Source organism: Trichosurus vulpecula, chromosome 4, assembly GCF_011100635.1.
Source record: "Trichosurus vulpecula isolate mTriVul1 chromosome 4, mTriVul1.pri, whole genome shotgun sequence".
Lineage (NCBI taxonomy): Eukaryota > Metazoa > Chordata > Mammalia > Diprotodontia > Phalangeridae > Trichosurus > Trichosurus vulpecula.
In genome coordinates this window covers 219722390-219794478 of record NC_050576.1, presented here as the reverse complement: position 1 = coordinate 219794478, position 72089 = coordinate 219722390, and positions in this window count along the sequence as shown.

Genomic DNA, 72089 nt, shown 5'->3' with positions numbered 1-72089 from the left:
TGTAGGAAGATATATGAATTGATATACAGTAAAACAGGAAGACCCAGAAAAATGAAATTATGCAATCAGTACAGTTAATATGAAGAAAAGTAAAATAAAAGTTACTGCTGTATATTTAAATTACCTAATTTGACCCTAAGAAGAGATAGGAAAATAAGTCTCCTCTTTCATTGGAGAGTTCAGGGACAATGGTATGGAATGTTATCTAAGCTGTTGAGTATATTCTATGTGTTAATCAATTTTTCTGCACTACTATTTTAAAGAAGGCTTGCTAGGTAAAGAGGGAGGGGGCATATTTAGACAAGTGCATAATGTAAAAATGAAAGGCATCAATAAAACTTTTTTTTTTCCTATTTGTGTCTAATGGTAGCCATCTTGGGTGGAGAAAGGGAAGAGAAAAAGAAATTTACACAATAATTTTGTGGTATACTTGAAAGGAATAGCAGGTTGTGTATATTACAGTTTCATATGTAATCATCTTTTTATTGTACTATTATGGTAATCCTTGTTTTATTCCATGAATTAAAAATAAAATTCAAAAAAAGAAGTAAGCCATGGAATTCTCTTTCTTTTCCTCCTCTGCTTTCTATTAGCTCACTTCCCTATTCTCTCTCAGAATTATCTTATCTGACTCAAATTATCCCAGTGATTACCTTCAGGTTTGGGTCACTTTCCTCACAGAGTCACAGCAAAAATTCCACATTTGAATTCAATCAGTTAGTCCCACCCAATATCTCATGGACTTTCCAGAGATAATATGGATGTTTTTGCACAGGTACTTCAGTAAAGCTGCTTCCTGCCAGGTATAAGCTCAAGTAAAATCTTTTGCTTATGAAAATAACTAGGGATATAAAATATCTGGAAAATTTAAAACCATGGTAGGTAGGAGAGTTTTTTCCTTTAATTTTCAGGAGGGAATAGAAACTTGAGAGGAAAGCTGAAGTAGATATATGCAATGTTTATTTTTAAAGCACTTCTTATAAATCTAAAGTAATTGCTAGCTTAACTTAGTTTACTCACAAAATGATTGCATTTGGTATATTAAATTCAGAAGTATAGTTTAATCAGTAATTAAAACTTCACTAATTGAATTGAATTGCAGGCATTTTTAAATTTGTATTACAAATGGCATTGAAAACTGTAGAACTTGGGGGCAGCTAGGTGGTGCAGTGAGTAGAGCACTGTCCCTGGAGTAAGTAGTACCTGAGTTCAAATCCGGCCTCAGACACTTGACACACTTACTAGCTGTGTGAGCTTGGGCAAGTCACTTAACCCCAATTGCCCTGCCTTCCGCCCTCCAAAAAAAACCACACACACACAAAAGAGAAAACTGTAGAACTTGAAGGAATCTCAAGTCCCTTTACTATTCTATAATATTAAGGGCTTTGTTTATTCTCAAATTTCAGCCTGCTTATCAGTAACTGGCAAAAATTAGAAAGTTATTAGGTTTTCTGGATTCTGTGCTGGTCACAATGCTAGGAAGATACTGAAAGTGCTCATTTCAAGATATGAAACTGTGAGAAAAGATGAGAGAAAAAAACTACAAACGCCCTGAATACAACTTGAAAGTTTATCTGATGAGATATTACCAGTTTCTGCTTTTTCTAATGTCAAATTTTTATTATTTTCATAGACTTGTTAAAGCTGAAGTTTTGTCTTAATTTGAGACAAAACCTGAATTTTTCATATGTTAGCTTATTTCTTGATTTGGTGCTGATATATATATATATATATATATATATATATATATATATATATATGTATATATATATATATGTATATATATATATATATACACATCCATACCTATTTCTTTTGTTTGGATTCTATGATGGGTCTATAATCTCACCAGTGCAAATCACAACACATCCATGCCTTAGCCAGAGTAACTCTTGTCTATGTTCTCCACAGGAGGCCCAACTATGATGATTGGAGCCTTGCTTTAGTGCTTTTGCCATTGCATGGGTAGAAAAAAGAGGGCAGAAGTCTAAGAAGCAATACAGCCTAAGCCTAGGCCCACATAAAACTTCTTCCACAAAGATCTAGAAAATGCACCAGACCAAAGTCTTGGGAAAGCAAAGAAAAAGGCATAGGGAGGCATTTTTTAAGTCCAGGATGGCATATGGAAACAAGCAGAGATTTGCACATACTGGGGACAGATTCTACTCAGGAACATACCAAAGGAATGAAGGAGGGCACCAGGACAGGAAGAACCAGAGCAGAAAGAGATCCAGGGTATCTCTGAATTAGCATAAGGTACAGGAATGGGGGTCATCTTGCAGGTCTTTGGCTGACTACTGAATCCCAGGTCACAAGTTCATTACAAAGAGGAGCAATGGTGAACCTGGGCTCTACCTATGTCAAGTTCTGGAAGCAAACCTTAGCTATGTGATCCTAGCAACAGAGTGGTGACTCAGTTCTAGTCCCCAGTGGGGAAGCCTGCATTGGAATAACTATGGCAGGAGTTCTAGACCAAAAGGGGTGCCTGTAGTTGAGTTACTCTAAGTCACTTAAGTGCCTCCTGGTGGGCTAAGAGTGCCTGTGTCCAGCAGCACTCTACTGAAACTCCTGAACAAGGTCAAACCATCAGACCCAAACCTGAGTCAAGAACTTATGGAGATTAGACCTGGAGAGGAGTGAGTAAGCTCTGTACTGGATGATATCATTTTGTGAGCACTGAACACTTGTAAGCTCCAAACGTGAGGTGTGAAAGCAGCAGAAAATTTTAAGAAGACATACGTAGGCCAGCCATCCTCCTTGCCCCCAGAAGTGCAGAGTCCAGTACTAATGTAAAGTGTAAGGTCAAGAAGTAGACTAAAAGAATGAGCAAACAAAAGCAGAATCCCACCATAAAGAGTGATGATAGTGACAGGGAAGTTCAAGACACAAAACCAGAAGGGAATGAATCATTTGAAAACATCTACAAGCAAAGCTTCAAAGAAAGTAACATAGAAAGAAGTCCAACAAGAATATTCAGAAGAGTTAAAGAGTTTTAAAAAGAGCTAAAAAATTACTTTAAAAATCAGATAAAAACAATAGAGGAAAAAATGGAAAAAAGAAATGAGAGTCAGGGAAGAAAGGTCTGAAAATAGAATTAACAGCTTTGAATAAGTGGTACAAAACTTTACCAAAGAAAGTAACATTTTGAAAATTTAGAGTTGACCAAGTAGAAGTTAACAACTCGATGAGAGATTAAGAAATTATAAAACAGGCCTTCTTGGGGGCGGAGCCAAGATGGCAGCGGGAAAGCAGGGACTAGTGTGAGCTCCCCACCGAATCTCTCCAAAAACCTATAAAAAATATCTCTGAACCAATTCTAGAAGTGCAGAACCCACAAAACAGCAGAGGGAAGCAGGACTCCAGTCCAGGACAGCCTGGATGGTCTCTGGGTGAGGTCTATCCCACACAAAGCTGGGAGCTGGGAGCGGAGCAGGCCCTAGTGCCCTGAATCAGTGAGCTGCAGCAGTTACCAGACTTCTCAACTCACAAACACCAAAGACAACAGAGAAGGTTAGTGGGAAAAGCTGAGGGAGTGGAAGGAGTTCAAGGTTCGGCACCGCCCCCAGGGCAGCAGACGTGGGGCAGCTACAGCTGCAGTTGCTTCTGGGCCTAGGCCCACCTGGTGGGAGGAATTAAGTGGCGGATCAGAGCAGGAGTGCACAGCCTGCTGAAGATCTAAGCCCAGTCCGGGTTGGGGGTTCTTGGGGAAGGAGGAGTGCTGGTGTGGCAGAGCTGGCGCATCCCCCCCAAACGTGGAACTTAGAACTCTTTAGTCTACAAGCAGTCGTACCCCACTGAAAAACTCAAGGGTCAAGTTAGTTGGTTGGGAATATGGCCAGGCAGTGAAAACACACCCAGATTCAGTCTCAGACTTTGGATTCTTTCTTTGGTGACAAAGAAGACCAAAACATACAGCCTAAAGAAGTCAACAAAGTCAAAGAGCCTACAACAAAAGCCTCCAAAAAAAACATGAACTGGTCCCAGGCCATGGAAGAGCTCAAAAAGGAGTTGGAAAAGCAAGTTAGAGAAGCAGAGGAAAAAATGGGAAGAGAAATGAGAAGGATGCGAGAAAACCATGAAAAACAAGTCAATGACTTGCTAAAGGAGACCCAAAAAATACTGAAAAATATACTGAAGAAAACAACACCTTAAAAAATAGACTAACTCAAATGGCAAGAGAGCTCCAAAAAGCCAATGAGGAGAAGAATGCCTTGAAAGGCAGAATTAGCCAAATGGAAAAGGAGGTCCAAAAGACCACTGAAGAAAATACTACTTAAAAATTAGATTGGAGCAAGTGGAAGCTAGTGACTTGATGAGAAATCAAGATATTATAAAACAGAACCAAAGGAATGAAAAAATGGAAGACAATGTGAAATATCTCATTGGAAAAACCACTGACCTGGAAAATAGATCCAGGAGAGATAGTTTAAAAATTATTGGACTACCTGAAAGCCATGATGAAAAAAAAGAGCCTAGATATCCTCTTTCAAGAAATTATCAAGGAGAACTGCCCTGATATTCTAGAGCCACAGGGCAAAATAGAAATTGAAAGAATCCATCGATCGCCTCCTCAAATAGATCCCAAAAAGAAATCTCCCAGGAATATTGTCACCAAATTCCAGAGCTCCCAGATCAAGGAGAAAATATTGCAAGCAGCCAGAAAGAAACAATTTGAATATTGTGGAAACATAATCAGAATAACACAAGATCTGGCAGCTTCTACATTAAGAGATCGAAGGGCTTGGAATACAATATTCCAGAGGTCAATGGAGCTAGGATTAAAACCAAGAATCACCTACCCAGCAAAACTGAGTATCATGCTTCAAGGCAAAATATGGATTTTCAATAAAATTGAGGACTTTCAAGCTTTCTCAGTGAAAAGACCAGAGCTGAATAGAAAATCTGACTTTCAAACACAAGAATCAAGAGAAGCATGCAAAGGTTATCAAGAAAAAGAACAAGAAAAAGAAATTGCAAGGGACTTACTAACGTTGAACTGTTTTGTTTACATTCCTACATGGAAAGATGACGTGTATGATTCATGAGACCTCAGTAGTAGGGTAGCTGAGGGGAATATGCATGTATACGTATATATATATATATATATATGTGTGTGTGTGTGTGTGTGTGTGTGTGTTTATGTATATATATGTTTATATATGTTTATGTATATATGTGAATGTGTATGTATGTGAATATGTATATGTATATATACATACACATATATATATACATATACATACATATATATACATATATATATATAGATATATATATATATATATATATATAAAGAGAGAGAGAGAGGGAGAGAGAGGGGACACAGGGCAAGTTGAAGATGAAAGGAAGATATCTAAAAGAAATAAAATCAAATTAAGGGATGAGAGAGGAATGTATTGAGAGAGGGAGATAGGGAGAGATAGAATGGGGTGGATTATCTCGCATGGAGGTGGCAGGAGGAAGCAGTTCTGTGGGAGGAGGGGAAAGGTCAGGTGGAGGAGGAACAAGTGAATCTTGCTCTCATCAAATTTGGCCTGAGGAGGGAATAGCATACATACTCAATTGGGTGTCTTACCCCACAGGAAAGAAGAGGGAAGAAGATAAAAAAAGGGGGGGTGGATGATGGAGGGGAGGGCAGATGGGGGGAGGAGGTAATCAAAAACAAATACTTTGGAAAGGGGACAGGGTCAAGGGAGAAAATTCAATAAAGGGGGATGGGTTGGGAAGGAGCAAAATATAGTTAGTCTTTCACAACTTGAGTATTGTGGAAGGGTTATACATAATGGTACACATGTGGCCTATGTTGAATTGCTTGACTTCTTAGGGACGGTGGGTGGGAAGGGAGGAGGGGAGAGAATTTGGAACTCAGAGTTTTAAAAACAGATGTTCAAAAACAAAAAAAAAGTTTTTGAATGCAACTACAAAATAAGTTACACAGGCAATGGGGCATAGAAATTTATCTTGCCCTACAAGAAAGGAAGGGAGGGGGGGATGGGAGGGGAGTAGGATGATGGGGGGGAGGGCTGACTGGGGAACCAGAGGGCAACCAGAGTATACGCTGTCTTGGAGTGGGGGGGAGGGTAGAAATGGGGAGAAAATTTGTAATTCAAACTCTTGTGAAAATCAATGCTGAAAACTAAATATGTTAAATAAATAAATTTATTAAAATAAAAAAAGGAAATTATAAAACAAAGTAAAAAAAATAGAAGAAAATTGCAAAGCATCTGAAAGGAAAAACAATTGACCTGGAGAACAGATTGAGGAGAAATAATTTAAGAATCACTGGACTACCTGAAAGCTATTAATAAAAAAAGAGCCTAGACATCATATTTCAGGGAAAAATCATAAAAGATAACTGCCCAGACATCTTAGAATCAGAGGACAAAGAAATTGAAAAATTTTACCAGTCTTCTCCTGGAAGAAAATTCCAAATGAAAACTCCCAGGAACATTAATAGTTGAAATCCAGCAATCCCAAGTAAAGAACATTTCATGGATAAGAACAGAGCCCATGGATAGGCCATCTTTATTCCCCACTCTTACGACGGGACCTACTCACTTTTTTTTCTTGTCCCGTATGTTTCCAAGGCATCTTTAACCCCACTTCTCTGTGCGATTCAATTGTTTAAGAAAAAGGCACAGGAAACAGGTAAAAAGGCAAATCAGAGATTGTACTACAATGCCCTTGCCACTATGATTGAGGAATTTTTGTTAAGGAATGAAACCTGGAACTCTGCCAAGCATAAGATTTCTGCATCCAGTAACATTTAAAATTTCAGTCATATCAAATCCTAAGTGTCTTTTTTTCTGATATGAATCCCAGATATGTACAGAAACATAAATAGGATGGCAATAAAATTCTTCCAACTCCTAATAAAGTCCTCTTTTTAATACTTGTAAGCAGAGATAGATTTCTTAAAAAGAGTTGATTTTATCTGACAAAAATGACATTATCTGATTTAGATGCAGTGATTGTGTAGAGAGTCTTAATAGAAACCTAGCCATTGCATATGTTGCAAGGTTGAACTGGCCTTCCATGGAACAAGGTCAGAGATACTATTCCCAGTTCAGATTGACCATGTGTGACCTTTGGAGCCTTTTACCAGTGACATATGACTCAGGGCTAAAAGGCTTTCATTTTGAGATGGCAGAGTTCCCTTATTGGCTGTGCACCAAGAAGAGTTGATGAGCAATGGAGGCATTTCTCTCTCCCTTTCTTGCTACAAATAAACTTGGGAGTATTTTGAGTCACTTCATGAGAGAGAGGTGAAAAGAAGGGTGGTTTGCCCTTATTTGCCAACCCCAGCCTTTGTGGAGCCATAAACATATGTCACTAAAAGTACATATCCTGTGGAGACAAGACTGAGTTTGAGGTTGGGTTGCTTCTTTTTTGCTTTTACTTTACTAATTCCAGGTGACCTTGTGAGTTCAAGAGATCTGGAGCCTGCAAGTTGCATTAGGCCAGAGCTAGCTGGTGTCAGTGGAAACTTCTTCCTTGGAGGGGATGGATGCTAACAAAAGGACTGTCGCATCTCTGGACGTTTTGCCATGAGACATGTAACAAGAATTATTTTATTTTCCCTTTTTTATTATTGAATATTTTTTAGTTTTCGGCATTGATTTCCACAAGATTTTGAGTTACAAATTTTCTCCCATTTCTACTCTCCCCCCACTCCAAGATGCCATATATTCTGATTGCCCCATTCCCCAGTCAGGGATGTCTGTCACCCCACTCCCCCTCCCTGCCATACTTTTCCCACTTACTTTCCTCTAGGGCAAGATAGAGTTGTATGACCCATTGTCTGTATATGTTATTTCCCAGTAGAATGCAAAAACAAGTTGTTGGGTTTTTTTGAGAATCTGCTTTTAAAACTTTGAGTTCCAAATTCTCTCACCTCTTCCCTCCCCACCCACTCTCTCTAAGAAGGCAAGCAATTCAACATAGGTCACACATGTATCATTATGCAAAACACTCCCATAAATAGTCATGTTGTGAAAGACTAACTATATTTCCCTCCCTCCTATCCTGTCCCCCTTTATTCAATTTTCTCCCTTGACCCTGTCCCTTTTCAAATGTGTTTGCTTTTGATTACTTCTTCCCCCATCTGCCCTCCCTTTTACCATCCCCCCTTTTTACTCTCTTCCCCCTTCTTTCATGTGGGGTAAGATACCCAGTTGAGTGTGTATGTTATTCCCTCCTCAAGTCAAATCCTATGAGAGCAAGATTCACTCATTCCCCCTCACCTGTCCCCTCTTCCCTTCCAATGAACTGCTTTTTCTTGCCACTTTGGTGTGAGATAATTTACCCCATTCTATCTCTCCCTTTCTCCTTCTCTCAATATATTCCTTTCTCACCACTTAATTTCTTTTTAGTTTTTTAGATATCATTTCTTCATATTCAACTCATCCTGTGCCCTCTGTCTACATATATGTATATTCCCTTCAACCACAATAATACTGAGAACGGTCTCATGAATTACACACATAATCTTTCCAGGTAGGAATGTAAGCAAAACAGTTCCACTCTAGTAAGTCCCTTATGATTTCTCTTTCTTGTTTACCTTTTCATGCTTCTCTTGATTCTTGTGTTTGAAAGGCAAATTTTCTATTCAGCTTAGGTCTTCTCACTGAAAAACTTAAAAGTCCTCTATTTTCTTGAAAATCCACATTTTCCCTTGGAGCATTATACACAGTTTTGCTGGGTAGATGATTCTTGGTTTTAATCCTAGCTCCACTGACCTCCGGAATATCATATTCCAAGCCTTTCGACCACTTAGGTTGAAGCTGCGAGATCTTGTGTAATCCCGATTGTGTTTCCACTGTACTCTAATTGTTTCGTTCTTGCTGCTTGCAGTATTTTCTCCTTGACCTGGGAATTCTGAAATTTGGCAACAATATTCCTAGGAGTTTTCTTTTGGGATCTTTTTCAGGAGGTGATCAGTGGATTCTTTCAATTTCTATTTCCCCCTCTGGCTCTAGAATATTAGGGCAGTTTTCCTTGATAATTTCTTGAAAGATGATGTCTAGGCTCTTTTTTTTTGAGGGGGGAAGGCAGGGCAATTGGGGTTAAGTGACTTGCTCAAGGTCACACAGTTAGTAAGTGTGTCAAGTGTCGGAGGCTGGATTTGAACTCAGGTCCTCCTGACTTCAGGGCCTGTGCTCTACTCACTGTGTCACCTAGCTGCCCCTAGGATCTTTTTCGATCATGGCTTTCAGGTAGTCCAATAATTTTTAAATTATCTCTCCTGGATCTGTTTTCCAGGTGAGTGATTTTTCCAATGAGATATATCACATTGTCTTCCATTTTTTCATTCCTTTGATTTTGTTTTATAATATCTTGATTTCTCATAAAGTCACTAGCTTCCACTTGCTCCAGTCTAATTTTTAAGGTAGTATTTTCTTCAGTGGTCTTTTGGACCTCCTTTTCCATTTGGCTAATTCTACCTTTCAAGGCATTCTTCTCCTCATTGGCTTTTTGGAGCTCTTTTGCCGTTTGATTAGTCTATTTTTAAGGTGTTATTTTCTTCAGTGTTTTTTGGGTCTCCTTTAGCAAGTCATTGACTCATTTTTCATGATTTTCTTGCATCACTCTAATTTCTCTTCCCAATTTTTCCTCTACTTCACTTACTTGCTTTGCCAAATCCTTTTTGAGCACTTCCATGACCTGAAACCAATTCATATTTTTCATATTTTTGTAGAGTAGAGAGTACTTTGTCCCAAGCTTAAGTGGCTATGCTGCTGTTTTCAGAGCTACTTCTACACAGCAAGCTCTGCCCCACCAGTGCTCTTCCTCCCCCAAGAATTGCCAACCCTGACAGTGACCCAGATCCAAGCAGGCCCTTTACTCCTGCTCTGATCTGCCGATTAATTCCTCCCACCAGGTGGGCCTGAGGCTGGAAGCAACCACAGCTGGAGTTCTGGGAGCAGCCCCAGAGCTGCACCACTTTTGCGCTCCCGGGGCTGGGGGCCGACCAGGCACTGCTTTCACTCTGATCCAGCAGTTTTTCCCAGTAATCTGTTCTGTTGTCTCTGGCGTTTGTGGGTTGAGAAGTCGGATAACTGCCACAGCTCAATGATTCAGGGCCCTACAGCCTGTTCCGCCTGGCTCCCATTGTGGTTGGTCTTGGCGTGGCCCAAGCTGGGCTGTGCTCTGCTCTGCTCCATGCGATAGACCCTTCCCAGTGACCATCCAGGTTTTCCTGGGCTGGAGCCCTGCTTCCCTCTGCTATTTTGTGGGTTCTGCAGCTCTAGAATTTGTTCAGAGCTGTTTGGAGAGACCTGGGGGAGAGCATAAACAAGTCCCTGCTTTCCAGCTGCCATCTTGGCCCTGCCCACATAACAAGAATTATTAAGACAGTAAAGAGTCGAGGTGAAAAATGAAATGTGTAATTAGAAGCTTTGCAATATGCTTTATATTTTGACGAGGTTTACACATCAATCTCCCAAAGGATAGTAATAGTAGTTATGAGTTAAATTACAGAACTTATATTTTGTAAATGTGCTTTTGTGAGTCTTTAATATTGAACAAATTTTGTGTGTGGCAATAAATTACTTATCTCATGCCTGATTCATATCATATATTGTATGTTCTCCTTTTGTGGGGAAAATATACTCACATATACACACACACATATACATACATATACACATATATGTATACACACCACACACACACAGACACACACATGAGTGTATGTGTGCGTGTGTGTGTGAGTGTGTGTGAGAGAGATAACATAAAATACTATTAAAATTGTGCCCAGGGTGACAGGATGGGGACTTAATGATGTGACAGGTGTAATAAAGGGCAGCCTTCCCCCTCTCACTGGAGAGCAGGATTCTAGTTCATATACCTGGGAACAGAAAAAGGCAATGTACCTCAGACTCCGCGAGCCCCACAGCAGCTCCACAAAACCTGACACAGTTTGTATGAGTGAAAATGAGGGTAGGTAGGTGGGATAAAGTCTAGGCAATAATTTATATTTATGTAATTTTTTTATTAATAACTCTTGTTTTAGCTCCTTTATCCTAGAATATCTCCCTCCTCCTCTACCCTATGAGTCACTCCTTATAAAAAAATTAAAAAACAAGAAAAACTGCAGTTCAGCAGAATTAAATGACAGTATGTAAAATACCATATTTTGATGGTATATAAAACATTCCATACCCGTAGTCCCTTACAGGGAAGTGCATTGTCTCTTCTCTGGGGCCAGATGTGGTCATTATAATAATTATTATAATAGCACTGCACTCAGCTTATATTAATATTTTGTTAAAAATACCTCTCCATCTTTCTAAGTGCTCTACATTCTAAATAAATTAATAATTCAATTATTTTCCTTCAAAGTTCGTAAAAAATTTTTTTAAATATCTATTCCTTTTAACTGTTTCCCATTTCTACATGTACTTCTGAAGGATATAAATGTGTTCAAAGGATTCCCAAGGATAATGACAATGGAGGTGGATCTCAAATATCTCATATAACAGGAACCTCAACCGGGCATTTCCTACCCTTCATGTGCTCCTTAAATATACTGAACATTGAAAGTAGAACTAGTAGATGGCCTGTTGGGAAGACAGGAGGCAGCCAAGTGAAACACCTCCTTTCATGATATCACCTAGCTGTGCCACTCGGAAGGACTACAAAGTTTCTGGGCTAGGAATGCTTAAAAATATCCTAGGACTCAATAGGACACAAACATGATAAGGTAAAGTGTCACTGAAGCTCAAGGTAATCATAGAAAGGCAACTAGGAAACTGGTACTGAAGTCCATTGACTTTCCTGCTCCAGACAACAGGACTAATGGACAACAGAGGGACTGGAGTGGCTTTGGGGGAGTTCTATGACCATGAGCAACACAGTGCAAAGTAGCAGACAGAGCAATAGATTTGGATTGGGATGATTTACTCCTTGGACCACAGGACATTAAGAACACTTGAATCACAATCCTGCTGCTTACTTACTAGCTGTGTGGTCCTGGGCAAGTCAATTAACTTCTCAAAGACTGTTTCCTCATCAATAAAATAGGGACAATAATTCCTGTAATTCTTACTTCGAAGGGCTGTCAGACTCAAATGAGAGAATCTACTCTGAAGTGTTTTGCAGACTTTAAATAAGATAGGGATATAATTAATTATAATTAATAAGATAGGTATAATTCCTCTTGATTATATGACCTTGAAACAGCCACAAACTGTCTGTGCTCTAAGATTCTCATCTCTTTAAAAAGAGGGGTTGGATCATAGTTCTCTATGGCTTCTTCCAGCTCTAAATCCTATGAATACATGCACTGTTTGCTGCTCAACTCTCATCCCATCTCCTTTTATGTCAAAGTGTAGGAATGCCCTCCTGTGAGAACTGCTCCCAAACCAGGCCCAGAGGTACAGAGGCATCAGTATGAAGAGCTTTACTCATTCTTTTTCCAAGGTAAATGGACTAATAGAAAACATTCAGAAATGTCTAAGGCCACAAGTATTTATAACTGGCTTTCATTGCTGCCAGGTCACACAGTTTGGAGAAGATATACCTTGCTTTATGAAGTAGATGTGCTCTCAGAAAAATTGTGCTTGAACTGAATTTTTACAAGCCAAATAATACGTTCTCATTGATTTGGATAAAAAATTTCAGATGAGTGGCTAATCATTTTTCAATAAGCAACAATTCATAATACTTAAAAACTTTACATTTCTCTGCCCTAAAGCCTGTCCATCATGTGGGCAATGATCTGCAAACAAACATTTAAATGCACTAGAGAAGCTTACTTTAAAAGGAACCCTGAGATGCTATCTAAAAAAATAAAATCAAATTAAGGGATGAGAGAGGAATATATTGAGAGAGGGAGAAAGGGAGAGATAGAATGGGGTAAATTATCTCACATAAAAGTGACAAGAAAAAGCAGTTCTGTAGGAAGGGAAGAGGGGGCAGGGGAGGGGGGGATGAGTGAATGTTGCTCTCATCAGATTTGACCTGAGGAGGGAATAACATACACACTCAATTGGGTATCTTACCCCACAGGAAAGAAGGAGGAAGGAGATAAAAAAGGGGGCATGATAGAAGGGAGGGCAGATGGAGGAGGAGGTAATAAAAAGCAAACACTTTGAAAAGGGACAGGGTTAAGGGAGAAAATTGGATAAAAGGGAATAGGATAGGAAGGAGCAAAATATAGTTCATTTCACAACATGAGTATTGTGGAAGGGTTTTGCATAATGATACACATGTGGCCTATGTTGAATTGCTTGCCTTCTTAGGGAGGGTAGGTGGGGAGGGAAAAGGGGAGAGAATTTGGAACTCAAAGTTTTAAAAGAAGATGTTCAAAACAAAGTTTTTACATGCAACTAGGAAATAAGATATACAGGCAATGGGGCATAAACATCTTGCCCTACAAGAAAGTAAGGGAAAAGGGGATGGGGAGGAGTGGGCTAACAGAAGGGAGGACTTCTGGGGAACGGGACAATCAGAATATATATCATCTTGGAGTGGTGGGGAGGGTAGAAATGGGGAGAAAATTTGTAATTCAAACTCTTGGGAAAATTAATGCTGAAAACTAAAAATGTTAAATAAATAAATAAATAAATAAATGAATAATGATTTGAAGAAAAAAAAAGGAACCCTGAGATGAGTCACAGACTCATAGAATATTAGTGCTGGAAATGCCTAAAGGTCATCTACTATCCTAAAGAATTGGTAGGTACTGCTAATAGATCTCTTCTATTAAACATATCCTGGTGAGTTTGGATTTTTGAATACTGATTTGCATACTGATTTTCTTAAAGTGGGAATACTTGGTCACATGAGAATGTCCTTATATGCAAGGCTATAATGAACAGCATTTTGAAGACTCTGGGAAAAGCAGCATGGGGTAATGAATAAAGCCATGGATTCCAAAAACAGGAAAGCCTGGGTTCAAGTCTCAGCTCTGACACATACTAGATGTGTGAGCTCTCAGGACTCTACGCCATGGTCTAAGGTGATATGTTGCAGAGAACTTGTTAACTTGAATTGACTGAAGGAGTGAATTTCCTCCATCATTGAAATCACAGGTCCAGTCTTTATCCTAATCTCAAGGCTGTGAAATCAGGCTAAAGCTGTAGAACCAGAAACAAAAGGGATACTGATACAAAAATGTGAAATGACCTTGCCCAATTATTGGTGCTGGTAGTGGTGATGGGGCAGGCAAGGATGAAGTAGGTTTTTAATTTTTAAATTTTATATTGTTCAGCTGTTTCAGTAATTTTTGACTCTTTGTGATCCTATTTGGCATTTTCTTCTTAAAGGTATTGAAGTGTTTGCCATTTCCTTCTCTAGCTAATTTTTTTTTTGGAGGGGGAAAGGCAGGGCAATTGGGGTTACATGACTTGCCCAAGGTCACGCGGCTAATAAGTGTGTCTAGTGTCTGAGGTCAAATTTGAACTCAGGTCCTCCTGACTCCAGGGCTGGTGCTTTACTCACTGCGCCACCTAGCTGCCCTCTAGCCCATTTTTACAGATGAAACTGAGGCAAACAGGACTAAGTGACTTATCTAGCTAGGGTAACACAGCTAGGCATGTCTGAGGTCACAGTAGAACTCAGGACTATGAGTTTCTTTCCATTGAGCCACATGGATGTCCCTAATAAGATCTATACTTTAATAAAATTACTTGGCCAGCTGCCTGTAGCCTGAGATTGGAGAAGTACTTGGGATAAGGAGATTAACCAGGAGGTGATCACCATAGTACTTCTAAGAGCTGATGTGAGCTTGAGATAGGGTGGTGGCCATGAAAGTACAGAGACAGGGATGAATGCAGGAATATATCATGGAGGAAGAAATGTCAAGAGGTGGCAAGTAATTATATATGTGGAGTAAGGAAAGTGAAGCATCAGTGATCACTTTGAGGTGGCAACCCTGAAGGAGCAGGAAGGATGGTGATGACTTCAAGAGAAATAAGGAAAATTTGAAATTGATGAAGGAAAATAATGAGCAAAATTTTAGATATAACAAGTTCAAGATGGCTATGGAGCATTCATTTTCTGGTATACAATAAGCAGTCGGAGATGTATGAAAAGAGCTCAGGAGAAATTCTAAGACTAACACAAACAAATGCAACATGTACACATATATACAAACCTATTACATAATATAGGACAAAACATGCAATATAGAATATAAGAATATAATTTATAATATAAGTAATATCTATATATAACTATGCATGCAGAGAGTAAGAAAAGGAAGAAGGGATGGAAGAATGCAACAGGAGAGGGGAAAAGAGAGAGGGAGGGAGAGATAGAGAAAGAGAGAGAGAGAGGAAGGGTGGGAGGGAGGGAGAGAGAGAGACCGAGACAGAGAAAGAGAGACACAGACAGAGAGAGACAGAGACAGAGAGACAGAAAGAGAGAAGAGATTATAATTAAATCCCAGAACCTGAAATCACCAAGAGCAAGTATATGAGCACAAGGGTACACCCATAGTTCGGGGCATGCTGTGGATGATGAACCAACAAAAGAGACTGAGTTTCAGTTAGTTAAGTAGAAGGAAAACAAAGAGAGGGCAGTGTCATGCAAATCGAGAAAGGAGAGAGTAACCAGACTCTGGTCAAAAAACTTGACCAAGGTCACATAGCTTGTAAATATCGGACACAAGATACGAACTCAGGTCTTCCTGACTGCGAGGTCCAACACTCTATCTACTAGGTTGGGAAAAGAGGAGGGGGGAGGGAGACTTTGTTAGTCAGAGAAGCTAATTCTGATCAGCAGGCACACTCATTACAGAGACAACAAAACTGAGGTTCAGAGAAGTGAGATGATTGTTCAGGGTCACACATCAAGGACACAGCAGAGCCAGGATGAGAATTTAGATATTTTGGCTTCTACTCAAGGCCACTCTAAATTGTACAACAGTGTACACAAATGCAGATTTTCAAAATAATGGATCTATTTAAAGAAGAGTACTCTGCACGCTCTCCCAAGTTGAAGCAGCCCACTATCTTTTCCTTGTTACTTAGGGAGACGGTATGTTAGTCACTGTTCTAGGGAAGACATCAGGAAAAAAGAGAATTGAAAAGTGACACTTCTCCCTGGAAAGCCCAAAACATCTTCCTGAAAAACATTTATTTCTAACTTATAGAAGACACTGCGGCACAGAGTGTCTGTGCAAAGACGGAAAGAAATTGGTTTTTAATTGATCCGTTTTTCCCCAAGCAAGGTTTGTATTGAGTAACAAGAAGGGAAAGAATGAGAAATGTAGCAACAGTGCTAGGAGAGTAAACTGCTGTTTGCAGTCGTCTCCAAGCTTTTTTTTTCCCCTTCCTGCCTAAGGAAGGTGTTGGAGGACATTCTTATAATAATCGCCAGTGTGATCTCAATGGAGAAAGCTCAGATGTCAATACAGTTGTAATCTTTAATCAACTGGATGGAATAAACAACACCGAGGTCGTACTCTGTACAGTGCACTCTGAGGGGTTGAGTAATGACAACAAAATGTTTACAAAAACTATGTCCAAATATCACATTTTATCCTTACAATGACCCTGGGAAGTGGGTACTATTATCTTCTCTGTATAGATGAAGAAAGGGGCAGACAGAGGTTAAGTGACCTGCCCAGGGTGAAATAGCTAGTAAGAGTCTAAGGGAGGATTTGGACCCTGGTCTTCCTGACTCTAGGTCTGACACGTTACTCACTGTGTCACCTAGCTGCCTCTGATCTAGTCTACTCACTCATACCTGAACAAAAATCATCTTTAAACAGAAGTAACAAGGGGCTACGCAGCCTTTTATCACAAAACTCTAGTGAGGGAGGACTCACTACCTTCTGATTAAGCCTAAGGTACTTAATGTTTTAATACTTCTTATTGGTTTTGTTTCTGGTAAAAATGCATCACCTAGAACCTGCAACTCCTATTATATCTGAAGACAGTCCCCATCAAAGGGGGCAGTGGGACAGATTACAAGAAATTTGCAGTAGGACTAAAAAGCCCACGGTGCTATCATTAAAACATGCACTGTGTTTCTTCTTCTTGCTGCCTTTGTGTCTAAAACTCAGACCAATTATTTCAGAGCTTTTGACTGAAGGAATATTTCTCATGACTAAAATCATATAGGTAGGTCTCTGAAATGGAAAAGTAAAGGGACTGGAAACAGAAGACCCAATTTCTGGCCTGAAAAGGAAGGAGGGAAAGAAAGGAGAGAGGGAGAGAGAGCCAGGGACACAGAGAGAGATAGAGATAGAGATAGAGAGAGAGAGAGAGAGAGAGAGAGAGAGACAGAGAGAGAGAGAGACAGAGAGAGAGAGAGACAGAGAGAGACACAGAGAGACACAGAGAGAGAGAGAGAGAGAGAGAGAGAGAGACAGAGACAGAGACAGAGAGAGAGACAGAGAGAGAGACAGAGACAGAGAGAGACAGAGAGACAGAGACAGAGAAAGAGATTATAATTAAACCCACAGAACCTGAGGTCACCAAGTACAAGCATATAGAAAGAATAGAAGTCCAGAAATGACAGAGCATAAAGATTCACCCATACTTAGGTTGCATGATATAGATGATGAACAAACAAAAGAGACTGGGTTCCAGTTAGACAGGTAGAAGGAAAACAAAGAGAGAGCTGTATACTGCAAAATGGATTTTCCATTGCCATCTCAAAGTCATATCTAAAATCTGGGCTATGACATTATGGGCAAGGTATTTTTCTAGACCTCAGTATTCTCATCTGTAAAGTGGGAGGGCTGGCCTAACTAATCTCTGAGGTCCCTTCCAGGGCTAATATCTTATGATTTTGTGCTAAATTCTCACAAACTCAAGAAGGAGCAAGGAAGAAAGGGTTACCATGAAGAGGAGTATTATCTCTAACATTATCCAGAGATGGCACAGGAATCACTCTCTGCCAATCGGTGGAACATAGATCCTATGCCTTCAATAATCTCATAGAAGACAAATGTTTAAACCTTTGGTCACAAAACTTTTTATCTATGTTCACTTCAAGTATCCAGAAAGGAAGTCACAGAGAACTTTGCTACCAGTTTGCTCAAGCTTTGTTGTCTCTGAAAATTTACCTTCAATACTGATGATGGGCAACAAATACTATTTTGTCCCCGTTGTACCCCAGCTACAAGGCCTTATGGTTGGGGGAGGGTGCCAACAGGGGAAGAGAACAATAGATTAAGCACCTACTATGTGCCAGACATTGTGCTAAATAGCAAAGGATGGAACCTAAGGATTTTTGACCTTTGAAGAGCATTGGCAGAAGTTGGGAACAAGTCTACCCCCATGCTCCCAGATTCTTTCTTGTCCAGTGCTTCTCTCAGAAAGTGGTGTATTTTATCTTTATGTGTCAGGATTTATATAAAGAGGGGATAGTTCAACTCTAAATGTAATGAGTTGGAAGAACAACTCTCTGGTGGCTTTCTCTAGTGAGCATAGCATCAATAACATTGATTGCTAAAAATAACTAATAACACAGGGCTAGGGGTGGCTGGGGACTGTTTCAGCCCATTCTTCAAATAGTATGAAAAAAAGCCTTTTGCCCCTAAACAGACCTATCACCAATAGGTGAACTCCTATAGGAATTCAGAGAGGAAGAAAAATTAAAGAGCCCAAAGGATCCTAAATGGGAGAACAAGAAAATAGAAGAAGCATGGCTCAGTCTAAGGGCTGGTGGGAAATGGGTGCTATAAAGTGCACACGGCAGATTTTTATATTTATTCAGAAGGAAAAATGGGCTTGCACTAAGAAACTCTTGAATCACAGAAGTCGCTAGAGGGTGGAAGCCTAGAAGAGAGGGAAGGGTTAATTCAGGTGACAATGATAGAAGGGGAAATGATGTACTAAATAAAGGAGAAAAGGAGGAATCTGGTATTTCATGTGTGTGGTGAGGTCAGAATCTGAATCTGCAGTCAACACGAATGATCTCTCAAAGGTTCTTTGGGGTTTGTAAAAATAAGCAGTATAATTATACATTGAGTTCATTAGTCCAAACTACACGGAATACAAAAAAGTGACCAACTCTTATCTCCCATGCCCAAATTCCCACCTTCCATCCCCTATTGCTATTCCAAAATTGACAGATGAACAAATAGATTATTTACTTCCTTGGTGGTTACATCATCTATGGAGGATTTATGTGGAAACATGGATGGAAATAGCACAGGGTAAGAAGACACTGAAGAGCTGGGATCTTCTAAGAGCTGGTGGAGAGAGTACATTCACAGATGAAACCAAAGTTTTTTCACAGTATCAAAAAGTTTAACTATTAATATTTTTCTTCTTGTAGTTTTAAAATACTATGTTATTTAAAAAAATACATAACTCTCCAATCATAGAAACCCTGGTTATTTGGTCTTTGGCTTTATTTTGCCTTCTCAGAGCCTATGATTGATAATGAAGAAACCAACCTATTCTTACAGTAATTCATTCAACCCAACATTCATTTGGTGCCTACCTTGTGTAGAGCAAAAGGCTAGTTACTGGGAAGATACAAAATTTATATAAAATAATCCTTGTCCTCATTGAGCTAACAGTCTGGTCTGGGTGGGGGAGGGGGAGACATAATTCTAAAAAGCTCTTGTTCATCATCTTAATCCTTATCTTTTGACTTCAGGTAGCTCAATAGAGAGAAAAATAACATTGGAAAAGTAAGGAGGGGTATAGAAAGAACCAGAGTGAAACCAGAGGAAATATTATTTAGCTGGCTAAAAAAATCAGTCTAACTTAATAGAGAAGTAAAATGTTTTAAAATTAATGCTAGACATCAGCTCTGACTGCTGAGTTATTAAAGTATACAGTCACTTAAATACATTTAGTAAAACTATTTTTGCTATTTTGTGCATGCACATGTTTAGTATTGTGAATCTTACTTTGCATTCGGAGGGCAGTTTTGTCCATGGGAATTGAATGCTGAATGTAAAAGTTTTCTGGTTGGTTTGTCTCCCTGCTCACCCCATGCAGCTTGTTGACTTTCCTTTGCAAGAATTTTCAGGAAGAAATATTCCTCTTTTAACATACACACTTAGAAAAAGCTACACAAGATCCCAACTTTTCTTTTAAATTTTAAGTTTTTTCATAATATGCCTTGACAAATATTAACAAACATAAACATTTCACTACAGAATGAAGAACAGAATAAAATGACTGCCTATGAAATTGTGAACCCCTATTATGTATAACCAGGGGTTGCTTGTTAAAATATTTCAAATATAACATGGTGGTTCCAACACTACCTTCGTCTCTGTTTGAACTTCTTTCAGTTTTCTTCTCTATTTTTTAATGATTAATTGACATTCTGTCGTCTTTTTTTTTCTTAAACACTATCACTATTACCCCTTTTAGCCCATGAATTCTCCCTCCCATGAGTTACCCCTTATAACAAATATGTATGGTTACACAAAACAAATCTATACTTTAGCTGTTCTGAAAGTGTACATTTTTCATTTTGCAACTATATTCCATCAACTGTCTCTCTTAAGAAGTGGGAAGCAGAAATCATCATCAGTCTTTTGATGTCATGATCAGTTACTATGGGGATCACAAAACATAAATCTTTTGAAGATGTATTCTTTCAAAATCTCATAGTCATTGTATGCATTGTTTTAGTTCTACTCACTTCATTCTAAATCATGGCATACAAGTTGTTCTCTCTGAATCTATGCCTTTAGTTATTTCTAATGTTACAATAATGGATGGCTAGGAAGACTCATACTCCTGAGTTCAAATCTGGCCTCTGACACTTGCTAGCTGTGTGACCTTGAGTAAGTCATTTAACCCCGCTTGCCCTAGTTTTTCATCTGTAAAATGAGCTGGAGAAGGAACTGGCAAACCACTCCAGCATCTTTGCCAAGAAAAGCCCAAATGAGGCCACAAGGAGCTGGACACAACTGAAAACCACTGAACAAACAACAACAACGTACTTGGGTTACCTACATCTGGGTTGAACTCTGGGTTAACTATCAATTCATACATGGAAAGGCCAGGTCCCCAGAGTGCATATACTAAGTTTCTTCTCAATGTTTAAAGGATATCTTTGGGTAGTTGGAGGGAGAAAGTTCTACTGTTATGGGTAATAGCCTGTACCAGCCCCCACACCCGACATGATTATCAATCGATATCAGTTAATCAGAATAATTAGCTTTTAGAAATGGATAATTTGTAAGATTGTTTAGTAAAAGGAGTGGGTACAATCATGCCCCCAGATTGGAAGCATAAAGTCCAAATGAAAGTAGATTTAAACTTACAAGTACATGTGACCAAAAGGATAATTCACAGCCCTTGAAAATCCTTGTTTTCCATTCACAGGGCTCTTAAGAAGTTTTCCTTAGGTTTGGTTTCTACTAGGTTCATTGTAGAGTAAGGAAGATGTGTGAATACCTGTTGTTGACTCCAAGGTAGACACTGCCAAAGGATATGCTGATTCAAAGCCCAAAATCTTCCAGACCCTTCCAAGTTAACAAAGTCTTCTTCTAGACAAGGCAGTGTATTTGTGGTGGGGGGTGGGGTGGGGAGATAAGATAGTGGTTCTTCTCTCTTCCTCAACAACTAACTCTCAGAAATTCCTAGGCTACACTGCCCTATCCTTTAGAATGTCAGAGACTATAAACACTCAATTTTTTAACTAGCTTGTTGTATTGACACAAGCCCCACGGGACATGAGTTGAGTCTCGTCGGTCAATCCCAATATATTTTCTGTGCAGCAACATCACACTTAGGTGGATTACAGCACTAGTTCTGGAGTCTAAAAGATCTGAGTTCAAATCTGGCCTCAGACACTTACTTGATATGTGACCCCAGGCAATTCACTTAACCCGTCTGCCTCAGTTTCCCCCTCAATAAAATAAGAATGATAACAGCACCTACCTCCTAGTGCTTTGTTAGGATCAAATTATATGCTTGTAAATACTTAATAAATGCTTCTTCTTGTTGCACTCTCCTTCATCCAATGGCTTTTACTACGTTCTTACTTGATTCATTAGATTGCTCCTACTTAACTTAATGCTTTTAATTGCCTGACTCGATATAGATGACTGGGTGTCGTTCACATCTACTCCAGTAACTCTTACTGATTCAATAAAGAAGTCTAGGAAACCTCTGTAATTATTGAGGTACTGGTATGGAAAACCCCTCCTATCTGCATACATTGACAGAAGACAAAAATGTTTATCTCATTTTATACCTACAATCCATTAGCTCTCTGCTAAGAGGTGGGAAGTATGAATCATCATCAATCTTTTGGAGGCATGATTGCTCATTTTATAAATTAAAGTTCATAAATAATTCAAAGTAGTTTTCCTTTAAAATACTATAATCATTTGCATACATTGTTTCACCAGTTCTGTTAGTTTCACTGTACATCAGTACATACAAGTCGGCTTGGGTTTCACTGAATCCATCCTTATAGCTTATGTTATAATATCATAATTTGTTTAGACATTCCCCAATAGGTAGACAGCCCCTTCATTTCCAGTCCTTTGCTACAAAAGAAATGCTGGCACAAATATGTTTATTCATGTGCATCCTTTCTTTCTTTGATATCTTTGGGGGTATAACTAGAGAAATAGTGTCACTGGGTCAGAGGGGATATATCATTTAGTGTCTTTTTAGGTATATTTTGAAATTACTTTCCAGAAATCCAGACCACCACCAATGGTGCAATAGTGTATCTATCTTCCCATAACTCCTGCAACAATTTTGATTTTCCTTTTTTGTTATCTTGTGCAGTCTACTGATACAAAGGGAGAACCTCAGATGTGCTTAAATTTGCATTTCTCATCATCCAAAATTGGAAGAATTTTTTCATATGGTTACTTTTAAATTGCTTTTTTTGAGATCTGTCTTAATATTCTTTTTGTCATTCATTTATTGGGGAATATCTCTTCTGCATATTTTATGAATTCCCTATGTATCTTCTATATCAGACTTGAAACTTTTGAACAAACAAAATCACTTTACTTAGGATTAGAAGGGAAACATTTAACAAAGGCAATTTTGTAGCAATTTTCAAGTCTGATATAAAATATATGCCTGGGAAGACTGGTATGAACTGATGAAAAATCAAGTGAGAAGAACTAGAACAATTTATATAATACCAAAAATATTATAACAACTTTGAAGGACTTAAGAACTTCTCTGGAGATTCTTGATTTTATTTTCTTTATTTTCTGTAAAGTAACTCTTTGGTAATGTCTTTGACAAGTCATTTAATCTATAAATTAACTTAGGCATCATAGTAATTTTTTATTGGTGCAGTCTAAATATGAGCAATTAATCTCTCTTCAATTATTTAGTCTTGTCTAGTTCTGTAAAGAATTGTTGACAGTTATATTTACACAGTTCCTGAGGTACCTCAGTAGATGGACTCCTACACATCTTATATATTTTATAGCTATTTAAGTGGAATTTCTTTTTCTAACTTTTCCTGAGGAATTTTGTTAAGAATGTACAAAAAAAAAAACCCAATGGGGGCAGAGCCAAGATGGCAGCTGGAAAGCGGAGACTTGCTTAAGGCCTCGCCCAAATCCCTCCAAACACCTGTAACAAATGACTCTGAACAAATTCTAGAGCTGCAGAACCCATGAAATAACAGAGGGAAGCAGGTCTCTAGCCAAGGATGGCCTGGATGGTTGCTCGGAAGGGTGCTGGGAGCAGAGTACAGCCTAGCGAGGGCAATGCAGGACAGACCAGAGTCGGAGTCAACCAGAGCAGCCCTTAGGGCCATGAATCATTGAGCTGTGGCAGTTACCAGACTTCTCAACCCACAAACACCAAAGACCAAGGAGTAGGTTAGTGGGTAAACTGCTAGATCAGGTTAGAGAGCGGTCGTGCCCCAGCCCTGGGGGTGGCAGAGGTGGCACAATGGTGGAGGTCAAGCATCAGCTGCTTCCGGAGTCCTTGATTCACACAGTGGAAGAATGAAGTGGCAGACTGGAGTGGGAGTGAAGGGCATGCTTTGTACTGCTTGGATCTGGGTCGCAATCCTGGTTGTCGCTTCTTGGGGGGGGAGCGCTGCTGTGGCAGAGCTTGTGGTGACAGTCAAGGAGAAGTAGCTCTGAAAACAGCAGCACAGCCCCTAAAGCTTGGGACAAAGTACTCTCTACTCTACAAGCAGTCATACCCTGACAAAAAGCTCAAGGGTCAAGTACTTGACTGGGAACATGAACAGGCAGCAAAAATGGATGTAGACTCATGCTCAGACTACAGAATCCTTTTTTGGTGACAAAGAAGATCAAAACATGCAGCCAGAAGAAGTCCACAAAGTCAAAGAGACTACATCAAAAGCCTCCAAGAAAAATATGAATTGGTCTCAGGCCACAGAAGAGCTCAAAAAGAATTTGGAAAAACAAGTAAGAGATGTAGAGGAAAAGTTGGGAAGAGAAATGAAAGAGATGCAAGAAAAGCATGAAAAATAAGTCAACAACTTGCTAAAGGAGACTCAAAAAATACTGAAGCAAATAACACCTTAAAAAATACATTAACCCAAATGGCAAAAGAGCTCCAAAAAGCCAATGCCTTGAAAGGCAGAATTAGCCAAATGGAAAAGGAGGTCCAAAAGATCAGTGAAGAAAATACCACCTTAAATATTAGACTGAAGCAAGTAGAAGCTAGTGACTTGATGAGAAATCAAGATATTATAAAACAGAACCAAAGGAATAAAAAAGTGGAAGACAATGTGAAATATCTCATTGGGAAAACCACTGACCTGGAAAATAGATCCAGGAGAGATAATTTAAAAATTACTTGACAACCTGAAACCCATGATCAAAAAAAGAGCCTAGACATTATCTTTCAAAAAATATCAAGGAAAACTTCCCTGATATTCTAGAACCAGAGGGTAAAATAGAAATTGAAAGAATCCACCAATCACCTCTTGAAAAAGATCCCCAAAAGAAAACTCCTAGGAATATTGTTGCCAAATTCCAGAGTTCCGAGGTCAAGGAGAAAATACTGCAAGCAGCAAGAAAGAAACAACTTGAGTATTGTGGAAACACAATCAGGATAACCCAAGATCTGGCAGCTTCTACATTAAGGTATTGAAGGGGTTGGAGTATGATATTCCAGAGGTCAATGGAGCTGGGATTAAAACCAAGAATCACCTACCCAGCAAAACTGATGCTCCAAGGCAAAATATGGACTTTCAAGCTTTCTCAGTGAAAAGACTAGAGCTGAATAGAAAATTTGACTTTCAAATACAAGAATCAAGAGAAGCATGAAAAGGTAAACTAGAAAGAAAAATCATAAGGGACTTACTAAAGTGGAACTATTTTGTTTACATTCCTACATGGAAAAATGATGTGTGTAATTCATGCGACCTTTCTCAGTAGTAGAGTAGTTGAAGGGAATATACATATACATATATATATATATATATATATATATATGTATGTATGTATGTATGTATGTATGTATATAGGGGGCACAGGGTGAGTTGAATGTGAAGGGGCTATATATAAAAAAATAAAATAAAATAAGGGATGAGAGAGGAATATATTTAGAGAGGGAGAAAGAGAGAGATAGAATGGGGTAAATTATCTCACATAAAAGTGGCAAGAAAAAGCAGTTCACTGGAAGGGAAGAAGGGGCAGGTGAGGGGGAATGAGTGAATCTTACTCTCATTGGATTCAACTTGAGGAGGGAATAACATACACACTCAATTGGGTATCTTATGCCGCAGGAAAGAAGGAGGAAGGAGATAAAAAAGGGGGGACGATAGAAGGGAGGGCAGATAGGGGGAGGAGGTAATCAAAAGCAAACACTTTTGAAAAGGGACAGGGTCAAGGGAGAAAACTGAATAAAGGGGGACAGGATAGGAAGGAGCAAAATATAGTTAGTCTTTCACAACATGAGTATGGTGGAAGTGTTTTACATAATGATACATGGGTGGCCTATGTTGAACTGCTTGCCTTCTTAGGGAGGGTGGGTGGGAAGGGAAGAGGGGAGAGAATTTGGAACTCAAAGTTTTAAAAGCAGATGCTCCAAAAAAAAGTTCTTTTGCATACAACTGAGAAATAATATATATAGGGAATGGGGCATAGAAATCTATCCTGCCTTACAAGAAAGTAAGGGGAAAGGGGATTGGGGGGAAGTGGGGTGACAGAAGGGAGGGCTGATTGGGGAAAGGGGTAATCAGAATATATGCCATCTTGGAGTTGGGGGGGGAAGGTTAGAAATGGGGAGAAAATTTGTAACTCAAAATCTTGTGGAAATCAATGTTGAAAAATAAAATATTAAATAATAAAATAGTTTAACAAAACTAATGGTTCATTAAAATCCTAATTTCATTTTTTATCTCTTGTATCATTTTTCCTGCCATTCTCATAGTCCTTGAGGTCAAGTCTTTTTTGAAACATTGTTTGTGGTGACTGTAGGGTTACTTTCTTCTTCTGTGTTTACTACTTGGACTTCTCTTAAACCATCATACTTCTTCATTTTGTTCAAAAATTTCATATATTTACATTTTTTTAAACCTCAGTTCTGGGCTTTAGAGTTTTGATTTTGCTCAAGTCTTCTCCTCCATGCTTGGATGAACTGAGTAGAACTTATTTTTTGTACTGTCCCCTCTCTAGTCTCAATGTCTTTTGAACTACTAATAGCTAGTAATACTAGCTAGTCTTAATTCCAACTCTCTGCTGCAATCTCTGGCTTTCTACCTTAAATCTTTGTCGTCCACTGCAGGTTCTAGCCTTGGCCAGTATCTATCTTTTACTTTGACAGTCCCCAATCGGGAGGTAATTCTGCCTCCGGCTTTGATTCTGATAAGCCCCAGTACAGTTTGGAAATGATCCTGGTCTAAAGCTTCCTGCATAGACCTACTGGCAGTGGTGCCCAGGCTCTAAGTTGGCCCAGTCTCCTGATACTGGACTCAACACTCTGAGGAGTATACAGCTAGGTCGTGTTTCCTAGCTAAGTGACCTATACGAGCTGGCTCTGTCTTCAGTTGTGACAGGGTAGAAGCAGGATCTGGCATCTGGTCCCATATTAGTGGAGCTTACACTACTTACACCAGGGCACTGACCGGCTTCTGGTACAATTTTAGTGAATAATGATTTTACTGACAGGCTCTTTTACCAGTCTAAGTTGATTTTTGTTTCTCATGAGTTTAAGCTGGCTTCGCTGTTTGAATCCTACTCCCAGCCTCCATGAGACTTTTTGTGCAATTCTGGACTGGAGATAAAAGTTGTATTATTGTTGTCTGTTTTCAGTTTTCTTAATCATTGGTATTTCTGGGGTACTTTTTAGACACTTGCTGGAGAGTATGTGTATTACATTTCATATAGTTGTCTTAAACAATATTCTGATACATTACCAAGAGCACCATGTTCACCTATAATCCTTCTCATTCTAACAACAAGGCAAATGTGTTTGAAATGGTTCCTTCATCAGTAAGTCATTCAAAGGCACTGAGTTACCTCCAAAGTTCCTCTTATTCTCTGTCTCTATCTCTTTTTGGTCTGTCTCTCTCCCTCTTTGTCTATGTCTCTTAGTTTCTATCTCTATTTCTCTCTCTTTCTCTTGGCAGATAATGGCATTAGAAATCACTTGCATTAAGTTGTGGTATATGAATGTAATGGAATACTATTGTGCTATAAGAAATGTGGAAGATATGGAGTTCGTAACAACCTGGAAACTACATGATATGATGCGGAGTGAGAGGAGCAGAACCAGGAGAACACGGTATACAACCACAGACATATCAATGTTGTGATGACTAACTGTGATTGACTCTCAGCAATATTGGTATGAATGCAGATTGAAGGAAACTACTGCTCTCTTTTTTTATATCTTTTTGTTTTGGTTTTGTTTCTTCTTTCTCATGACTCACCCCATTGATCATGGTTCTTCTTTATGACTTGACTATTGTGTAAATATGTTTAATACAAAGGTATATGTAGGACATATATCAGTTCCTTGAGGGGAGGGAAAGAAAATTTGGAACTCAAAAACCTGTGGAACTGAGTGTTGTAAACTAAAAATAAAAAAATAAATAAATAAAGCAAACAAAAGAAGTCACTTGTTTTTCATGTATTAAGTTCTACATTCATTTCTAGAGAATTTCCCAATATCCATATTAACCTTGTGCCTGAGAGGGAAGGTGACTTTGTCACACAGCCTAGAGGAATCATGGAATAATCATCATATGGCTAACTCCTATACTAGTGAGGCAGGGAATTGAATTTCCTAGTGTCTATATCACAGTCCCTATCCATAGAGAATAAACTTGAACCAATCTGCATCCATTATTACTGTCCATGCCCCAATCAGTCCATTGCATCTCAGCTAGCCAAGAGCTAAGCCATCACAAGGAGATTACCAGCTGACAGAATGATAGAGTTAGCAATGTAAGGGAACTTTAAGATCACCTACTGCAACCTCTGCATTTTATAGATCAAGCAATTAAGGCCCAGAGAAGTAAAGTACTAAGGCCATCCGGGTAGCTCTTGGTCTAGAATGATGTTCCTGAATTGATCAATATTGAACACTGTTCTAAACCTCATTTTACAATTGTTATAAAATTTCACAGATGTTCCGTGGCCAGAGGCCTATGAGAATAGGGGTGAGGTAAAAGAAGTTCCTCTAGGTCTACAAAAGGAAAAATGAGCAGACGATGGGTACCGACTCTCACTAGCCAGAAGACAGCCCACAGGAAACCTTAAGTTCAATAGAGAAAAATCCATGGAGAATGAGCTATGTCCAACAATAAATGCTAGGAAGAGTGTGGGCTAATACACAGACAAAAAGGGAGCTGGGGGTGGGGATGGGGGGTAGAATTAAGGATGAGACTCCACATTTATCTACTCAGTGATGGCTTAAATTATAATGGAGCAATTTTCAACACAGTACTGTTGGAGATAGCTCCTTGTACATCAGTTAAAGTCTAATCTTCTACAAGAAGTCTTTCCTTTTTGATCTTAATGTTTTTCCTTGGAGACTATCTCCAATTTATCATGTATATATCTTGTTTCTCCATAATCATTAGCATGTTTACAAGAGCTCCTTGGGAGTAGGAAATTTAGTTTTGCCTTTCTTTGTATCCTTAGCACACAGTGTGTACTTAATAAATGCTTGTTAACTGCAATTCAGAGAAGCCATACAGAAATTCCAGTTTAACAAGATCTCTTGGAACAGTGTTTGGTCAATAAAGTAATCGATGAATTAAGAAACATTTACTGAGCTCCAGTTATGTCAATATACTATGCTAGGTGCTAGGGATACAAAGGAAAATAAGATATATCAACGAGTCAGTCAAGAGGCATTTATTAACACTGGGCTAAGCTTTGTCAATGCAAAACAAAAGCAAAAATGGTCATTGTCCTTAAGGAACTTACATTCTAATGGGGGTGAGAAAAAGGGAAACAATTAAGTGCATACAAGATGCATACAGAATAGATGGAGGGGGTAGAGTGGGGAAGACATGGGGAAAGGCTTCCTGAAGAAGGTGGAATTTAAGATGAGTCCAGAAGGAAGGCTTGTTTGGGGATATGTACATGATGCAGTGACACGCCTCTAGTGTGTAGCATTGTGCATCTGCTCAGATGCTTGTTGCTGATGAAGCCCTGTATTTATTCTCTCACACACTCATGTATGCCCCTCCACTGCCAAGCACCAAACCTCTAGAAAGCTAGTGCGGAATGCAGAAGATAATGCTATAATACATCCTGGAGCTACAGAATAAGAACAAATGCTTAAGCCAGCTCCTCTTGTTTTCTTTCATCTGCTTAGTTCTATTTTGACAATGTGAAGTTGCATGTAGGGGGGAAAGCCTTGTTTCACTTTATGTTAGAAAATTAGAAAGAAAACAAATTTTGTTTTAGAATCTTTTCTTTCTTTTGAGATTTGGGCTGAAAGATAATTTCTCTCAGATGTCTTCACTTTTTCCTTTTAACAGATCACCCTATGAAAGTATATAAGGCTAGAGGGCATCACTTCTTTCCTTCCAAACATCTGAAAGTTTCAACTGGCTAAGGTCCCTATTTCCATTTTTATGGATTTTACATTATATGGTGACAGTTTTTAAAATATTTTCATCCAAGGTTCTCAACAACCCTATACGTAAGCATAATTAAGCCCCATCTTACAGATGAGGTAACTGAAGCTCAAAGAGTTTGTGACTTGTCCAAGATCATCAAGTGAGCAAATGACAGTCCTGAGTAGAACCCAGGTCTTCTCAATTCACATCCAATAGTTTTTCTACTCCATCTTGCTGTCTTTTGCTTAGGAAGTCAGGACTTCTCTCTTTCCCCTTAAGACAGACAGGCTAAGGAGGCATACTTCAGTTGTGGTTCGGGTTATATGCAAGTCAGACATAGAAAATGAGGACTATAGTGAGTAAATTAGAATTGCTATAATAGAAAGTTGAAGGGAGAATGGACTGGGCAGGAGTAGTCACCTGGCTTAGGGCCAAAAAGTACCTGACAAATAATAAAACATCCCACAATATAAATTGTTACTTGCTCTAGCAAGTGGCTGTGAGGCTACATTTTTTACTTACTTGCATTGGTTGCATTATAAATCTGACAAAATGTGATGGGAGCCAGGATTGAGCTTGTAAAGAGCCAACTAACCGCACAAAGTTTCAATTCTTTTTCACCCTCTTTCTTCCTCCCTGTTTCATAGGTTCACAGATTTATAACTGGAAGTGACCTCAGTGGTCCCTCTTCTAGTTCAGCCCCCTTATCACATAGATGAGGAAGCTGAGGCCCAGAGAAGATAAGTGATTTCCCAAGATCACACAGGTAGCGAAGTAGCAGAGCCAATGCTCAGGTTTTCTGCCTTTCCAAATAACAGCATTTCTTCCAAAGAACTGTACTGCTTGTCCAAAAAAGACAATGCATAACAAGTAATCAGTCTGTATATGTGTATCTGTCTGAGGGTGCGAGGTGAGATTTGCCACCCTTAAAGGGAGCTCTGAGAGGAAAGGGATATTATCATGTGTTCCATTCCTAGCACTTCAGGGGGATTTAATGAACACTTTCAAACAGCAGACAAGTCTGAGTTGCCCTCCATGTTCCTTTTGTCCAATAAACCCTCAAATTCTCCCAGATGTGGAAATTGAGCAGATGGAGGCACCTTTTCACAGCACATACCAACACTGCACTTCCTATCTTTGGAGTTTACCTGACCTGTTTTGTTTTATTTTATTTTTATTTACCTTTGTTCCACTCTATAGGGTTTCAAGGATCTGTTTTCCCATGAAAGCAAAAGTTATCTCCCTGAAATGGACAACAGCATAAGCTTTTTTACAGAAAAGATGTGTTCCCCATTACAAATAATATAATATTTTGTCCCTTGATCATCAAATGGTTGAGCTTTAATTTTTAGCCCTAGTCATCTTATACATACACACTCCCACATGTGCTTGTGCATGCATGTACACACACACACACACACACACACACACACACACGTGTACACAGACAGTCAGTGCTTAGATATCTCCAATCATGAACATGGCTCTGATGCAGTGTGCACTGATTTGTAGATATAACTTTAGAGGTAATGAATTTCTCTAGCCTTGGTGGCCCTGTGCCTGTTGGGATGTATAGTATGCAGATTAATACCATAGCATATGTGCTCACTTAATCCACTATGCTAGAAATATTTTTTTTTGGAGGCAAACCTGCCTGCACGCAGCAGATTTTCCAGACCTTGGCAACTGGAGCATGTTAAAGAGAGTCTGCACTTGCCAGGTTTGATTTCTTAAATTAAGAGTCATTTTGAAATGGCGTGAAGGGGAGGGGGAGAAAAAAGAAATGCCTTGGCTGGCAAAGGTGAAGAAGGGACTATGAGCAGCCTAGTTCTCTCCGTATATTTATGCAGGGAGCTAATTCTATCCAACAAGTCATTGTCTAGCCTCTGAAAACCAGGATTTATTTTGCAAAAGCTGGCAAACATTATCTGACACAGCCACTCAAAAAAGGATGAAGTAAGCAGGGAAAGGTGGCTGAGAGACAGAATAAGAAGTTTGCACCTAAAGTCTAGTGGTCTTTCTTTTTTGTTGTTTAGTCATTTCTCAGTCATGTCCCACTATTCCTGACCCCATCTGGGGTTTTATTGGCAAAGATGCTAGAGTGGTTTGCCATTTCCTTCTCAAGCTCATTTTTATAGACAAGAAAACTCAGGTAAACAGGGTTAAGTGACTTGCCCAGGTTCACACAGGTAGTAAATATCTGAGGCTAGATTTGAGCTCAGGAAGACTCATCTTCCTGACTCCAGGCCCAGCACTCTGTCCACTGCACCACCTCACTTCCTAGGTCCTTTCTGTTTCATCCTTCTTCCCCAGCCCCATCCTCTGGATCTGCAATCACAGAACCCTGGTTCAAATCTTGGCTCTGTTACTTTCAGTGTGATGTTGGACAAGTAATTTTGCCTCTGCAGACAACAGTTTCCTCATATTTAAAACAACGGCGGTGACTAGATTGCCTATAAAATCCCTTTCTGGTCAAAATCTATGATTGTGTAACTGTAGGGTAGTTTTGTTTTGTTTTTTTTAGCTGCTGAAAAGGACCTTAGAGATCAAGCCCAACCCTTTCACTTTTCAGATGAGAAGAGACTGAGCCTTGGCTTTCAACCCAGAAGGTGATAGAAGAGGCAAACAATTGCTCAAGAACAGAGATAAGGGATTAATCTAGCCACTCTAAGTCCCCTGGCCCCAGGGTGATGGAGTGCCTGAGACTGTGGCTCTGTCACAGTCCTGCGTGACAGGGAGACAGATAGTGTTTGATGAGACTGTAGGGAAGTAAGAGCTTGTGTTTCTGTGGGGCAGGTGGGTGGAGGAGTCTGGAGTGTGTGTGTGTGTGTGTGTGTGTGTGTGTGTGTGTGTGTGTGTGTGGAGGAATGGGAGATTGCAGTTATTTGTAAATAATACTTAATTAATGAGATTTTAAATAATGGATGACTCAATGTTATTCCAGGCAGCAATGATGGCAATCTCCATTCTTTCCCTTTTCAATTACAGCTTGAAGGAGGAAGGGGGTTGGTGGAGGGGGGGGGGGGGAGGCTAAGAAGCAGAAACTCACTGAGGTGAATTAGAGAGATTTTTGTCGTGTTTAATATCAATTCATTTCACAGACTGCTGACACAGCAAGATTTCACAACTCAGAATTTATGGAACTTCCCAGAGCGCAGACTCAAAAACAAAATACAAAAGAACTTTAAATGAATGACCTGCCATCAGCAGATATAGACAGATAAATACAAAGATAGACAGATAGATAGATAGATAGATAGATAGATAGATAGATGGATAGATAGATGGTAAATAAGAAATGCCCTCCTTAACCTAAATAAAAACGCACACACACACTCACGATATTATTATTATTGTTTCAGGGGATAGAAAGTAGGACTTAGAGTTAGGAAGACCTGGGTTCACATTCTGATTTTGAGAATTACTAACTCTGTCACCATAGGCAAGTCATTTGACCTTCTTAGGTCTCATTTTCCTCAGTTATAACATAGACTAATAACTTCTAGTGCCTACCTCAAGGCTGTTGTGATAATTACCAAACAGATAATGCATATAGAGAACTTTGTATGCTTCAAGGTGTTTTATAAATGTCAGTTACTGTTATGTATAACTCATAAGAACTACAGTGCTAGAAAGCACTTCAGTGGCCATTTGGTCTAATCCATACTAGGAACAGAATACCCATTACAGTATAAACAGCAAATGACTATTCACCTTTTACTTGAAGACTTTCAGTGAGGGAGGAACCACTACTTCCTGACATAGCCGAGTCTATTTTTGAACAGCTCTAAAGATGAAAACATTTCTGCTTAAATCAAGACTAATTTTGCCCCTTCAATTTTCTTTCATTGCACATAGTTTTCTCCCCAGAACAATTCCAGTCCCTCTTCCACATAACAAACCTTGAAACATTTTCAAACACTCAGAATCTCCCCCTCTACTCTTCTCTTCTCTAGGCTAAATACCCCTCATTCTTTTAACTGGCTCTCATACAATACTGCCTTGAGGATCTTCTCAATTCTAGCTGACCGTTTCTGGAGTTTTTCTAGCTTATCAATGCCCTTTCTAAATTGTATTATCCAGTCTACTAGGTTGTAAGCTAAACAGGTAAAGAGACCCCATCTTATTATCTATATTTTTGGGTTAGATATAATGTTGTTTATATTGTAGTGTAGGTGCTAAATAAACACTTCTTTAACCGAATAGAACCTTTAGGTGAATATATATAAACATATATCTCTATATATAATCTATGTACAACTGAAAAAATTTGTAGTTATAGTTTTTGCAACTAACATATATAGTATTGCATATTCTATGTCTATCTGATCATCCATCCCTATTTCTCTATCCATCCATCCATCCATCCATCCATACCTGCCCCTCTTTCATATTTCTGACTCTGTCTCTATCTCTCTATTTCTCTCTAGTCTTGCTCCATCCACCAAGACCTTTAATTTCCTTAGTGAAGTTCCCTCCCTCACTGATATAGATTGTTCATTGAGAGTTGCCTAAGAGATTTGCCCAAAACTGTAGTGACTATCAATGTCCAGTGCCATACCCAGATGTTCCTGACTCCAAATCCTGCCGATAGTACACTCTACAATATGTGCCTCTGTATCTAATACACGTAATCTCTCAGTGTCCCAAAACAACTCTGTAGGACTAACTAAAAGTTATACATGAGCTATGCTGCTTTTTCAGTACTAGAAGATACTTAAATAATCTAGATGAAATCACAGATCTGGGCACACAGACATAAAGAAACAGACATAGACATATATGTAAAGTATATATGGCTATTGATGCCTGTATTTGTGGATATATTGATAATTGAAATATAGAAAGAACATCCTCCCCACTCCTGTCTGGAAGAGGCAACACTAAATCTTCCCCAGGTCTTACTTGTCTTCACTCTGATCCCTTCCTTCACCAAATTGGAACCTAAAGATTTAATCAACCACATACTGTTTATGAATTACATCACAGTTTGCTTAGGGGCAAAAAAATGGACCTCAGAGGCCTGGAAAATTTCAAACTGATTTTTTAATTTTGATTTCAAAATCAAATCTGGCAACTTTCTCAACTTATAAAACGTAGTAGTTTATATCAGAGAAAATTTTGTTAATACAAATACAGGGTATTCCAAAAGTTTGGACACATAAGCAAAAATGCATATTTTCAAGAAATGAAATGATTGAAATTTTCAACATTTTATTTAATTTGATATTAACAAAAAAATCTTCAACTTCAAATAACATCATATGATTTCATATTCATATTGCAAGAGTGAATGTGCTAAAATTGACAGCAATGTAGAGTTATTGTATCAAGTTCACATGAATCTTGCAAAGCGCATCAACCTTTGCATCACAAATAATGGAAATCATATTGAAGATGTTATTTTTTAATATTCCATTTAAATAAAATGTTGTTGAAAATTTCAATAATTTCATTTCTTGAAAACATGCATTTTTGCCTATGTGTCCAGACTTTAGGAACACCCTGTATAATATCCCAGCATCTCCGGTTAGGAAAATTCCTAACATTTAGTCAAAAGATTAGTTTTCTGGGCTAGTTTAAATTTTATGTATTTCAACCTAGCCCATATCTTTTTTCCAGGCAAAATTAGAATCCCAGAAATGCTTAGGGAAAAGTCAAAAGAACATATTAGAGTACCTCTTACTAGACCAGCAGAAGGAAGAGAAAATAGGAAAAAAAGAGTAGATTTTTAAAACTTCCTTCAGTCCTTGAAGAGGTGATTGCAACTTCAGTCTGAGAATCCTGTTCCAAAATACCCACAGTCCATCTCTATCTCTTCTCTTTGACATATTTCACCTCTCTTTTCTCTCTCGGTCTCTCCTTTCATTTCTCATCACCATGCTGCCAATTCTTTCTAACGTGGCTTTTTAAGTCCCAGGAAGGGCTGAGGATGATAACCTCGCTACTACCATATTCAACTCGTATAGTCCCAACTCTTTCCTCTTAATATGCTTTCTAGAAGACTTTGTGTGTCTCTTCAAAACTCCCAGACATGATTCAAGTTCATCCTCTAGGATGAAGATCTTAATAATTCACGATCACTCTCAGGGCTGAGGAAATGCTTGTCCCTCTGAACTACAATGTCAGTCAGTTCCCAAATCTCCATTACTTTACAGTGAGGAAACTGAAGCCCAGATAACTTAAGGGATTTAACTAAGGTAAGAAAGTTAGCAAGTGGCAAAATCAAAATCTAAAACTATGTCTTCTGACTCCAAATTAAGTATTCTCAACAGACTGGTGGCACTTCTTAGGGAGTACCTTTCCCCTCAGTCTAGATTGAGAAAATCAGAGAACATGAGAGGTGTGCTTTCCCCACTCAGTTTTCTAAGCATAAAAGTACATCCCCATTCCTTTTTGTCCCCCTACCCAATTTTCCTGGTAATCTACAGGTGTTTACCACTCTTGGAAACAGTTATTGCTCAATTTCCCTTTTTCCATTAAACCCTCCCCCCAAAAAACTTTAAAAATTGCCCGTTTCTTTGCTTCTGGAGTTCGGTAGCTTTTCTTTTCACTAGCACTCACTAAGTATCTGAATAACCATGAGATGATTCCCAGACTCTCCCATTGGAGGGCAGCCTTTATGATGATCGGAATTGCATTCAAGTCTCAAGAAAATGAGACAATTATTAGCATGGGGATATAGCATAATTCAGGTCCACTTTGGATCCTGACATTTTAGCTTCCAGTTTCCTAATTATACCTCAGTTTCACATATAAACTACTCCCACATGACAGAGTAATATAGTGGAATCAGATCTGGGTTCAAACTCTATCCAAGACACTTACTGTGTGACAAGTACATAAACCTTTCAGAGCAGCACTTTCTTCATTTGTAAACTGAGGTTCATCTGGTACCTCAGAAGCTACTGGGAAGAAAGCACTTTGTAAGCCTTAATTCATATTTATACAATGTTTTCTTATTACTTATTAGAAACATAATAAAACAGAAAAAAATGAGAAGTGTCAGAGATTCTTGCATGGTCTGGGGTTGCCTTCTAGGAATTTAGCAGATGAACAAGGTGAACCATGAAGGCAAATGGAGCTATTCAAAAGCAGAGGGAGCTTTTGAATGCACTAATGCCCTTTTGAAGACCTTTTGTTCCATCACAATGAAGAGCCATATTTATCTGCTACACCCATTGGACAAACTGGTAATAATGATTGTTTTACGATAGGCCTTCAACCAGGCAATAATTTGTTATAGGGACCTGGTAAGGCAACTTCTCAATGCTGAGAACTCAAACTCAAGAAGCTAAAAAATGGATTACAGACAGTTTTGCTGAGTCACAGGCTGTTAAAGGTTAACAAATAGCTTTCAGAAAACATTGATCATAGACCATCTTGTCTGAAGCAAACACTGTAGAGTCCAAGACTCTCACTGGCAGCACACAGCAGAAACTCGAATTCTAAAGAATTTTTTGCTACCTTAACAGCATAACAGCAAATGACAGAAAGCAGATGATGAAAATTGTAGAACTGATATTTATATGTTTTATAATTTCCTCCCAAAGGCTGGCATGGCCAAGGTATTCATTTCAGGGGGAAACAGCCAGCTTGTAATGAATCTCTCCCTGCTTTGCTATGCTGGTCCACACACAGCAGGAAGGGTTTGTCATTTGGCCCATGCTTATAGCTTGTCCAAAATGGTAGAATCTACCAGAGCTTCACTGGCACAGCCTTCAAGAATCACATGATGAAAGACAACATGTATGATCATAAAGGAAGATAGGCTGAGCATGTTACAAGGGCAAGGGATAACTGCTAGGCTGTGTGCCAACACTGTATCCCCAAAATTTTAAAAGGCCTAAAAAAAGGCTTCTGGTATATTGAGTAGATCCCAATAATAGATGATTACAGGTCCAAATCCCAAAAATTAGAAGGCATAAATAGATTTTAAAAGTACAACCTCTTTGACCCAGTGTTAAATATCTTCCATAATCTGCTTCCAACTTACCTTTCCAGTATGATTCTATTCCATGCCACCTCTTTCAGTTACATTTCAGTTAAACTTACATACTCACTTTTTTTGCATTTTCTTTTGTCCTCTACTCTCTTCGTGGATTTACACACACACACACACACACACACACACACACACACACACAAACATACACCATTTCATATTCCTAGAAGGAATCGTTTTATTCAATTCCTTTTTCTCCTATAAGGCCCACCTTAAGTTTTACCTTCCCTATGAAACTTTCCCTAAAACACAATCCCCTGGAGTCAGAAGTGATGAATCTTCTCAGATCCCTCATGACACTCTGTTGAACTTTCCTCCCTGTATTATCTTCCCTCTCCTAATTCCCCATATACACATTTCTTTACTTTGATGTACTGAACACTTAGTACTGTGCCTTACACGTAGTAGGCACTTTATTTGTTATTTTTAGTGGAATTTAAGTGCCTTTCTGACCTACACGTGGATTAAATAAATAAATGGTCTTTAGTTGTTTCAGAAACTTATTGTCTTACTGAGAACTCAGTCTTCTCAATCTATCATGTGATAAATAAACTTTGTTGATATTTTTGATAAATCCTTTTATCCCAGGTGTGTAGCACAGTGCCTGGCACACAGTAAGCACCTAATAAATGCTTGCTGACTGACTGGGATTTAACAATTAAGAGTTAATTTGTGAATCAGCAGATCAAGTGAACTTGAGCAAAGGGGCCAGGTGAGGAAAGGTGAGGAAAGCACAGGTGAGGAAAAAATTTCAGACATATATGATTCATTTAGATGTTATGATTTTTAACCTTTTTTGGAAATAAGACAATTTCTTTCCTGCCTGATTTTAGCTTGCAAAATACGTGTGAGGTTTTGTTTTGTTTTCTTTGGCTGGGAGGTTAGCCTCAGAAAGACTCAGATGGAAACATAGTACCTCCAACCGGTGGTCCATAATCGGAGGCCTTTGAGGTTTCAAGTTTGTTTTGTTTCAGTTTTTAGTTTCTTGGAGAAATGAATAGTAGAAAACAGGCCTCATTTTAGTCTCCCACCTCAGATAATTATGTTATATGCAGCCTCAATTCATGAATATAGACTTAAATAATTAGGATAAATATTAATTGATGATGGGTAGCATGAGTCAGTATATTAAAAATGACAACACTGCCTAAATTAAATTACTTATTCAGTGCCATAGCACTCAAACTACCAAGGGATTACTTTATAGAACTAAAAAAAATAATAACCAAATAAATCCAGAGGAACAAAAGGTCAAATATCTCAGGAGAAATAATAGGAAGGAATGGAGCCTAGCAATACAAGATCTCAAAATTAACTAGAAAACAGTAAACAAAAATATTTGGTACTAGTTAACATATAGAGGATGATCGATGAAAGATTAAATATATAGGATACGGAAGCAAATGAACAAAGGAGTCTAGTATTTGATGAACCCAAAGATCCCAGCTACTGAGATCAAAAACCACCATTCAACTCAAACTAATGGGAAATTGAAAAACAGTGTGGCAGACACTAGGTATAGAACAAAATTCACACCATAAGCCAAGAGAAACTCCAAATATACATGACTGAGACAATAAAGAGTGATATCATAAGCAAATTAGAGAAGCAAGAAAAAATTAGCTTTCAGACCTATGGATAGGAAAAGAGATCATGCTTAAACAAAAGGATATAAATTATCACAAAAGATAAAATGAACAATTTTTAATTACATAAAAATTAGAATTTTTTGCAAAAATGAAATCAATACACCTAAAATTGATGGAGAAATAGGCAACCAGGGACAAATCTTTCCATCAAATTTCTCTTATACAATTATCATTTCCAAAATATGTAATTAATTGGCATGTGGTCAAAGGATAGGAATTGGCAAAGAATATGAGTATGCAGTTTTTCAGAGGAAGCAACCCAAACTATTCATAACTGTATGAAAAAATGCCCCAAATCACTAAGCATTAGAAAAATGGAAATTAAAGCAACTTAGAGGTTCTACCTCATACCTATCAGATTGCAAAGTTGGCAAAAAAAGGAAAATGAAAAATGTTGGAGGAGTTATGATAAAACAGGTACATTAATGCACTACTGGTGGACCTGTGAATTGGTCTAGCCAATCTGCAAAGCAATTGGGAAGTATATACAAAGAGCTGCTCAACTAAAGGATATGGTGATCCAAAGATACTACTGCTAGGTGACTGCCTCAAAAAGATTAAAAAAAGGTGGGGGGGGGGCAGGAAGGACACATATGTACAAAAAATATTTCTAGTAGTCCTTTTTGTAGTGGCAAAGAATTATAAATGAAAGGGGATTCTTATCACCTGGGAGAGGTTGAACACAGGGTATGTGAATGTAATGCAAGAAATGGTAAAGGAAATGGAATCAGAGAAATCTGTGATGATTTATATGGACTGAATCTAAGTGAAGTGAACGAAACTAGAACAATTAAACAGTAACAAAAATGATGTAAAGACAAATTTGAAAGAACTAAGAATTCTGATCAATGCAATGAACAACCATGACTGCAGAGGAACCATAATAAAACAACCTACCTACCCCCGACAGATGTAATGGATTCTGGGTACAGATGGAGATGCCTGCTTCTGGATATGAATAACATGATAATTCATTTTTGCTTGTATGTGTAGAAACACACACACACACACACACACACACACACTCAGGTTTTGTTTTTCTTATCTTTTTTCCATTGGGATTGGCAGTGGTGGGAATTAGTGAAAATAGATTTTTTTTGAATTAAAAAATAAATTTAATTTTAAAAAAAGAATATAATGGGAGTCATGGGTTAGTGTATTATATTTTAAGTCTCTGTCAATATGTGCTCATGAATCTTTTGGGTTTTAAGCATTTCTTTTAGGTGTAGGAAATAAAAAGCTGACTTATACTTGATCTCCATTGCATAATCAGTATCTTTCAGATCTCTTCTTGGGAAGATTCTATACATGAGCCACATTCATATTTTAAGTGATTAAGGGCTTTAGGAATGGGGTCATAAAGAACGAAAGACAACAAGGAAGAATCTGATCTCTTTCTTTAGAAGGACTAGCAATCCCAGGCCTAAACTTGGTCTGTGTGTTCTCAGGACTTGGGTCCCTTACTTCCTGCCACCTGGGCCTGTAGGTTTATTTTTATGGATATACATATTTATTTTTGAGTACAATTTCCTTGTTCCTTGATCAATTTTCAACAGTACCTACTGAGTTGCCAACTAACTGGGTTGCCGAATTGCCTTCTTCCTGCCCTTTCCCACTGGTCATAAGAATACATCTAAGCATAACTAATTTGGGATGCTGACTTAGATACAATGTCAGGCACGTGCAGTGGAAATACAAACTGAGGGAGAATTTCTCTGGACTTGAGGAACAATTCAATCCAGTTCCCACCATGTCATGGTACCATTCATATTAAACTGGTCTGGCTCTCTGATTATTCAAATTTCTTATTAAATATTCCTATTCCTCTTTCTATGCTAAATTCATACTTGGGCAGCTGTATAAATATGAGAAGATACAGGGTGTCATTTCACAAGGATGTACATGTGTGTGTATGTGTGTATAAAGAGAGAGAAATGGGGGAGATGTAGTGGGAGGGAGATAAGTATCTAGACAAACTATAAATGGCTAGATTAGCATTTCCCAAACTCAGGGAACATCTGTACATTCTTGATAATGGGTATAGCTATTTGAAATGGGAAGGGGATACATTGAAGAACACAAACAAGTTCATGTTTTATCTCTGTAAATGGTTTAATTTGTAAGCTGTATCTTTGTAAATCATTTAATGCCTCTGGTAAGACAAGACTATTTAAAAAGAAGAGATAGTTTTTGTGAACTTTGGGAAAGAGTGTTAAACTTATATTAATTTTTTTCTTTTTTGGTGTCTCTTCTTTTTCTTATTTTTTTGGCAAGTCAGTAGTAACAAAAAGCTTCTTTGCAAAACCAGTTTTTGAAAGTTGTCTTCTCTTAAAAATAAGATACAGGCAGGGTTTGGATATCCTCTGCTTTTAAATATTTTTAAAATGAAGTAGAAATACATGCAATGTATAATAGAAAGTTATCAGGAAGGTTTTTTCCCATCTATGTTTCCTTGCTCTCACATGATGCTGTAGAGGACATACTAAAACACTTAATCTGTAGGAAAAATGATTGAAAGCCTTCTCTTAAGGAAGTCTAGTATTGAATTAGGAATCATAGACCAGGTTCCAGTACGGGCTCTGTCTAACTAGCCACAGGTCACATTCCCTTACTAGAACTCATTTTCCTTCTCTGTAAAATGAGGGGGTGGGTTAGTTAATCTATAAGGTCTACTAAAATTCTAATATTGTGATTTTCTTGAGTCTGATAACTGTTCAGATTATAAGAAAGAAATAGTCCCTTAGAGGGGTCAGGAACTTAAGGCAGACATTTTTAAAACAGAAATATTTTTAGGGATTTTTATCATGACATTACATGGGTCACACAAGATAAACACACAGGCTCCTTATCAATGCAAATTCCAACTCCAACTGGCTTTTTCCTGGTTTTTCTCAAAAGTGCTCAGAGTATTGTCTCTCTTTTTAAGGATGTTTATTTGGTTGAATCATTAAAGAGTAAGAAAAATGAGTTAGAAAACTCTGTCTCTAGCCTTCACCAACAATTATTTCTCTTTGTTTTTAAAGAAAAATGATAGTTGCTTTTCCCTTACCCCATGATTTCAGAAAGCATACCAACCGATAAATAGTTTTAATTAATAATTAATTAAATCAACTAGAGTTACCTTTTAGCTCACAATGGGAGAAAAACTATCAAAGAATAGAGGATGTCTTAGGGGGCTTCTGGAAAGAAGAAAGAAAGACCATTCTGAAATATAGATGTGTCTAATTTTATGCAGTGTATGTTTTTATTACAAAAACTCTGCATTTCATAGAAGGCTGTACCATAGACCTCTTTGAAATAATGAGCTCTCTTAATGTGTTAATAATATGAAGTGATATATTTAAAATAATTTATTCCCCACTTTAGAGAATGTGATTACTCCCTAATTTCTATTTTCATATATCTTTTTTTAAATGAGGCAAACCTAGGTTAGAAATGGGGCCAATACTAAACATGTACTATAGGGAAGGAACAGAACTTTATTCATGCTCCATCCCAGGGGATAGAGGATGAGCCAGGGAAATAAAAGGAAGGTTAGAAGAGTATCTCAACTTTCTGTCTTTAACTTATTGTGTGTGGGTTTGCTGCCACACTGACTATTTCCTGGGTTTATGATCCATAATCCCTAATGTCTTCAGTCTTTGTTCTTACAGCAGAATTATTCTCACATATTCTAGTGACCATGGTAGGATTATATTCCTTAGCTTTCTAGTTTGGTCTACTTAACTCAAATAATTTAACCTTATGTTCTTGAAATGGAGCAGACACCCTTCTCCAGGCACCACCCCTTTGCCAGACTGTCTAGGTCTAAAATACTTCCGAGTCCTCTCTAGGCCCATAGTCAACCATATTCCAACATCAATCCCCTATGGTGGTTTAGTACAAGGAAATATTGTGCTTTAGGAATCCTTTAGTCTATAACTAGAGGTTTGCCTTGAGAACTATGTCTTCATTAAATGATTTCTGGTCACTGATGAAGTAGGGGCTGTAAGATAGCACTTTAAATGCAAAAATAATAGATAATACAGTAATAAGAACATTGGCCAGTGAAACAAGAGACTTGAGTTCAAATTACAATTCTGCTGCCCACATGATTAAGTCACTTCATATTTCTGTGATTCTACTGTTTCATCTATAAAACCGTGTACATATGTATGGGGAAGTATGTTGAGGCCAGGGGCAGGGGTGGATTCAGTGATCTTTAAGGTTCTTTCTGGATTTACTGTGGTGTCCTATGGTTCTTTGAACAAGGCTACTGGGATGTGTACCTGTGAAGCAGTGACAATCTCATTGGTACTTACAGGCTAGAGTCTGAGAATTGCCCATGTCAACTGAAAAATTATCAATAAAAACAAACTCCTTATGCCAGCTAACACTGCTTCCTACTCCTCCTATTTTGATTTCTCCTTGTCCTCCTCTTCCTCTTCTCTTCTCTCTCTCACATCCACATCCACACCCACACCCACACACCAGCTATATCTTCTGTTTGGTCATTTTAAAGTCGTGCCTGACTCTTCCTGACTGCATTAGGGATTTTCTTGGTAAAGATGCTGAAGTGGTTTGCCATTTCCTTCTCCAGCTAATTTTACAGATGAGGAAACTGAGGCAAACAAAGTTAAGTGACTTGTCCAGGATCACACAGATAGTAAGTATCTGAGGCCAGATTTGAGCAGAGGAAGATGAGTCTTCTTGGCTCCAAGCCTGGCAATCTATCCACTGAGCCACCTAGCTGCCCTTGGCTACAATATAATATCATATAAATCTACTAGTACTGATTCAAAAACTTTGGGCTCACTCTGTAAGACTCTTTTTAATCAGGAGTCTTCGTTATTTACTGTAGCTGACTTACAAGTGTGAAAATTCCCATCCTTAGTATTTGGTCCCCTTAAGAGGACCAAGTCTATGACTGACATCCTCGAGACTATCTGCTAGAGCCAGACACTTCGTTCTTTCAAAAGAAGTTCAGAAGTAGACATATGCTAGATGTAAGTAGGCTCAGTAAACTGTAGCCCAATTTATTTTTAAGGGACAGATGACCTTCTTGCACCCTGTGCGCTCATCCACAACTGCATAGCAAGGCAGGAAGCAACAACAGATGCCTTTGGAAAGTGGTGTTCTGCTGGTGGAGTTATCTGATGCTTAGAATAATGGCAGCGTTGACATGTACTAGAAAAGTGGTACAGACAGAAACCAATCCAATATCGTGGGGGTAATGCCCTAGCCAGAGAAGGGAACAACTGGGCACAAGCATTTTTAAGTGTTTCCTATGGGTCAGACGCTGTCCTAAGTGCATCTGTCTTAGGAAAGGACTAGACACTGTTTTGCCTACTGTCTGAGCAGATAAGCCTGAGGGAGAGCATCATAATATCACCAATGTAGAAATATACAAAACAATCCAAAAAACAAAGGACACTCAAGGAGTCACAAGTAGTTCCACCTGGTTTTTTTTTTCCCTACAATGGGATTTGTGAGCTTAAACAGTTTCATTCTGTATCCTGTCTCCAGTTCCTTTCTGCACAGCACAGGTCCCAATCCACTTCAGTCAGCTCTGAATGAAAGATAATTAGAATGGGTCTGATCGCCACCCATCCAGTATACCTTTGAGTGTAGCACAGTGAGGATTCACTTGGAGAAACTGCCCATACTGGTGCTTTCTGCAGCTTTTTAAGGCTTTCTTTTCCTCCAACATAGCCTATATATGCCAGGAAGAGAGCAGTGAAAAAGGGCACAGATCTGTGCTAAGCCTGACTGGTCAGGAAGCTGTTAACGGACCATATTTCAGACTTTAATTCCACCAAATGAAACTTCCAAAAAAGAGCTTTTCATCCCCCACAGATTAAGTTATTTCTCATTCACTCTTGCCCTCTGAAGACACACAGCTTAGAGTATCTTATCATCTACAGTGATACTAAGACATCTGAATGAAAAGTGAAGAGATGCTAATCATCCATGTTTTGTTTATTATTCAATGCCAAACAACTGGCTATCTTGATGCTTTTATGCAGGCAAGGAGTTGGGTCAAACTGATTATGCCAAATACCAAGAGAGGGAGTGGGTTAATCAAAATTAAGGAAAACTCTTACAAAAAAGGCCTAAGGTGCACTTGTGTACACAATATGGTACAGCAGAAAGCATACTGGATTGACAATCAGACCTGGATTCCAGTCCTAGCTCTGACACTGTTTGATTTTTTAAAAAAAACCTTCCTTAAGTTTTTTTTTTTTTTTGCTTGACAATGGATATTTATTATTATAAGGACTTTGTTTTTCTTTTTTCTGCTCTAGTGAGAGGGGAAGGGAAAGGAAGTAGGAGAGAAAACAGATTTTTGTAAACTGAAAAAAAAATCAAATAAAGTAATATAAAATCTCTTTTAGCCTCAGTTTCTCTCTGCTAACATGGGCACTGCCCTAGTGTTGGCACCTATTACTTCACAGCTGGACTCTTTCAACAGACTATTGGCCTCTTTGCCTCAAGGCTCTCCCCAGTCCAGTCCTTCCTCCACTCAGCTGTCAAATTGATTTTCCTAAAGCACAAGACCATGTCCTTACCCTGCCCCGATTCAATAAACTCCAGTAGCTACCTCTCACCTCCAGTATCAATTACAAAACTTTTTTCTTTGTCATTCAAAGCCATTCACAACCAAGGCCCATCCTACCTTTCTAATCTTCTTACACTTTACTTCCTCCTTCTCCTTTCCCACTCCAATTTCCCCCCATCCGCCACCCCCACGCATCAATCCGCACCCAACACGACTCAGTGACACCCATCTCCTAACTGTTCCTTACACAAGCACACATGACATGATCTCTGGATCTGGACATTTTTCACTGGCTTCCCCCCTATGTTTGGAACATCCTCCCTCCTCATGTCTACCTCCTAGCTTCCTCGTCCTCCTTCAACTAGAAATTCCACTTTCTACAAGTCTTCCTTGATCCCCCTCAACGGTACTGCTTCCCTTGTGCTGATTATCTACAATTTATCCTGTAAACTGTTTGTACGTACATGTTTGCAGGTTGTGTCCCCAATTAGACAGTGAGCTCTGTGAAAGCAGAGACTCTTTGGCCTTTTTTCCCCTTGTATACTCAGTGCTTAGCACAGTACCCGACACATAGTAGGCACTTAATAAATACTCACTGACTCACTGACTGTTTCATATTTATAAAACAGGGATAAATATTACTTGAACTAATTGTATCGCAGGATTTTTGTAATGTAACAGGTAGGTGGATTATTTTCACCCTGAAGTTTTGGTTCTGCCTGTTGGAGCTAACTTTGGCTCACTTGATTCACATGTTTTATAAAAGTAGGATCATTGGCCCAGTTTCTGTTTCTGGTATTTGGAACCCAGCAAGAATCTGACCAATGGGGAATGAAGAAACACAGACATTCCCAATGATCCACAGATAACAGTTGGGGCCCAAGAGAAGTGTCTAAGTCCCTGAGGGATGGATTGTACTTGGAATAGGCTTGAATATCAGACTTTTTTGGTTGATGCTCCTGAAATTATGTCTATTAAATGAACTAGCTAGATCTAAATATGCTGTGAGTTGGCAGGAAATTAGCTACTCTGAACTCTTTCATATCATCTCTAGGCTAATGCCCTGGTCTAATTCCTAGTTCCAAGCCCCTTGTGGACGCCATTCTTTTCTCTCTTGATGAGAAAAAGTTTTAAATAGAAGACAGGTGGAATTTAAAGAGTGAAGGTTTAAATGATGTAAAGATGCCTCCTGCAAGAGGAATACTGCTCAAAGTAGTAAGATAAGGATTCAGGTTCAGAAAAACTGGTGTCATTTGAAATGTCATGTTTTTTCTGATGAAGGACAGTCTCTTCTAGAACCCATTTCCTCTATGTTCAGGGCAAAATAACCCAAGCAACCTCAACAGTATTGATAAGGTATCTACAGGCTAGGAGATCCTCACAGACAAACCAACCTGTAGTTATGGGACTTATGGAGAAAAGTAAAAGTTGGGGACCAGAATAAGGGGATACCCATCCTGATTAGTGTCAAATACCACCCCTGGCCACTACAATTAAAGATACTAGGAGAGTTTGGCCCGAAGGTCTTCTTGAGGGACTTTTCTTTTGTATTTATTAACCCACTTTCTATCTTGGCATTCTGCACAATAAGGAAGCCTCATCCAAGGCTAATAATAGGCCAAGGCGATCTCTGGGGAATAGAATGAGCTCATACCTACAGTACAGGTGCCAAGTATAATAAAGGTTTCTTAGTCCAACCTAAATATAGGCTACTGCCCACCTCAGGGAGTGTAGCAAAGGCCTCTGTTGAGTAAAATACTGTCTGCTGGGTAGGCACCCAAGGTAGGCACCTTCTTTGACAAAGCTTTTTGCTAACCGATCCTGAGATGAGGTCCTGGTAATAAAGGAACTGGTTATTATGAAGTGTTATTCCACTCTGGGTCAAATGGGAGTGGGGGAAGCTACAGAGAAGCGGAGAGATATGCAAAATGACAGACAATATAAATGACTGCTGTAAACAGAGAGTTTAATAAAAAGGCTATGTAGGAATTTATGGGTAACCCAAGGATAATTAAAATTATTTATCTACTTACCTCCCTTGCTGGCTGATCAGTCTATTAATTATCTATTATACTCCCACTGATTTGCATTTCAGTGAGGCAATTGGGTAAGGACAGTTGAAAAACAGTGAAGCACTGGAGCAAAGGGAAGAAAAAAGGACTTTAGGGTGGGGAAGGTGGGAGCTATGGACACTTTAAACTCTGTTGACACTGAACGAATTCAGTGATAATTTAAAACCAGTGGCAGGGATTTTACTAGTCTTTTACTCATTTAAAATAGTTGCAATGAACCACCTCATACTAGTTCCTAGGGAGGCTGAAATATGTTCAACATTCAAAGTTTAGCCAGAAGCAACAGGTGCATTCCAACTGGCCTCTCAGCCTAATTCAGAGAAACACCTCAGTATGGTAGCAAAAAAATTATTTAAAGGGGAACATACCTGTTTTCAGAAGCGACTGCTCTTGGGGATTTATATAGCAGTTTTCCTGCTGAAGGGGACAGGTGGACCAGTTAAAATGAAAGGTTGGAGAATTTCCTCCCTGTTGTTCTCACTTAACGCTGTGTTTAAAAAAGAAAACAAGAGAACAAAACCGTCTTCAATCTCTGAACATGTAGAGTACATAGGATATGTGCTTGCAATCTCGATTAAAAATATCACAGGGCTGGATAGCACAAGAATGAAATCTTTTGAATGTTGTAAGAGAGGAAATCTTAGATAGGATGATCTCAGTTCTATCTCTCTTGCTTGTAGGACTCAATAATTTTTGTAATAATAGCAAACATTTAAATAGTGCTTACTATGTGGGAGACATTGTGCTGAGGACTTTCTAGTTGTCATCTCATTTGATCTTCACTACAATCCTGAGGGGTAGGTGCTATTATTTTCATTTTTACACGTGAGGAAACTGAGGCAAACAATGGTTAAGTGACTTGCCCAGCATCACAAGCTATTAAATACCTGAAGCAAGATTTCAACTTGGGTCTTCCTGACTCCAGGCTCATGATGTTATGTTATAACCAGTGCAAGGACCAGAAAGGCAAAGAGTACATACTGCTTCTCTAAATACTGAACAAGAAAAACTAAAAAAATATATATTTAGCTTTTAAAAAAATAAAAAGAAATGCCTGGCATATAGCAGGTGTTTAATAAATGCATGTTGACTTGACCTTGCAAAGAGTAGCTAGGGCTCCTGACTTGAGTTACCACAGCTCCTTAAGACTGGTCAAAGCTCCTTACTATAGTTTAACATTTCCCTGGCAGAATTTGTCCATCTGTCTATCAGCAAGCACTTATAGGCACTGGTGACACAAAGAGAAAATGTTACTCTTTGCCTTCTAGTAACTTAAATTCTTTTAATGGGAGAGATAACGTGTCTACGTTATACAAAATGAATACCAGTTGGTTTTAAATGGGAGTATACTAGCGACTTTCAGGGAAAATTATGAAATATTTCTTGTAAAAAGCTGGCACTTGAACTGAACCTTTTTTGGAAAAATATTTATTATGAATATTTTTCTTTTAAATTGATTACAATTCTCCCTATGTTCCACACCTTTCAGAAAACAATTTAACAAAATTCCAACAAGAAAAAGCAGATGAAGAGAAAAATATCAGCTAAACTGATTAACACATTGAAAGAATTTGACATTATATCCAATGTTCCACACCTAAGCATGTATACCCCTCAACACACACTGACACACTTCTTTGGAAAGGAGTGAGGACAGGGTGTCTATTAATATTTCCTCTTTGGCGGGAAACCTATTCTTTACAATTCTGCAATTTTATGCTCAATTATTTTGCAATGCCATTCTTAAGCTTATTATTATGTGGCAGTAATTCTAGAGCTTAATATTACTGTATTCACTGTATATATTGTTTTCTTGGTTGCGCTTACTCTACTTTGCATCAATTCATGAAATTCTCTATATGCTTCTTTGTATTCACATTATTCATTTACTACAAAACATTTAGGTTCCAAAATTTGCTTAGCCATTGTCCACTTGATGGATATAATTTTTTCTCAATTCTTTGATACCAGAAAAAATGGTGCTCTAAATATTTTTGGTCCCTTCTTTTTTGCCATAATGATCTTCTTGTGATATAAGCCTAGCAGGAGAATCTCTAGGTCCAAGAGTATGAACTTTATTTGCGTGGTTCCAATTTGTTTTCAGAACCATTATAATAACTCAGAGATTTGAGATGAATTTTAAAGAAAGCCATGGATTCCACCAAGTGAAAGTGAGGAAGGAATGCATTGCAGGCAAGGGAGTCAATAAGCAAAAAGTCATGGAGATGGGAGATACAGTGTGTTGTGAGTGTGGAAAGGTTGAGTAGGTAAGCATGGCTAGATTGCAAATATTTGAGGAGAGGTGTAATAAGTAACACGTCTTTAAAGATTAGAAGGGGTCAGCTTAAATAACTTTAAATGTCAAACAAAGAGTCACTAGCCTTTGCTGCAGTGGGTCAAGGGGTTTGAGACAATCACCAGGGTGGCTCTGTAAAGGATGGATTGAAGAGGGGAGAGATTTGAGGCAGAAAGACCAATTATGAGGCTGTTGCTACAGCCTCATAAGTAAGAATTGAGAAGAACCTGAACTAAAGTAATGACTATGTGAATGTCAACAAGGACGTGTATAAAAGAGATGTTGTAGAGATAGAAGTATCAAGATTTTGCAAGTAACAGGTTAAAATCCATTAGATTGTAAGCTTCTTGAGGTCAGGGGTTATATATTATCCCCTCTCCTTCTCTATTTTCTCTCTCTCTCTCTCTCTCTCTCTCTCTCTCTCTCTCTCTCTCTCTCTCTCTCTCTCTCTCTCTCTTTCTCTCTCTCTTTTTACAATTAGCTTAGTGCATAATGGGTGCTTAATAAGATGTGTACTGAATGAATCAATGAATGAATGTGCAGGGAGTGCGACAAAGGAATAAACCTAGTCACCAACTTGGGTAACTAGGAGGATGGTGGTGCCACCACCAATATCCTCATTCTATCCTGGGCTGCATTAAGAGCTTCATTAATCAATTAATCAATCAATTAATTGATTGATTAACTAATAAAGAGCTGCATAAGGGCTGCATTACGAGAAGTAAAACTTCTAGAAATAGGAAAGTGATAATCCCACAGGATGCTGCCCTCATCAGACACCATTTGGATTACCAGATTCAGTTCTGAACACCACAGATTAAGACATTGATACATTAGTGAACATATAGAGGAGGGCAATTAGCATGCTGAAGGGCCTTGATTCCATGTCTTATGATGATTGATCAAAAGAACAGAGCATGTTTAGCCTGAAGAAGAGAAGACCTGGTGGTGGTGTTGATGGTAGGGAAGATAAGACCATTGTATGCAAGTATTTAAAGGGCTGTCATGTTGAGGAGGATTGGACTTATTTCATTTAGTCTCAGAGGGCAGAAGCTGGAGTAATGGCTGGAAGTTACATAAAGGTCCCTTTAGGTTGGATATCAGGCAAAATTTCCTAACAAATGAGAGCTGTCCAAAAGAGTAATGGACCTGCTTCGAGAGGACTTTCCACCTTGAAAGTCTTCAAGCTGAAGCTGAATGATTATTTGTGGGCATTGCTCTCAAATACATAAGGAACTAGATTGCTGCTGAGGCCCTCATCTGAAGAACTCTCAAATTCCACCATGTTTTAGTTAACTAATTCTAATATGATCCCAGCCTTCAAGAGGATTATGGTATTGTAAGGGATACGGAGGTTTGCTGAAAAGAGAGCTTCACCACAAAGCCTTCCTTGTGGCAGTGATCTCTCTCTCATCTGCCCTCTTATAACACTTAATGTCTGTACCACATATATGACATTTTTCTTACTGTTTTGTCCTTCATTGTGGACGTGTCTCCCCTTAGTTCTGGAAAGACAGAAAACATATATGCCACTGTACTTCTTGGGCCTTGCAAATATAGTAAGCATGGTGAATTTTGTTGACTTGATGAATGAAATGCTTCTTTAAAAAAATTATATTTTTATTTAAATTTTAATTTATGGAATAAAACCAGGATTTCCAAAATTAAAAAAAGATTGCATATGTACAACTTGCTGTTTCATTCCTCCATTCTCGGCCTTCAGAGGGCTACCATTTTACACACACACACACACACACACACACACACACACATATATTTCTAATCATCAATGCTTCTTGACTTAAGTCAACTCATTTCTGAGACTTGATAATATCTAATGGTCTCTCTTATTAAAAAAATCAAGTACTTTATTAAAAACTTCCTTATAATAAGTATTTTAATAAACTTTTAAAAAATATACATTTTTAATCAAGTGCACTTGATTAAGAATGTAGGGAGACAATCTGGAATTATCAGGGCTCAGAAAAGATATAGAAATTGAGAGGCTGTGCGGCATAGTATAGTGGTTTTAAAAGTATGTGTCAGGGTACCCTAAGGTGGCTCAGTGAACTCACAGGGGCACTACAGTATGTATTAAATTTTCAAGGTGTGGTAGCAATTTAGATTTCAAGATCTTTCCCACCCATTAAGAGGTCATGTGACCTGCTTACGTTACAGGAAGCCTAAGTCACAAATGTTAGGAGGAGCTTCCTGACAGGAAAAGGAAGCTACATCACAGGAAATGCAGAGAGAAAGAGGCTCCATGCTGTAATATTATGTATTGAATGTTTTACTGCTCTGATGGATTGGATAAATGGTTCTCTGGTGTCTGAGCAAATGGTTTACTTCCTCTACCTTCTATGTGGAGAGTCTCATATACTTTGCGATACAGAGCCACATGGGCATTTTGACAATTATCATCTACATTGTTATTATTGCCTTACTGATACATTATTCTAATAATGTTCCTGACACCAAATAATGGCGCCTCACTATCCCACAACCTCTCCCAACCCCCTGCTTGGGTCTTCCCCCCTAAAAACTCACAGTACAGTTAAGTCAGTCCGTTCAGCTCTATCACAACAGCAGCCATTATCAGCCATAACTGCTAGCTCTCTCTCTCTCTCTCTCTCTCTCTCTCTCTCTCTCTCTCTCTCTCTCTCAACATTGCACTGTACTTCATTCATTTTGATGGCATTCTTGAATGTTTGAAATATACTTTTATTATGGTTTACACTATGCTAGTAATTTCGTGAACATTCTTTTTTCTGAAACCATATCTTTGCAAAGCTGGGTTTTTAGCAGTTGCTGTGATTAAAAAAAAAAAGCAAACAATAAACATGGAACAGCAAATAAGGGTTGCAGTGACCAAACCAATTCCAAGGTTTGAGAAGCTGCACTGGGTCCAAAAGGCACATGAATCCCATTAGTAATTGTGGTTATTTAACAATGGAATAAAATTTTTTTTCTTTCATTTTATGGGTCACTTTTTCAAATGGTTGCTAAGTTATTAAGTTAACACTTATTGAGCTGTTTGGACATGGCTGCTTAATAAAAGGAAGCCTTTGACATTTCTTTTGGACAAGGGATGCCATAAAATTTTTTTGCAGAGACACTAAGGACACCACGAACTGAGAAAGTTTTGGGATCTCTGGCATAGTGGATGAATAGGTAGACAGAGGGTTCAGTTCCAGGAATTGACATATAATGGTTGTGGCATTAGGACTCTAGAGAAGTCCTTCAGGTGTTAGTGCTCTGGGAAATTTTCTAAGACTATAACTTGCAGAAAAGATGCTGACCTGCATTAGGAGAGGGAGTTTCCTCATCTGAGAATTCCATTAACAAATGAAGTTAGAGGTCCAGTGTCATTCCCAGCATCATGTAGACCATGAAGAAATATAAAGGTAAACAGCAATACAACTAACTAAACTTACTTCACAATTATTTTCATTATGTTAATTTATTTTAATGCATGAAGTAGCATAACAACATTTGGGTGCTCCTTAACTGTTTATCACTATTCTTTATACATTCATTCTCATTCAATTATTTTTCTTATTGGTCTCCATTCTAACAAACCTGATATGGTCCTAGTTTGGACTGTCTTATGTTTTCAACAATCAACATTTTCTCTTTCCCTTTCCCTCTCTTTCTTTCTCTGCACAATTCCACCAATGGTACATTTCCTTTTCTTTGACATTGGGTTTTGAGAAAAGAAAGAAAGAAAGGAAAGAAAAAAGGAAAGAAGGAAGGAAGGGAAGGAGGGAGGAAAGGAGGGAGGGAGGGAGGTGATTCTGTCAGATGGCAAGAGACAATACCCAGGACAGAAATAGACATGAAACCATGAGAATTTCTATTATTCCTTAATTCCTCTGTTTGCCCAATAGGGAATAGGGACTGGACCTCTGAATAAATCTATATAGGGACCTCATGGGTAAGGAAATTCCTTCAACTAGTGTAGGTTAGTTAGTGACTTCCCTGCAGCTTGTTAACTTGCCAGGATGTGTCAGAGGCAGAATTTGAACCTAGGCCTTACTGGCCTAGAGACCAGCCCTTTAGTTCCAATTTTATACTAATTCTCACTTACTAAGAATACTGCTAAAGAGTTTCTAGTGATTCTACTCCCCGATATGTTTAGAGTCTTTCAATAAAATGAATATAGTATAGCAAAAAGAGCTATTTCCTGACATTCAAGAGTCAAGGGTTCTAGTTCTGACTTTCTGGCAAGTTCTGTGACCTTGGGTGAGTTAAGTACCTTCTCCTTTCTGGGTTTCAATTTTCTTATCTACATAAAATTGGATTCAATGATCTCTAAGGTCCCTTCTGGTTCCTATAATTCCATGAATGTATGAATTTTTCAAGAGAAGCATAAAAGTGCTATGTGGTAGTACACATTCTGGTTTCTGAAGCAAGCCCACATAAGAGACAAGTGTACCTTGCACCGTATAAGTATCCTGTCATCTGCTATAGGTCCTCCTAGTGGCATCGCACCTTCCAGAAGATGAGTCCATGTCTGTTGACCCAAATTTCCCAACAACAGAGGATACCGATTCACAACTGACAGTAAAGGCAGATTCCCCAAGTTACCAAGATGAAGAGAGGATGCTGAGAGAGTCAGAATAGGACTGTCAGCAAAGGTCCTTGGGAATATTTCATCTTTGGACATTCTTCTTTCACTCACCATGAGGCAAATCAGTACAGTTACCCCCATTTCACAAATGAGAAACCCGAAACTCAGAGCTACTAATTGACCTGCCCAAGGCTACATAACCAAGTAAGGAGTAGAGATATATTTACAACACCCTGTTCCCAGAAGTGAGCCTCTAATCTGGCCCCTCTCTTTGCCAAATCTGGACTTCCTTGATTTTATTAGCTAGGAGACACAATCTTGTCTTCTTTTTCTGCCTCCCCTCTTCCTGTCTTCCCTTAGCTCACTCCCCTCCCCCTCCAGCTACAACCAACTTATCCTTTTGCTCCCCCTTCCAGACTATTGCTTCTCAATTCTGATGATGTATCAATAACTGGAAAGCAAAATGCCACAGTTAGCAGTGCTACTGTACTGTAACCGATCGTTTTCTAAATTGATTCTCAGGGCTGTATGTGCATAGTGAGGTAGGGCTAGATCTCAGGGGCTTCTGCAGCCCAAAGGAAAAAGACATGCTAGGAAGAGTTTCAAGAGTTTAAAAGAAAAGTTGGGGAAAGCAAGGTGGAAGAGACAGGAAGGGAAGATTAAAAGTTGGTAAAAGGAGGAAAGAAGCAGAAAAGAAAAAAAAAAGGACACTATTGGGAAAAATCAAACTGCACTGGTGTTATTCTTTCTGCAAGTTGGGTTTGGAAACTGTGAAAGACTGAGATGCAAGTTGTATATGAGAGTATTTTAATGAAGAAAAGGAGAGGGTCGGTGTTGCATAGTGGGAAGAGCATTGAATTTATAGTTGGATGGCCTGGGTTCTTGCCATGGGACCTTGGGTAATTCACCACCTTTCTCTGGGCCTCAGTTTCCTTATCTGTAAAATAGGCTTGGATTAGCTCTCTAAGATCCCTTCTAGCTCTAAATCCTGTAATCCTTAGATTTATAGGGTTCTAGAGGTAGACAACCAGAACAATATAGGTGAGAACATTTGAGGGGAGTCATATGACTGGAAATAATGAAGAACTAGGATGCCACTCTTGTTCCTTGAAATATATTATGAGTCATCTCGAACAGCGGCAATAGTTTTAGAATAGAAGGAGAGACTGGAAAGAGATGGATGGGAGATGACTCTGAGGTAGTTCTACTTTCTAGCAGAATACCCCACTAGACAAAAATCTTAAGTTTACCCAAGAAGGTTGATATCTGTCTCCTAGGGATGGGCTATAGCTGAGGAAAGGTGAGATAAGCTCCTTCTTCAGACTGTTGTAATCTTAACTATTCCACCTAGCAATAGGGGCTTCTCTTGGAGAGTTTTCCAGCTCAGCAATCAGCTCAGCCTTAAGAAATCTTCTCAGCACATAAAGAGACTACAGAGGTCTCTTAAGCTGATATACTTAACATTTTATTCACTTAATAAATGGTGTCACTGTTGCCAGCAAGTTCTCCTAGTCGAGGGAACACTTGTGACAATTAATGAAACATTCTGCAGCTTTTCCTGTTTTCTCCTGGGAAGGAGTTGTAGCTTTCCAAAGGTGAGAGAAAGGAGCCTCAGTTAAGGTCCCCAAGATGTAACTCATGGCCCTAAGACACTGAGTTCACATAAACTGAGCTCAACCTTGAGGATCTGACCCAAGAGGGTCAGTTTCTCTCTCTGGTTCTCACTTAGGAGGCACAGCAAGAGAGAGCTATACCATCTTCCTTTTTGTCTATATTTATACTCCTACTCTATTAGGCACTATTAAGTGCCTAATATATGCTTGATTGACTAAGACAGGAAGACACGAGTTCAAATTTTGCCTCACCCACCTTCCTTTGTTTGTGTCCTTACGACCTAGTATAGTGTCTAGTGCTTATGATAAATGTTTGTTGCCTTGACTTTCTAGCTGTGTGACCCTCATCTATAAGATGAGGGCGACAATCATATCTACCTCACAGTGTTGTTGTAAGGAATAAATAAGGGAAAAGCACCTTGTAAACCTTAATGCTCAATATAAATGCCACTTCTTACTATTGTTTTTGTTATTAGAGTTATTGTTTCTGTCTACCACAGCTCCATGCTAGAATTCTACTTCAGGAAAATCTCTGAAATAAAACTTAGGTACACTTCGTGTTAGGTTTCCGCAAATGTGAACAATAGGGTCTCGAAATACCACACTCAAAGTGCAATACGAGTACTGAGTATGGGACAGACTTTATTGAACCCCCACAGAAAATACAGAAAGAAAATGGGGCTCATGCCTACCTCCACACAAAGGGGTCTTCAAAGTCTCCATCACATGATCTTGTCAAATTGAATGGGGAACACATTAAATTGATCAGTAGCTCCCTTGATCAACTACCTTTAACATAAATTTATGTAATACCTGAAGATTCACAAGAGGCAGAATGGCATAGAGGATAGACGTCTTACATTAGAAAAACCTGGATTCAAGCCTTGCCTCTGATACATATTAGCTGGGTGACCATACTCAAATAACAACTCTATGACTGAGTCCCAAATGAGTTGATGATTTACGTTAGTGAAGAAAGTTTCTATCGTAGCAGTATCCTTTACTAATGAAATAATAAGTCTGGACAAAATACACACACATATAAAATATAAATTATGTATACATATATGTATATACAAGCACACATATATGTATCCATATTTTACAGATGCTGAAATGAAGATCAAGAGTGATGAAGTGGCAACTCACACAAGGTCACACGGCTAATAAGTCCCAGAATTGGTTTTCGAACCCAAGTCTTGAGACTCCAAATCTTGTATTCTCTTCCCCCACCTTACTATGGTTCAAGGGTTCACTCATTTCTTCAACAGATCACTGTTTCCTCCCCACAGTAAAGTGCAAATTGTCCTCTCCCCCAAATCCCGGAGAGACCAATGGAAACATTTCATTATCCTCTGGGGTACCAAGGTAGACCTCTCCCAACACAGCCTCCCAACTGTTGAACACAGAACACTTTCTTGTTGTCTCCTTATTGCAGTTAAGGTGTAATATTATGTATTGTAACTACTAATAATGGCAATATCTGACATTTATGTCATCCTTGGGAGCTCGAATACATGGCAACTGAGGTTCCTTTAACCTTTATATCTATGATCTTCCTGTGAGGTAGATACTACTATTATTAACCACTCCGCATTTTACCTGATAAAAACAAACACTCAGGAAGTCAAGTGGCTTGCTCAGGGTGGCAGCAGAGGGTGGCAGGGTGAGATTTGAACTCAGAATTTCCTAACTTTTACTGCAATCTTCAGTTCATTATGCAATGCTGTTTTCCTAGGTATGTGTGCAAATTATTTCTATATGCTTCACAGAGGCAGGGGAGCTGCGTCCCTTCCCCTCGTCCCTACGCTACTACGGTATTCTCTGGATACTGTATAAAGGATACTGAATACAGGATACTTGATGGGGGTTTATTGAATGAATAAGTGAGTGAATGAATGAAAGGACACAAAGTATGGCTCTATTGAGGTTCTGGAGAGAATCACATATCATACAATTGTACACAGAAAGAAAGCAAAAACAAAAGACTTTAAATATCTTGAACGCATGGTAACCTCAGAACTGTTGAAAAGAGCAAATCCCTAGGGATGGGGGTCTATGAGAATGGCAGCTCTATTATAAAAGCCTGCTTCATGGATATCTTCTCAGAATATGCCAGAGACCTGGGGGATTCCAAAGCCAGGGAAACTCACTGAAAGATTTTTGCCAAAAGAACTCTAGGTTACTGGGCTATGTTTTCACATTTGCCCAGACCCTGGGCAGTCAGATTCCCCTTTTTAAGCAAGCTGCAGCCAGGGCAGATGTGAGTTCCACTTTCACTTTGATCCCATATAGTTTACACTTTCAGCATTACGAGCTACTGAAAGCTGCATGATCAAATTCCAGGTCATTACTCAAGAAAAGGGACCCCTCTGCGGTCGACAGCGACAGTTTCAAACCAATTAAAATAAGCCTAGCGTTTTTGTAGGCTGCCCGCTTGCCTGCCTGCCACTCGGTAGGTCTCTGTGGGCCCATGCCTGCAATGAGCAAGATGCACGAAATGTTAATGGAGATGCTTAAATGCCACACCAAGGGGATTCTGGTAAATAAGGCCACTCAGAAGAAGCTGGGGGGAAAAGTCTCCCAAGCTAACCCTGGAGAAAACTTCAATAAAAATGAGATTGGATTGAAAACAATTCACTCTGTGAGGGCTGAGTCTGTTGGCTGTGCTGGGAGGGGTTTTTGGAGGAGGAAAGCTATTTTATTTCCTATTAGTTCCCCTTTGTGAGTGTATATGCCCCCTGCTGCCTACACTGAGAGGCTGCCAGGGCTTGACAGCACCCAGCTGTGGAGGCTGGGAGTCCCAAGGTGTAATTTGGTTAATAAAAAATGGAGAGGGAGGTGGCTGAGCAGGGTGGGGGAAGAGGAGAGGTTTGGCAAGTGTGGAAGGTACAGAAGAATTACAAGTCAGGGTCACAGAAGCTGGGACAGGGATTTAGGAAAAGCCTAGAGGCGGAAAAAAAAGTAGAAGTGGCCATAGCTTGTCCAGTAACTGCATGCAACTCTATCCTAGGAACATTAGTTGACATGAAAATAAATAAATGGAATACAATTAAATACCATTACGTTTGAAGGCAGGAAGGCAGAGAAGGACAAATTAGGAATACATAACAACGGATCCCTTGTTTTATTTTACTAGGATTGCTGTCACTCTTAAAGTTACATAATTTTCATTGCTGTTACTTGTGCTCAGGATACTGATGATCAAAACTTAAGAGTATCTAACACCAAACCAGGTATAAACCTAATCTCTGGATCTGTAAATATGTACTTTGTGTAAAGATAAAGTAATTTGCTATTATACAATTAAAAATGTATTTTGAGGGATAATTTTTAGCTATGGGAATTGGGAAAGAGAAAGAAAATTACAAGGGAGGGACTAGTTAGTTGTATTCTGATAAAAACAGAAACTCTGTAGAGGGAAGCAAGGCATAGTCAAGTCTATAGATGTGACTCTTCTTGGTTCCTATATCCAAGTCCCAGGGGTCTCACACATCACTCTTGGCATGATAACCAATATCCGCTTATTGTCCATCCTGATTTTATAGCTAAAATGATTGAAACTGTCCTGTGATAGAACATACACGCCACACATTTGAATGCCTGAATACAAACTTCCCAGAAGAGACACAAATTTGGGCAAAACAAGCTTTCCTTCCCTAGATATTGTATTGAAATATGTATCTCTGTTAGGCCTATGCGATATTATATTCTATATTACAGTTATTACTGACAAAGTTTATTTTTTATGTATCATGAGCTACTTTTTATTATCTCTGTACCTGTCCCAGTGCACAGTGCCATTCTTGAGAAGGGGTAAATGCTAATAAAATACATGCTGAATGTCTAAATAAATGTGTTCTAAACAAATAGCTATAGTAAACTTGATGTCAGTTCTGAAATTCAGGTAAAGGAAAAGTGTTCTAGAAGTAAATTGAGTCACATGTAACATCATTATGTGGAGGCAAAGACTCAGTCATTAACTCTGATTTTGGCCTTCATGAGCACCTCCCATGTTGATTTGCTAGATCGCTGGTGAGTCAAAAAGTTGGTGATTTAAGCCCATTCAGACATGCTTGATCCCAATAAAGAGGGATGGATTTCTATTCAGAAGATAAAGGTTCAAAACCAAGCTCTGCTACTTGATACATGTGTGACTTTGGAAAATTATTTAACCTCTTTAGGCTGATGTTTCCTCATCTATAAAATGAGGGGTTGAATTAAATGGTCTCTGAGGTCCCTTGCATCGTTGAGTCTATGATCCTAGTCCAACATCTAGTACAGAGCCCTGTGTATGGCACATGATCAATAAATGTTTGTTGATGATGCTTGTAGCAAGGATTCCAGAGTAGAGATTGTTTTCTTCTCTAAATATAGGAGGGGGTACAAACTATCACTTTCTCTGGCTCAAAAGATAGTTTCAATTTCAATGGGAATACTGGGCTCTGTTATGAATGCCAACCTTGAGCTCAGCCTTCTTTAGACAGCTGTCTACCTAGTCATCAACTCATGCAATTATAGAGCTAGAAAGAACCTTAGTGATTCATGAATTCTTGGTTACATTTACTAAAATTACTGAGTTTTACCAATGTCATGGAGGTTAGAATGGAAAGCTTGAGAAACCAAATTACCTCTTAATTTAATTTACCTGGTCAACATTGGAGCATAGAAAAGGATTAGATTAGTTTGATAAGACTTATCTTTTACAAAGCTATACAGTTCATTCCATGAGAACTCAGCCTCTAGATATTTGCTGACTTGTTTCCTGATGACTCTTCTAGAAAAGAAACTATATAGACTCATCATTTCCATATTTATTTCTTTTACCTTTCTCTGGATTGGAAAAATCTTTAGATGTTTCATTAGCCAGCTCAATCCATCATCACTAGTAAGTTATTGACTGAAGGAATAACCCCACATATAGTAGGAACGAATACAATAAAGGGAAAGAGGCCTAGATGTGCCTTTAAGAATCTTACAATTTTAAAAATGTTCCTAGTGCAACTTGCAAGTTATTGTGACCAGTTCCTTAAATATAAGGGGCAAGTTTTCAGAAGGTGAACAAACTTCACTTAAATTGGTACCTGCTAAACTAGAAAAGCTGATGGATTAGAAAAAAAAACAGTGAGGAAGAGGAGGGAGGTACCCATCATAAAAATTCAATGTAGAGGATGACCTCAAATCATCAACCCCCAAAATAGAATCACTAAAGGCAAATGGCTATATTATAACAACAAAATTTATTTTTGTAATTATTACTTCACCCTTTTTGCCATTTTCCCAAGAATACAGTAAGGAAATAGTATAAGCAATAATGCAATAATATTTTTATTGTTTGCCTGATGAGGTTTTAATAGAAAATTTGGTGCTAAGAGTTGCATTTCAAAATATATGGTGGGATGAGGAAAGGAAGGGAATGAGAGATGGGGATGGGGAGGCAGTTGCTGGACCTATGTTATTAAGGAGACAACAAATCTCTAAGATTTATTGAATCATATACTGGGGTATTGTTTATTAGGAAAATTACCACCTAACTAGCTTTCCATCATCAAGTTTCAAACATAGACAACTAAGTAGGGCAGTGGATGGAGCACTAGATCTGGAGTCAGAAAGATCTGAGTTTAAATCCAGGATGAGACGGTTACTTGCTATGTAACCTTGGGTTTAATCTCTTAATCATTTAACCTCTATCTTCTTAAATTTCCTCATTTATAAAATAGGAAAAATAATAGAATTTACCTCCAGGGCTGCCATGAGGCTCAGTGACATAGTATTTTTAAAGGGATTTCAAAAAGGAAAACTACTCACTCTGAATCACCATGAAAGTAAGTGAATCCAGAAAGGGGACTTGAGGAAGTTCAGACAAGATAAGGAGTTAAGCAGAATCAATGGATAAGGGACAGAATCAGGTCAAAGGGAAAGTGAACAGGTTAAGTAGAAGTGGAGAGAAGAAACCATCAAACTATCGTTTATTTTTATATGTATACATACACACATATGTTGATAAATTGAGCCTACCCTGCAAAATCACTACAAGGTAAAAGTGATAGAAAACCAAAAGGCTTCTATTACTCCATGTGTTGTCCTGAAATATTAGCTTCATGAGTAACATGGAGACTGGCATCGTGGAAATATGATTTAGTTTAGTTCAGGTATGTAGCAACTGGTGGTGCACAAAGCCTTTTACTCAACCCTAGAGGCTAAGGAGATACCCTCCTCCTACCTTCAGATCACTTTCGTTCATTCATTATTATATAAGTGCCTCGAGAAAAGGGACTATATTTGTTTTGCTTGTATTTATGTTCTTAGCACTTAGCGTAGTGCCTAGCACATAAAGCCTTAGCCTAAAAGGGCCATGGTCTCCAGTTGCATCCTGGCTGAATATCAGGCCACTGGACCCAGATGGCTCTGGAGGAGAAAGTGAGACTGGTGACCTTGTGCAGCCCATCCTCACTCAAATCAAAGTCAACTGCAAGTCACGTCATCATTTCTCTGAGGCCATGGTCCTCTTTGAAAATGAAGAACAAACACAACACAACAGCACATAGTACTTAGTAAATGAATACTTCCTCTATCTTCCTATCTATCTATCTATCTATCTATCTATCTATCTATCTATCTACTATCTTTTATTTACTTCTAAGAAAGAAGACTCCATAACCTAATTTGAGAATCCTTTTTCTAACATGGAACAAATAACACTGTGAGAAAGTCCTTTTTATGTCCATAATTCATAAAATTAAGTATAAGCTCATTTTATGATTTCTGCCCTAAGTGGATCTGATGAATAGTTGCAGTTCTAGATCCCTCATCAGATCACCAGTGAAACACCTAGTGATAAAAAAGGAAGGCCCCATGTACAATAAAACAATTATAGCAATGTGATGGTTTTGTTGTTGTTGCTGTTTGGGGGCCGCAAGTAAGTAGAAACAATGTAGGTACCTTTGGGAAATAGCTAAACAAGCTATGGCATATGAAGGTAATGGAATATTACTGTGTTGTAAGAAATATTTTAGAGCATTTTCATAGGACTATAGATATTTTTAATTTCTTCCTCTGAAAACTGCGTGTTCATATCCTTTGACCATTTATCAATTGGGGAATGACTTGGATTCCTATAAATTTGACTCAGTTCCCTGTATATTTGAGAGATGAGACCTTTATCAGAGACACTGGTTGTAAAAATTATTTCCCAATTTTCCGCTTCTCTCCTAATCTTTTTTCCATTGGCTTTGTTTGTACAAATACTTTTCAATTTTACAAAATCAAAATTATCCATTTTGCATTTCATAATGCTCTGTATCTCTTCTTTGGTCATAAATTGTTCCCTTCTCCATAAATCTAACAGGTAAACTATTCCTTACTTTCCCAAATTGTTTATAATATCAGCCTTTATATCCAAATCATGAAGCCATTTTGACTTTATTTTGGTATACGGCGTAAGTGTGTTGTAAGAAATGTGAATATAGTAAATAGAGAGAATAGGGCAAGAAATAAAATGATGCCAAATAAATGATTAATAATAGACATATATAATATCTGTAATTTTGTTTTTCTTGTTCTTCAATTGTTTCAATGGTATCTGACTCTTCGTGACCTCATTTAGGGTTTTCTTGGCAAAGACACTGGAGAGGTTTGCCATTTCCTTCTCCGGCTCATTTTAGGAAGCTCAGGCAAACAGGGTTAAGTGATTTGCCCAGTGTAACATAGCAAATGTCTGAGGCTAGATTTGAACTCAGGTCTTTGAGACTCCAGAACTGGAGCTCTATCCATTGTGCAACATAACTGCCATTAATAGAATATTACTCTGTTGTCTGAAATGTGAATATGATGGATAGATAAAAGCATGGGAAGAAATAAAATGATGCTAAATCCATGATTAATAATATATATATACACATATATATATATGCGTGTATATATATATATATATATATACATATATATATCCACACACACTTGTAGTATAGTTTCAACCATAGTAATCACTCTATCTGTAAACCTAAAATTTCTACTCTACTTGCATGTAATCCTCAGGAAGACACATGTCATATGAGGAGTCTCTCTCCCAGAAACACAATCTCAAAACAATAAATAACTATATGGTACTAAAAATGGAAGGCTATTGACATAGCACCAGGGAATATACACCTTCCAAAGTGGTCACTCTCAGCTCCTGGATCCTATGATGCACATTTTCTGTCTACTTAATATTTTGATTTGATCTGAAAATGGGCTTAAGAACATATGAAGAAAGATGCTATCTGAACCCAAAGAAAGAAGTAATTATACATTTTATGTGTTTGTGCGTGTGTGTTTGTGTCTAATGGTAGCCCTCTTGGGGAGGGGAGGGAGGAAGAAAGGAAAAAAAGAAAAAAAACTTTACATGATAAAGTTATTATATATTTAAAAGGAACAGCAAGTTGTACATAATAGATCTACAGTTTCCTGTACAATCATCTTTTTATTATTCTACAATGTTATGGAAATATTTTTTATTTCATTAAGTAAAAATAAAATAAATACATTTTTTAAAAAAGAAAATGGGCTTAAAATTTCATTTAGATTAATGCTACTTTCAACAGATACTGAAGTTGACACAGTGCAAATGAAGACAGTATTTGGAGTCAAATGACATATATTTGAACCTTAGCTCTGTCATCTACCACCCATATGATCTGGGGTGGGTTACTTCACCTCTCTGGGTATCCATTTTTTCATCTGTAAGATCATGGGGGTGGTTCTAGATGAATGACCTGTTCATTATCTAAGATCCTATGAACATTCCTCTCCTCTGCATTTCCTGAAATACCTGACCTTCCTTTTTTTTTTAAACTAACAAACTCCCCAATATGAATATAAAGAATTAAGTATATAAAGCTTCCAGGCTTTATGTGTTTTTATAAGGTTTTTTTTAAATGTGTCTCTGTATGTGTATTTCTTCCCAAATTGAACACTAAACACATATAGAAAGACAATCTAAAACATAGGTTACCATGGCTTCAAATAGCTCATAAAGGACGATGTGAAAAAGTTCTCATTAGAGCTTCTATAATATCCCAGAGTTACACTAGAGTCATTATGCTAAAGCAATGGGGATTATGTCTCCCTGGGAGAACATGTGATACCAAGGAGGTCATGGAATTCCTCCAAGGGTTTTGTGATCAACCAATCATGAAAGGGAGGAAGGGTCAAATCTCATCCTTCCCTTGACAACTAAATGTGGAGTTAACGCGACTACAGCTAATGTTGAGCCATTACAGCCCAGTACTCCTTCACTCCACTCCCTCTATTGCTAGTGTACAAGCTCCCAGACATGCTCCTTCAATACTTGGAGTTGACTCCTCAGAGCAACCTAAAACCTGACCCCAGCACCCATGACAACTGAAACAAATTCCACTTTCCTCCAGCATGCCTACCACTTATAACTGTGAAAGGTGCACTCTCATTCTCTTTTATTTTGGATAGGGCAAAATGAGGCACAAACATTGAGTGGGCATACAAGGACTGCAATCTACACTGCAGAACTCATTATTTTACCTGCTCCTCAAACCCTGGAATACACTATTTTTTTTAAATCAAGGACACTATCTTCCATCCATTTCCACAAGTTTGGAACCTCAATGATTATCATCTTAAGGGGTGGGGCCAAGATGGCAGCTGGAAAGCAGGGACTTGCTTAAGCTCCCCATCAGGTCCATACAAACACCTATAAAAAATGGCTCTGAACAAATTCTAGAGCTACAGAACCCACAAAATAGCAAAGGGAAACAGGGCTCCAGCCCAGGACAGCCTGGATGGTCTCTGGGAAGGGTCTATTACATGGAGCTGGGAGCAGAGCGGAGTGGGGTGGGGTGACAGAAGGGAGGGCTGACTGGGGAACAGGGCAATCAGAATAATTATTTACCATGTGCCTTATCCACCAGAACAAACAAGACATTTTTAGGAAATACTGAAATGCATTCAATCACATTGATATAAAGAACAACAAGTTTTTGTTCTGTATTGTTAAAAAATAAAATAAAAATATTCTTAAAACAAATACATATATATTGGGTGTGCACTTTTTTTTAATGATGGAAGAGCACATGATCAAAAGTGTCTGCTAATTACTAAAGGACAGTGCCAAAGAAAACTGTGCTAAAGGATGAAAAGAGAAGTCCAAAGAACTGTAAAAATGGGGGAGAGCAATAAAAGAAAGAAAACATATGTGTGCCCATACTATGGAGATAAAAATTAGGTATAGTGGGAGGACACAAAAACATAGTACATAGAGTTACTATACTCAAAGAGATGATATTCTAGCTCAAAAGACAAAATCCAAATTTATAAAATGATTTGAAAATAATTTTTAAAGTAATACATCACACAATGCAAAAAAATGTCTTAGCAGTAACTATCTTGGGGATATGGAATGCAAAGTGATTGTTGTGGGATACATGGAATAATGTAGACATCTTGGAAAACGAATTCTGGAGTTGGGTGTTTAAAATGGGGATGGTTATGAATAAAATATAAGACAGGGGAAGTAAGAGATTAACATTACCAAAGTAGACACAGTTGCGCATGGTGGCTTCAGAGAACAATCAGTATAGACATAGGTAAAATAAACACACTTGCAGAGACAGTTTCACTATCCTCCCAGTCAAAATTACAATCTTGGCGTTATCTGTGATTCTTCCCTCTCTTTCGCACTCTATATTTAATTACTTGCCAAGTCTTATTGATTCTATCTCCATAATATCTATGGCATATATCCAAGCTTGTCCATTCCCAACGCCACCACCTTAATTCACCTTTTCACCTCTTGCTTACATCACAGTTATCATTTTCTACTTGTTCTCTTACTTCATTCTCATCCCTCTCCAACCCAATTTCCAAACAGCTTCGCCTTCAGTGGTGCCTCATCGCCTAAAACAAAATTCCTTAGCTTGGCATTTAAGGCGTTTGATAATAGAGCTCCAATTCCTCTTTCTAGCCTTATTTCGCACCATTCTACCATGTACTCTAGCCAAATGGGATAAACCAGCCAAACAGTTCCCCAGTCTTAAACTGTACTGCAATCTCAGTGCATTTGAAGATGCAGTCCCTCAGGCTCTTTTTCACATCCCTGCCTGTTGAAATCCTTCTCTTCCTTGAGGGTTCAGCTCAGGTACCATGAAACCTTCCCTAATCCATGAATTGAAAATGATCTCTCCCTCTTCAAATTTGCTTACAGCACTGTCTGTACCTCTCTTTTACCCATATCACATTCTACATTGTATCCATAGCTAAAACTGGGGCAGGGTGACTGCTTTGTTCAAGGTCACTAAAATTTAGAAGGGAAAAGTTAACATATGCACTGCTTCAGCAGTACAGAGCAATTTAATCATTAATTCTCTCTCCCTCTAAACTGAATTTGTTTTCATTACATATTATGTTATTTTCACATTTTAGCAATCTCTCTGGGCTACTCCCAAATCCAATTTATAGACCTGCAGGATTGGGTCTGGGGTGTGTGTGTGTGTGTGTGTGTGTGTGTGTGTGAGTGTGTGTGACTAATTTTGGTTGTAGGGACAATTCTGTTAGTCTACATTCCTAATATAATTACTCACAAGCCCCCACCAGTGTGCTTCTCATTAACAAGCAGCAAATACACTCAATTAGGTCTTAACAAATGTGTATAGGAAGAGCAGTAATTACAAAACTGAGTAAAACTGAGTAGCACTTTCCAAGATATACACATAAAATTCATAGGTGGGAGGTTAAAATAAAGCTCAAATGCCAAGAACCATGGTAGCAAGGCACATACATAGGAGATGCATGTGGCAAGTGCTTCCCCAAACTCCTGGTACTAGAAACCTGGAATTCTCTTTTCTTTTTGTTGAGCCTGACAGCTCCCCTTGGAGGCATGTGTATCATCAATTAATTTGGATTGAATGAGACTTACTAGGAGCTAAACCACAGGCCCCAAACCCCAATCTATTATATGCTAAGCCTATGTGGGTGTGAATTGGTAACTAAGGTGGGGCTCCACATAGGGCCAATGAAGGGAGGGGCTAACTCCAGAGCCAATAGTAAGAGCCTAAGTTCTGCTCGCTCAGATGATGTTTGGAGACATCTGAATCTGTATGAAAAGAGAGAACAGAGTTATTTGCTTAATGCTCTCACTCCTGGAGGCACGGGACTCTGGGCATCCACTCTAAGGGCCTTCTGGCTGAACTCAGATGTTGATGGTTTTCCTGGTGACTATGAATTGTATTGGGTTTGTTTGTAATTAGATTGTATTTGCTTTTAAGTTCAGGGTGCTGGCTTTTTCCCCTGAACTAAGTTAATGATATTCGTATACTGGATTAAATTGAGACTGGTAACCCCTTAACGTTGCTTTCCTTAGTAAAGCAGATCAAAAGAACTTGGGCTTGCAGCATTCTGTGAGCTGGTTGTTGCTGGTTTTACATCCCCACAGCAGCTGCTAGCCATATTATTGAAACAGCCTGTCTCTAGACAGTGGTTTCCTCAGCTAGGTAACCATTAGCTGCTTCTCTCCATAATCTAATTCTCTTCTCTGGTAACAAGGCTCCTGCTTCTTGAAGGTGATTTCTCCCTTAAGTGACTATCTCTCTGTGTCTATATCTATCTGGAATATGTGTCTCTTCACCCCACTAGTTAGGGAGTCTCCTACCAGTCTACTAGCTCCCCTTCAAAGCTATGTGCCTAATATTTAAGTGTATGTAATTTTGTAAATTTCCTTCTCTTCCCTCCCCTTGCAGGGAGTTCTCTATATGCAATTCTCAGTTTACAATGACTCCAACTCTTAAAATCTGACATTCACCAGGGTTTGACAACATAAAACAATGAAAATTATGGCCCATTTGTCTGCTCAGCCAATTTCGAAGTTCCTTTTGTGAGGGAATCAAAGAGCTGTTTGTACCTCATAAAGGGAAGTTGACTAAATACCTCATTAATATCATGTGATTGCATTCTGGGCCTTCTATGAATATATCAACTGAAGTGCAGGGGGAACCTGTATTCATTACTTATGAAGTTTACTTAAGGACACTTTTAACAATGCTTGTCTTGAATTCCTTTTGTTTTGATTGTTATGAGCATTAAAATTGCTAGCTATTGGATTGCATCATATTTGTTTGCAAATATGTATATCTACCTTACTAAACTACGAGCTGCTGCTAAGGGCGGAATTTGCATTGTCATTGATTTTTTATCTCCAGTACTTGGTACACAACTATGTTGACATTTATTATATTGCACAGAATTGAATTGAAATGAATGGTAAGAAAAGAATTTCAATTCATTTATGTTTTAACAGAGAGGAACCTTATAGGAACTGACATCCAGGGAAAATTACTCATGAAGCAGCACTGAGAAGTTAAAGTAAAGGAATCATGGAAAGATATGTACATTCAAAGGGAAATTAATTTTTCTACTAATCCTTTCCCTCCCAATTGTAGTATTGCCCCATGCATATGTCAGTAGGTTTATTCCCACTGAATTTGTCCAAGTAGCCCTCCTTGTAGTCATAGCCAAATGATATGAGGTAACAAAGATTATGGAATTGGCTAAAAGATCTAAAAAGAACTCCAAGGTATCTGGTTAAGCATTTCAGTGATTCAACAGGGGCCTGGGGAAGATGAATTAAGAGTGGCATAGCTTATATAAATAAGGAGATAATGTGCCTTTACATTATCAAACCACATACAGATTATTGGGTTTTTGGTGCCACATTTTAGGAAGGACGTTGATGAACTGAAAAACATACAAAGTAAGGCAAGCATGATGGCAAGGGGCACTGTGTTAATGGTCTATGAGTATTGACTGAAGGAACTGAAAATGTTTAGCAAGGAGGAAAGAAGATTCAGTGGGGAATATGATAATTATCTTCAAGTACTCAAAAGGGTATCTATCATGCAGAACTTATTCTATTTAGTCACAAAAGAAAAGACCAGGAACATGGAATGGAAGTTGACAAGGTGGCAAATTTGTGATTGACATCAGGAAATTCAACCCAACAATTAGATTTCTCCAAAACTAAAATGGGTTGCCATGGTAGAATGGATTGATACCTCTAGCGGAGTCGGGATGAGCACTTGTCAGGTATAAGAACGGAGATTTTTTTGGGGTATACATTGAAATAGATAGCACATGAGTTACCTTCCGACTCTAAAATTATAAACGAATTTACTGGAAATGCTTGAACTGTCTTCATGAGAGCAACAGCATCAAACCCAAATCCAGTCATTTTCACCACAGGTGAATTTTCATGCCATTACTTCTCCCAATACTTTGTTCAAGAGAAAAGGTGATGGGGTAATTAACTACTACCCTAGAAATGCTGGTGTTTTATTGGAACATAAAGGCTTCTCTATGATAGCAGTTGGTGATATGTAATAGCTCAAGAACTGGGGTTTTTACTACACAAAGTGTTCTAATGGCTCCAGAATATTAAGGATAACTACAGATTGGTATTACGGTCATGAGTCACTTTTCCCTGCTTCATATTGCTTTCTCTTACTTTTCATCACCTCTTGTTCTTGATGTAGCTTGGACTCTGGAAGCAGTATTTCTATTCAACCCTCCTCTATCTTAGTCTACAGTATCCACCTACTGAGAGTTGGCAAAAGTCTGATGCTAACCGTGGTTTTCAAGGTGTATGGCAAATGCTAAAAACAGTACGAAACTAAGATTTTATTAAATATATATATATAAAGAAACTTTGAGAGGGTGATCAAAGTCAAATTGTTTGGATAGACCCATTGCTATACTGCTAAGAAGGCAGGAAAAAACTCTGGATGTTCCATTTCAAGTCTGTTTCCAATCTTGTGGAGCCCATTAAAAAGAGGTGGTAACTTGCTGGAGCTGAACCATCCTCTAGTGCTAATGAGGGGTGAAGTCAGAGGCTGGCAGGGAGACAGCAAGAAGGCAAATTTCACATAACACCTCTTTTCACTGATTGAGTACAATTAGCTAACCCAGATTCTGGTCATATCATAGCCTGACCCATGCAACTTTTCTCCTCTATGTTCTCCCTCATTCAACTACCTCTAAAGACAAAATAAGATCAAGTTCCCAGCCTGTAAGTGGAAGTGTGGTCAGGGCTATTTCCAATCTTTTTTTTCTTAGCCTCTCTGCAAAGTTCTGTAGGCCGACGGATCTGAAAAATTATAAGTATGGAAGAAGGCAAAAAACACCGAGGAAGTGGCTTGGAATGTACTGTATGCTTCAAATGACTCTCAAAAGTATAGTGATGTGGAAACTGTCCATATTCCAAATAACCTCTCATCAGCTGAGAATAGCCTTAGTACTGGCTGCCATCTGGAAAATGAGTCAAAGGGTACAATTTTGGCATCCAATATACACCTACTATACTGCAATGTGACCAATGAGGGGGAAAAGCTAACTCTTCAGAGGTGAATTCCATTTTTGTGGGTGA